The sequence below is a fragment of the Phycodurus eques genome, chromosome 4 (genome assembly GCF_024500275.1).
Source record: "Phycodurus eques isolate BA_2022a chromosome 4, UOR_Pequ_1.1, whole genome shotgun sequence".
NCBI lineage: Eukaryota > Metazoa > Chordata > Actinopteri > Syngnathiformes > Syngnathidae > Phycodurus > Phycodurus eques.
This window is the reverse complement of record NC_084528.1, coordinates 8,066,821-8,138,909: the sequence shown is the minus strand read 5'-3', so window position 1 is coordinate 8,138,909 and position 72,089 is coordinate 8,066,821. Positions and strand designations below refer to the sequence as shown.

Below are 72,089 nucleotides of genomic sequence, written 5' to 3'. Positions count from 1 at the left end.
GTTGGCAAACAAGCCAGCCAGTGATTCAGAGCAGTGTAGCACAAGAAACTACTCTGGCAAATTACACACAGGACAGAAAACACGGATGGAAGAAAACATCAGGAAGGCTGCAACCATGGACCGGCTGAGCCGTAGGAAAATTATACTCCAACACTGAGAGCACGTTGGTGACTCAAAACCATAATTTGTATTCATGCAAACAACTCCAGTTTACAGAAACAACATTTAAATTTGAAGTGTGACTATGCTACCCAGAATCTAAGTTTATTGGAACAGAGTTGGGCAAGCGACTTGGAAAATGTTGTGAGCTAAGGTACAAGCTATTCTACATTAAATATATGTAGCTTAACTACACTGAAACTACCCAACAGAGAAATGTTCTTAGCTAAGGTATAATAAAATGATAAACGTAGCTAAATTCCATCCAAGCTACTTGAGTTGGGTGGAGCCTCAAGAAGATTTTTTATTTTATTTTTTTTATTTTAATACTAAGGTAAAATTAACACAATTCTAAAATCTTTGGTTAATCATGTCTTCATAGCATGTGTGCATGTGCTTTGCTCAGCTTGCAGTTGTGGACATTTATGAGTCTGTGGAATCTTTTTTCTTTTTTTGCCCAATCAGATTTCCGCCTTGTTGCCTTGTAAATATAATCTGCCCAAGGCCTTCAGAATCCCAAGGGCCGGCATCAACAAAGTCAAACACACGCACACACACACACACACACACACACCGTTTAAATTGTATAACTAATCAGATTTTAGATTCACCACTCTGTGCCTTCACACAGGCTGAGTCACATTGGTATTTTTTCCATTCCCTGATTGGTTCAGCTAAATAGTCATTTGATTGCTTCAGCTGAATATGTGCGTGGGAAGTGATTTACTTAGGAGGACGATTTTGGACATAATTAAAAATTCATTTCCAAGGCCACTAAAAAAAATAAATAAATAAAAAAGTTAAAAACTCGACTTTTTGGGGCTAGGTCAATCAACACCTTACCCTCTGACTTATTTTCAAACTGGAAAAAGATTTTGAAGCACATTCAGAGCAACATGTTTGAGCTAGTTTACACAGACAAGCAGGAGGAAAGAAAGGAGGTCTGCTGCATCCCTATCAGCATCTCCAGTGAGTACAATGTATTTGATTTAAAGTTTTGATGTTTTTGTCATGTTATTAGATACATTTTGATTGTGAACTGCTATATTGTAGTTTATACACTTCAATGACTTAGAGGTTTAGAATTGTTTGGAGGTGATGTACTGTAAGATAAAGGTAACTGTGTTTCTTGCTTTAGTAATAATGGCATTCATCCTCCGTAATGCCTCCGTCTCTTCTTTAATGCCAAACATAGTTATACAAGTGCAGCATTTCTGTACATTATATTTGTGACGTGATGGTGTTATTAAGAGGTGGATTAGGTCACTGAGGGCCAAGGTCCCAAACTCACCGCCCGCCACTGTACTTACTGTACAGAAATAATTAAACACATTCACTTTCATTTACAAAGTGTACCTGAACACAGCTCACCCAACCGTTACATGACTGCTAATGTAAATATGAACAGCGGGTCCATTAATTATATGACAAACGGGTAAAAAAAAAAAAAAAATCTTTTAGGAGTTCAGAATAGAATAGCCGAATGGTTAGCACATCTGTCTCACAGTTCTAGGGACCGGGGTTCAAATCCCGGCCCCGCCTGTGTGGAGTTTGCATGTTCTCCCCGTGCCTGCGTGGGTTTTCTCCGGGCACTCCAGTTTCCTCCCACATCCCAAAAACATGCGTGGTAGGTTGATTGAAGACTCTAAATTGCCCGTCGGTGTGAATCTTTGTGCGAATGGTTGTTTGTTTTTGTGCGAATGGTTGTCTGCAATTGGCTGGCGACCGGTTCAGGGTGTACCCCGCCTCCCACCCGAAGATAGCTGGGATAGGCTCTAGCAGCCCACGACCCTAGTGAGGATAAGCGGTAAAGTAAATGGATAGATGGAGTTCAGAATGTTTCATGTGCAAAAGCATGGCGATGACAAGACCAGCCGGCTGCTGTTCTGGTCGCTGTCCCTAATGAAGTGGGCAGCCTCACAGATAAAAACCGGCTTACTACTTGAGATCACCATGAAAGGAGAAAAAAAAGACAAATGTTATGTTGATGTAGTTTGCTTTGCTTAAAGACGTTAGGAAAATGTCACTGATTGTATCGTCTCTTGTAGTTTTGACCAAAGAATGAGTGGGCTCTCATGAGCTAACATTAATAGCTATGTTAGCTATGCATTTGAGGATCAGTCCATTTTGAACTCAAGTGTTGACATAGATGAATATGCTTTAATAATAATACTCAGAAGCGGCACGGTGAGCGACTGGTTAGAGCGTCTGCCTCACAGTTCTGAGGACCGGGGTTCAATCCCCGGACCCGCCTGTGTGGAGTTTGCATGTTCTCCCCGTGCCTGTGTGGTTTTCTCCGGGCACTCCGGTTTCCTCCCACATCCCAAAAACATGCATGGTAGGTAAATTGAAGACTCTAAATTGCCCGTAAGTGTGAATGTGAGTGCGAATGGTTGTTTGTTTGTATGTGCCCTGCGATTGGCTGGCGACCAGTTCAGGGTGTACCCCGCCTCCTGCCAGATGATAGCTGGGATAGGCTGCAGCACGCCCGCGACCCTAGTGAGGAGAAGCGGCTCAGAAAATGGATGGATGAATACGAATCAACTCGTTCAACAAAATTTCCGGTGTGCCTTGAGTGATACAGATGCGTAAATATCAAATGACCGGAAGAGGCGGGGCGGGATCATTCCTTAACACCGGACGTGCGTGGCATAACCACATTAGGAGACATTATGGCAATTTTAATCAGATAATCTGTAAAGTTGACTTAACCAACCTACTTGTATGAATACTGGTGTCAAATAACCCAGTATGTCAGTGGTATTTATAAATTTATATGGGATTTCAAATGTTTCAGTACTGGGATTGTCTTTACTGATTTCAATTCATTCTTGTGTTTATTGACTTGGAATGTGTGCAGAAGAACAGACGTCTGCTAACTTTAGTGCAAGTGCTTTTGTTGTCCAAAAGCAGCACATAAGATGTAAACTCTCGTCTCTAGAGTCAAAGATTTACAATCTGTGTGCTGAAAACACTCCCTTCAAGAGTTTGATACTACAACCCCAATTCTAATGAAGTTGGGACGTTGTGTTAAACATAAATAAAAACTGAATACAATGATTTGCAAATCATGTTTAACCTATATTTAATTGAATACACTACAAAGACAATATATTTAATGTTCAAACTGATAAACTTTATTGTTTTTAGCAAATAATCATTAACTTGGAATTTGCAACAGGTTCCAAAAAAAAGGCTGAGAGAGGTGGCAAAAAAGACTGAGAAAGTTGAGGAATGCTCATCAAACACCTGTTTGGAACATCCCACAGGTGAACAGGCTAATTGGGAACAGGTGGGTGCCATGATTAGGTATAAAAGGAGCTTTCCTGAATTGCTCAGTCATTCACAAGCAAAGATGGGGCAATGTTCACCTCTTTGTGAACAAGTGCATGAGAAAATAGTTGAACAGTTTAAGGACAATGTTCCTCAACGTACAATTGCAAGGAATTTCAGGGATTTATCATCTAGGGTCCATAATATCATCTAAAGGTTCAGAAAATCTGGAGAAATCACTGCATGTAAGCGGCAAGGCCGAAAACCAACATTGAATGCCCATGACTTTCGATCCCTCAGGTGGTACTGCATCAGAAACTGACATCAATGTGTAAAGGATATCACCACATGGGCTCAGGAACACTTCAGAAAACCAATGTCAGTAAAGACAGTTCAACGGTACATCCGTTTAGTGCAACTTAAAACTCTACTATGCAAAGCAAAAGCCATTTATCAACAACACCCAGAAACGACGCAAAGTTCAAAACCCAGCATCTGTGATTATGTTGAGCTGTTAGTGCCAATGGCATGGGTAACTTACACATCTGTGAAGGCACCATTAATGCTGAAAGGTGCATACAGGTTTTGGAGAAACATATGCTGCCATCCCAGCAATGTCTTTTTCATGGATGCCCCTGCTTATTTCAGCAAGACAATGCCAAACCACATTCTGAACATGTTACAACAGCGTGATTCCCATTGAAAATGTGTGGCGCATTATCCATTCATCCATTTTCTGAGCCGCTTCTCCTCACTAGGGTCGCGGGCGTGCTGGAGCCTATCCCAGCTGTCATCGGGCAGGAGGCGGGGTACACCCTGAACTGGTTGCCAGCCAATTGCAGGATACATACAAACAAACAACCATTCGCACACACATTCACACCTACAGGCAATTTAGAGTCTCCAATTCATGCATGTTTTTGGGAAGTGGGAGGAAACCGGAGTGCCCGGAGAAAACCCACACAGGCGGGGCCGGGGATTGAACCCGGGTCCTCAGAACTGTGAGGCTGATGCTCTAACCAGTCATCCACCGTGCCGCCATTACTACATCCTTTAAGACAATTATACCATCTGTAGGTTACCAATTCCGTAGCTGCTACGTTTTAAGCAAAATGGGTTTCAATATTATGAAGCATAAAATACAACAACGGAGACCCTGGACTGTTGAACAGCTGAAGCTGTACATCAAGCAAGAATAGGAAATAATTCCACCTACAAAGCTTAAACAATTAGTGTCCTCAGTTCCCAAATGTTTATTGAATGTTGTTTAAAGAAAATGTGATGTAACACAGTGGTAAACATGACCCTGTCCCAGCTTTTTTGGAATGTGTTTGAGCCATAAAATTCTAAGTTAATGATTATTTGCTAAAACAATAAAGTTTATCAGTTTGAACATTAAATATCTTGTCTTTGTAGTGTATTCAATTAAATATAGGTTGAACATGATTTGCAAATCATTGTGTTCTAGTTTTATTTATGTTTAACACAACGCCCCAACTTCATTGGAATTGGGGTTGTATAAACATGGCATTTCCTTCTCAACGAGAGAAAAACGTTTTTTTAACCTCACCCAGATTCCAAAAATGTCTTACCAGAATGTAACTGGAAAACTACAAGTAAACACCCAGAGGGAAAAGCTTGGAAACTGTTAAGAGCTTTATTTCTTCAAATGTGCACCTGCAGTGTTGTCACAAATAATGCATCTTCGCAGAAACCTATGCAACTATGTCAGTGACATATAAAACAAATCTTCCAGTCTTATCCTAGAATTAATCAGGTAAAACCTCTGTGGCTTAATTGTCACTTTCTCTGACTCTTAACATCCTCCGGAGCTTTATGCTTGAATGGGGGACGACAGAAGAAAGAGCTCTCATGATTTTTCTTTCCTTTTCCTCTCAAACTTGATCCCACCTCCTCTGCTGCCATACTACCTCCTATAACAGCTCTGATCTATGAAAACATGCAAACATGACACTGAGCCTATGATAAACACCAGGTCTGTATTTGGGGAGGAGAGGAAATCAACTCCAGTTCAGGATGTGACCACTACCTCTGCCCAGATCAATCATACTCCAGCAGCCCTGCAAGTGGGTGGCAACAATATCACCATGAGGGGGTTGGGAGGTGCACACACAGAGAGACAAAAGCTCAGATACACAAGCACCTATGAAATGCATCTGTGGGCACAGCACCCACGAAGGGTCTCCCAGGCAGGCAGGCTGAGAATGGGCCTTCTACCACTGGATTCCTCAATCAGTGTGCTGGGTTTACACTTTCAACTCCACCATCCTTATCTCTCAGATTAGCTCGATAAGAGAATTATGAAGCCAGACGGACATCTAAAGCTTCCTGGGGGGTAAACGATGTGATGAAAGACAGCCCAGAAGGGGAGTGCGCCGCCTCTGAAACATTTAACCCCTCGACAACATAACACACACATACACACGCACACACACACACACACACGTGTTTTTTCATAAGGACAGACCAAAACCCAGGAACTCACGTATTCCTTGTTCACTCATTCCTTCTCCAATTAAACAGAAATAGAAGGAGTAGGAAACAAAGGAAGAGGGAAGTAGAGAACGGGGGTCCTTACAGATATCCACACTCCTTTAACTTCTTTCCTGTGCATTCCAGGTTTTGTGACCCAACCTTGAAGGACAAAGAGCTGAAACACACTTCCCTCCTCAAAATTCAGAGGTCGGCAAAGAAAGTTTATTTTCTAAGTTGCAGGACAGAGCAATAAATTATCAGGCTGTCAATTGGTCACAAAGGCTGTGAAGGTACGAGCAGATCTTTTACTCTCCAAGGAGCAACCTTTATGTAAAAGCACAAAATTTTCATGAAGTATTTATAAAATCCAGATGTTCGTTACCACTTTGCATAACTGGAACTTAATAAGAACCAAAGCCATTAGGGAAAAATATTTTTCTATCTTACATTTTCCTGGCTAAATAAAGATTAAATTGTGTTTTGTTTCTCCAGGCTTTATGATCTGCTTGTATGTACTGTGTGTAGTTTCATTGTTTATTTACAGTGTTTGTTAGATCTTCATCCTTGCATGTTGTTAGCTGTCGCCTTGTGCATTGCTTTGTTGTTGTAGGTTTGATTTTTCTCTTAAGTGAATGAAATGTTTTGGGTAATTTTTTTAGTTGTCCTGTCTGTACTTCAATCTGGTCTCTCCCATATTTGGGTCCACCAAACTCCAATAGTCCACTTTCCCTGACACATGTATTATTTGGGCTCCATGCCAGTCCAAACACCGTATGTTAGATTAATTGAATTTTGAATTGGCCATTGCTATGATTGTCCGTGTGAATGTTCATCTGTTTCCATGTTTCAGTCTGATGATTGACAGCTAATCAGCTGATCCAGGGTGTACCCATCATGCAGCCAGCTCAGATATGGTCTATCTTCCCCATGACCCTAAACAGGATAAGCTAAACAGAAAATTGGTGTATGGAAAATTACAGATGTAATTGAAATATTATTGAACAATTGTTGGGGGAACAAGTGTCCCCATGCTTTCCCAGTAGTCTAAACCAGCTAGTCTTGGTGTCCATCCATTCCATGATTCACTGCATGATTGCTCTACAACACACAATGCTCACCAGGGCTGAACTGAAAATTCCCTCAGTAATCACCAGCTCCACACATTAACTGGCAAAATTGCATCCATGGACCCCTGAACTCACACCTTCTTCCCCTTTTGCCCTCATCCCTAACTCAGACCAGCAACCAATCCCATGATAAGTACATTTAATGTCAAAGTGGATTTCCTCTATGTTCTTCTTGACCCAGAAAAGAGCACCACCTTGCCTCTTTGCCAGAGACCTTCCTTGGTTTAGTGTTTCCCAACAAACGGCAAAAATGCTTCAAAATCAATCAACCTAGAACTGATATTTATTGAGCTGTTATTCAAGTATTCCTTTCCTACTCAGCCAAATGCCGACACTTGCATGCATGCATACAAGCCTATGCACACACATGCAAACATCCAGGTTATCATGCACCTTTTGACAGGCACAGACACATTAGTAATTCCCATGGGGAACCAGACATGAAAGAAAGTGTTGACTTGGGAGTTACAGTACACGTCTAGCCTCACTGTGAATACCAGGGATCAAGAAGAGGAACATAGAGGGAGGAAATTGAGAACATTTCTTGATTAAAGGCTGCTGTAACATCTAACGTTTGACTGCAAACAGATTCAACAGTGGCCTGACAGTATGCACAACCTGTTGCAGGTCAGCGTGCTAGGAATTTCCAGTCTGATTCGGAAAGAACGGATTGTAAAGGAAGATATTCAGAGACTTTATCTTACTTCATTTAGTCAGACATATGGGGCTGGTGGAAGTGGTCGCCAAGGAAGCTGTAATGATTAAGGTCTGGATCTATAAACTGCAGAATGACTGACCCCTTTAGGTGGAATTAACAGGGAAACTGAATCTTCCTAATTGTTCAGTTGGATGATTGACAAATATGGAGGTTGTATCAAAATTAACTCTGCAATAAAAAATAAATACTGGGTGCCAATATACCTTGTCCTCCAATTCAGATGAGACAAGCCCTTGTGTCCTCTGACCTCACATCTCCTTCACCCCCTCCCAGCAGTTTGCTTATCAATCGTCCCTCAGCTCTGTCATTAATCTATCTGAGAAAATCTGTCTATTCTACCAGTTGTTTCCTAGACTGCCAGTGTATTTGTTAGGACCCTGTACCAGCTCCCCCTTTTCCTGCTGGCTTGGTCGAAGGCTAATAAAACTGTCTTGGTCAGTCATAAGACACCCTGGGAGAGAGAGAGAGAGAAAGAGGGTGGGGTTGGTGTGGCGTTCTGGGAACTAACAGGACAGAATGGTCTCACTAAGCCCTGAGTGGCTTAGTTGTGGGGAGGGTCACATTTTTGTACCTTCAAACCAGTAGCATGATAAATGCAATTTAAAAGAGACAGTAAAACACTGCCATTGCTCAAAGTAATCCGTTAAAGTTAATTACAAAATATATGGCGGGCTGATTGAATAGGTCCCCAGGGTGTGATCATGGAGAGAAGCTGCAGGCGAGCTGAAGACAGTCGTCCGACAAGGGGCGGTGACTCACGCACATTCCGTGGACTGAGATCTGGTCTATGTAAAGTACTTCAATGGGAGTGCATAATTCATTCCATGTCGCCATGAAAGCAATAAGCGGATAAATGTTGATCAGCTATAATACAGTATCTGAAGCTTGATGAAAAAAGGATTGATTGCCCTGGAAATATTTAGGAAAGGCATCATTGGTGAGGATTTTCAAGTTAGTCAAATCAATGTTGGTATCGATGTTATTTGCTGTTAATGTGCTGTTAATAAGCAAAGGTCTGAACATTTTACTTAAGTCGTATTTGTAGATTCAAATGGAAGAAATTCACTTCTCACACAGCTGTACTGAACATCAGATGAATTAATATTAACACCATAACCCCCTAACACAGGGATGGGCAAATTTTGTACTGAAGGGCCTCATTTGATTTTTAAAACAAACAGATAGGCCAGGTCCTTCATAGATTAGGTAAAAATTTGAAAAGTTTAAATGTGTATGCACCAAAACAAAAATGAACAAGGGTGTGTTTAATCAACAAAATGGAAATATGTTTGAATTATATTAATTAATATTGTTTTTTTCCCATCCATCCATCCATTTTCTGAGCCGCTTCTCTACACGTGGGTCGCGGGCGTGCTGGAGCCTATCCCAGCTATCATCGGGTAGGAGGGGGGGTACACCCTGAGCTGGTTGCCAGCCAATCGCAGGGCACATAGAAACAAACAACCATTCGCACTCACGTTCACACGTACGGGCAATTTAGAGTTGTCAATTAACCTACCATGCATGTTTTTGGCATGTGGGATGAAACCGGAGTGCCCAGAGAAAACCCACGCAGGCACGGGGAGAATATGCAAACTCCACACAGGCGGGGCCGGGGGTTGAACCCCAGTCCTCAGAACTGTGAGGCAGATGATCTAACCAGTCGCCCAACGTGCCGCCCAGTTTTTTTTTAGTTATTATTAAATGGTTTGTTTTTGTTAGCTGAACATGATTTCCAGAAAATTCAGGTGAATTAGTTTCATTTATGTCAATCGAATGAGATTTGTCAGTCCATTAACGCCAATATTCTCCGCTACTGCACATGCTCACGGCTTTGACCAGATGCAAATTCAGGAGAAGCGGGAGACTCTTCACAGATTTTAAATCTTTTCATCCATTCAATTTTATCTGTATGTATTTAATATATACTCAGATTTACAATATTTACCTCAACAGGGTGAGCGTTAATATTCTTCAATATTACTGGGTCCAGGACATGTGCCGCTGCCCTATGATTGGCTGCTGTATCCCTATAAAACACGCCCTACTGCTTCCAGACAGAAAAATAAGTATGTGACTTAAGTATGGTGGAATTAATATATGGCGGCACGGTGGACGACTGGTTAGAGCGTCAGCCTCACAGTTCTGAGGACCCGGGTTCACTCCCCTGCCCAGCCTGTGTGGAGTTTGCATGTCCTCCCCGTGCCTGTGTGGGTTTTCTCCGGGCACTCCGGTTTCCTCCCACATCCCAAAAACATGCATTAATTGGAGACTCTAAAATTGCCCGTAGGTGTGACTGTGAGTGCGAATGGTTGTCTGTTTGTATGTGCCCTGCGATTGGCTGGCAACCAGTTCAGGGTATACCCCGCCTCCTGCCCGATGACAGCTGGGATAGGCTCCAGCGCGCCCGCGACCCTAGTGAGGATAAGCGGCTCAGAAAATGGATGGATGGGTGCTTTACAGTGTGTTTATTGATGTCCAAAATGTGAATTTTGACCCGCAAACTGCGATACAAGACCGCTTAATTCGAGCCATACACGCATCCTGTACGTAGGTAAGCGATGTTGTGCGTCAGTGGACGCACATTCCCAGTGCTTTTTGGATCCCTCATCATTTTTGTGCGCCTAGGACGCAGGATGCACATCAAATGAGAACCCTGAAGTATACTTTTTTTTTTAAATAACATGATGAAAACAGATTGAATGTACATAATTTGTTTAGATGGAATTCGGGTACTAAGACAAAATGTTCAGTCAAGTATTTATTTTTTAAATTTTGTCAGATATGCCAAACATCCATCCATTCTCGACACCGCTTATCCTTTTCAGGGTTGCAGGAGCCTATCCCAGCTGACTTCGGGCGAAAGGCGGACAACACCCTGAACTGGTTGCCAGTCAGTTGCAGGGCACATATTAATGCGGACAACCATTCGCACTCACGTTTACGTTTACACCGTCACTGAGCGGGAACTGATCCCACGCTGCCTGTACCGAAGTCAGGTGAATGTACCTCCACACCATCAGTGATGCTATATGTAAAACACAAGTTTAATAAGAAAATAGTTATTTATGCTCATTTTTAATTCATAACGGATTGTAATTAAGCAATTATTTATCCATCCATCCATCCATACCTTTTCTTCTGTTTATCCGAGGTCGGGTCGCGGGGGCAGTAGGTTTAGCAGGGAAGCCCAGACTTTCCCTTTCCCCAGCCACTTAATTCAGCTCTTCCGGGGGGATCCCGAGGTATTCCCAGGCCAACCGGGAGACACAGTTTTTCCAGCGTGTCCTGGGTCGTCACTGGGGTCTCCTCCCGGTGGGACATGCCCGGAACACCTCACCAGGGAGGCGTCAAGGAGGCATCCTAATCAGATGCCCGAACCACCTCCTCTCGATGTGGAGGAGCAGCGGCTCTACTCTGAGCCCCTTGCGGATGACCGAGCTTCTCACCCTATCTCTAAGGGAGAGCCCGGACACCCTGCGGAAGAAACTAATTTTGGCTGCTTGTATCCGGGGTCTTGTTCTTTCTGTCATGATCCACAGTTTGTGACCATAGGTGAGGGTAGGAACGTAGATTGACTGCGAAATTGAGAGCTTCGCCTTTCGGCTTAGCTCCTTCTTCACCGCAACGGACAGATACACCTTTCGATCTCCCGTTCCATTCTTCCCTCACTCGTGAACAAGACTGAGGCCACGAAACTAACTGAGGCCACGAAACCGGACCCCCTCTACATTTAAAATTGTTTTTGAAAATTGTGGACGTCGTGTCCTCCGGGCCAAAGAGGAAAAGAACCATCCGGACTGTTATGGACGCAAAGTTCAAAAGCCAGCATTTGTGATGACCCTGTCCCAGCTTTTTTGGAACGTGTTGCAGCCACAAAAATCTCAGTTAATGATTATTTCCTAAAAACATTAAACATTAAATATCTTTGTAGTGTATCAAATTAAATATAGGTTGAACATGATTTGCAAATCATTGTATTCTGTTATTATTTATGTTTAACACAATGTCCCAACTTCATTGGAATTGGTATTGTACATCTGGTACTGCAGGCCTTGACTGTATCACAAATATCATGAAATAAGAAACGTATCAACTGATTTTAGAGCGAAATATCTTTGCCAGTGTTTGAGGCGAAGGTCACGGGTCCTCCAGCAAGAGAGAGACCTAAAGCACACATCCAAGAGCACACAGAAATGGTTGAAACGTAAAATATTGACTGGTTTAAAATGGCCAGCAATGAGTCCTGATCTCAATCCAATTGAAAATCTTTGGGGGGAGCTGAAATATGCCATTGGGGAATAGAAGTCTGCAAATGTTCAAGAGATTGAACAAATTGCAAAGGAAGAGTAGGAGAAAACAATAAAAGGGGTGCCAGTATTGCTGGACATGCTGTTTTTTGGGAAAAATACAAAATCTGTAACAAGTGCAACCATTCAGAGATAGTAAGTCTATACTTGAGCACAACGCTAAACATTATCATAATTATAATTATTGATCAATGAAAAGTGGAAAATGGTGGTGTAGATGTTTGCCTGCATTCTAATGGGTGTTGGTGTCTGTGGGAATAAGTATGTTAGTTACGTAGTTGTTACTACCGCTCAGTGTTGGCAGCCAGCCGTGTAATCAGTCTGTTTCTTTATCATGTCTCTGGCTTCCTATAACTCAGCGCCAACACAATCACACATTCCCAGACTCACACACATGCAAACATTGACACTGATATCGGAAGAAAGTTTGTACTCCAAGCCAAAGGATTTAGGCCACTTCCAGCAGAGGCCATGTGTTTTCTCGCGCTGCTTATGAGATCATCATGTTTTAGTCCAAGTTAAAGGGACAGGAAGTATAATCTGTAGTTATCATGTTATTAAGTACCAATCATATCAATACGGTACAAAAATAAGGTGGGGGTATTTGGCATGTAGGTATAAATCTTCACATTCTGCAAGGAAATTCTTATGCTGAGAAACAGGAGCCAGATGAAAAGGGCAAACTACCAGGAAATTGGTATAGTCATATGATTTTCGAGGGATCTTGCGTATGTCCGTCACTTTAATTAGGATGTGGAGTGCGGAGGTATTTTTTACAGGAAACAAAGTATGGAACCCCTGCTGTCTGCCTCGGGGCTCCAGCTTCTGAGTCAAAAAACAAAAAGCTAAAAGACTCTGTAACCAAAGTAAAGCAAGATAATGCAGGTCAGATGGACACTAATATTCACCAAAACACACAAACACATGCAGAAGGGCACTGCATTTAGATTGAGGGGAACATTTGGCGACAGTAAAATGAAAAATATTCAAGGTTTTACTAGGAAGTACAAACCCCAATTCCAAAGAGATTGGGATGTTGTGTAAAACATAAATAAAAATAGAATCCATCCATCCAGACATCCATTTTCTTCTGCTTATTCGGAGTCAGGTTGCGGGGTAGCAGCTTAAGCAAGGTCGCCCAGACTTCCACCTACCCGGCCACTTCGTCCATCTCTCCCAGGGGGATCCTGAGGCATTCCCACGCCAGCCGAGAGACGTCTCTCCAGCGTGTCCTGGGTCGTCCCCGGGGCCTCCTCCTAGTAGGACTTGCCTGGAACACCTCAACAGGGAGGCGTCCAGGAGGCATCCTAACAAGATGCTAGAGCCACCTCATCGGGCTCCTCTCAAAGTTTAATTGTATTATTAAATATTATTTTGGTTATCATCAAGAAAACCATTGAACGTTCCTAGAGCTTGATATCAGCTATTATATTAAACATGTATTTTCGTTGTCATCTTTATATTTGTCTAAACAAATGTACTTTTAGTTGCACCAGACATTGAAAATTAACAAGAAACTAACAATGGGCCTTTATTTTTCGTGACTATAGTAATGATTTATATTTATACGTAATTTACTTTACTCATACGTAATACTGTAGAGTTTAGTCTGCAGTGTTCTTGTATTGGACTGCATTTGATTTTTCCCACTGTAAACAATACCGGTACATATGCACCCACACAGTTTTTATTCTTCTCGAATGGCACGCTTTCCGGAGTGGTCTTCCACGTCGAGTGTAGCCGGGTGGGAGAGCTCCAAGCTGGGTTTCCATGAGGCGCTCACCTGCGCTAAGTCGTCCCATGTTACCGATGCTATTGATCTCCTGCTGGTAACACTGACTCTGGTGTGCATCGAATGCTGAGTTTCCCGAATAGCACAGGAAAATCCACTCCATATAACACTGACTTTGCTCACAGAGCCTCATGAGCTGCGGACTCTGAGGTTACATCCCGGTGGCTAACACTAACGCGTGCTAACATGGCCAGGAGCTAGTCGGCAGTTTGAAGCCATTTCATTCTCCCAGCTCCCACACAGTCACACGTGCAAACAGAACCCTAGTCCCTCATAGCCACACACTTTAAGGCATTTTCTAATTTTCTGGGATACAGGAAGTCATTGGATGACTGTCTGCGTTTGGATGACTGACCTTTAAGACACGTTGTGAGTGCTGTCGCTTGTTTTTTTGTTGTTGTTTTTTTTTGTTTTTTTAACCGTCAGTCCGGTACTGGTACCAGTACTTGGTGCAACACTACTAGAAACAGCATCTGGGTAAGGCTGTCGCCAGCATCAAAGGTAAGTATGCACATTCATTTTCACCTATTGAACTGACTCAGAAAAGTACTCCGCCGGCTGTCGCGGGTCTACCGGGCACTTGGGTAGCTAGCTGTTAACGCCAGCCATTCTACCATTAAATCAGTTCTCACTTTTCTTATCACTGTGGTTAATAAAAACCCAATTCAGGTCAACCATGTGCCAGGAACGTTTAACTGGCCTCAGCTTCATACTCATCACCCACACAGTTATCCTACAAGGACATACTGTAAGTGATGATCTTGAAATCAAAATCTAATCCTTAACATATAAAATACTGCACAGTCGTGACTGTTTTGTCTATTATATACATTTGTCTAAAAAAATCCTACTCTCACTATTCTGGTATTTAGCAAATAGAAATAATTTTGGTATTCCGAATTGGCCTAAAACAGGACAAGCTTAGTCTGATTTAACGTCAGACAGTCAAGAAAAAAAGTATAATGTGTCTTTTTATAATAAGACCCCAGGGGTGCCAATATTTTTCAGCACGACTGTGTGGTTTGACAGATTATGGCTCAGTTGCTAGTGTATTATCAGCACAGTGTGTATTGTAATGACAGCTGCTTCTGTCCCAATGCTAACATAATTATAATGACTTATGAAAACATGAGATTAATTTCAACAGGTTAATTCTTTGATAAGCATTGTTTCAGTTGAGCTGTCTATATGATATAATGTAATAATAATTCATTTTATTTCACACTAACCAGCAAAAGTCCAAATTTTAAGAAATACATAGCGTATCAAGCATTTTCCCCACAATTTAAAACAGTCATAGGTGTCTTAATAAATGGTCGCTGACATTCTTCGGTCCAGCCATCCATTTTCTGAGCTGCTTCTCCTCACTAGGGTCACAGGCGTGCTGGAGCCTATCACAGCTATCATCGGGCAGGAGGCAGGGCACACCCTGAACTGGTTGCCCGCCAAACGCAGCATTCTTCGGTCAATAGACTTACAGTACAATTAACATCCACTTGTTGCACTGGATGAAATTACTTAGTTTTTGGGAGTTGATTCTGTCTCCACTTCTCACCCTGACCCCCTCTACTGCTGGTTAATGCCGAGCACGGCTTTGCTAAGAGTTGAAGACTATGATTAACCAGAAGTGTGAAGAAAAAGCAAAAAAAAAAAAAAAAAAAACCCTTAAAGATTTGAAGAAAGCTCACAGATTTACTAGGTTGTTTAATTGTACATTTCATGGGTGGGCACACACTCCAGAGACCCAAGTAGTTCAAAAGTTTATTTTCCATGATGTGTCTTTTAAAGATTCTAATATTTATACTCACTGTCAACAACAGTTAAGATTATATATTTCCATGCCTATAGTACATTACATTACACCATTCACTGAATCCAAATCTATAGAAGCTGCTTGAATTTTGGTCATGAACATGCAAAATATTGAAGATTGACAATGGTTTGCAAATATATTGCGGTGCATGTCGAAGTGGTGGTGTGCCTGTTTCTAATTTGAAAACAAAGCACTAAGAAAATATACCCCAAAATGCTGCTTTAACCCCTGAGTATACAAAATGAAATAAAATGAAACGTGAGTGCACAATGTGCTGTTACAAAGGTGGAAGAGAACATTGACGAGTGTAACACGGTGACACGACAAGCTGGGCTGAAACGTCTCAGTGTATGTTTACACAATCTAATGCACAAGTTCAAAGGTGAAGGGGAAAGGGGATTTTAATGTTTCCGGGTTTATTTATTCAGCCTAGTATCTGGCTAAGGACTAATTCCCAACTCCCCCACCGCTCGCTACTTTCACCCCACCCAACCTAACTTCTTGCCCTCCTGTAGGGGTTCCCACCTCAAATGACATTGCCCAGGATATGATTGTTGAAGAGCACAATGTGTGCTGTGTACAAAAAAAAAAAAAAAAAGAGAGAAAGGAGCTGTAACTTCTATCCACATGTTTTCTCGGACAAGTTAAGTACACACAGTAGTATATAAGGGTAATAAATCCGCCAACAGCCTGCCACTAATTTCTGTACAGGGGAAAAGGGGGGGTCTGTTATTGATTTCAAATAGCTCATGTAACTTTCTTTGGAAGCATAGATTAAAAGGCTTAATGATACGTTATTTCATTTTGAAAACAATTTAAAAAGTAGGGAACGATGGTAAATTTTGTATCGCCTCTGCATTACATACAGTATGTTGAAAAATGTACTGTATGTGGGGCTCCTTCTGAGCAGATATTCCATACACGATTGAGTATACAAAAACAAAGAGACACGTAATAAATTGCTTTAGGTTGGCATACTCAGCATGCCAAGCTTTACTTGTTCCTACGAGACTAGTGAATCATAAATAGTTGAGCCATTTTATTTGGCCAACTCGCCGTTAGTGGATAATGTTGGCACTCTGGCTAGAGGCTCATAAAATTGACGTCTGTAAATTCACAAATTTATTGACACAGATGAATGGAGGAAATGCCCCACTCAGCTATTTCCTTCTGAACTGTTCTCTGAACAACCCAGCTGAACAATTTTTGGACAGGCTTCAGATTTTAAAGGCTATTTTGTTACATTTTAAGAGGTAAATTTCAAAATGTCTTTGTGGAATGTTGTATCCAGACTAAACAGAAACGTCTCCAGCACAGATGCACTGAAGTTGAGTTTGAGTCCAAGGTCTGAAGACAAAATGTCATGACAGTCTGTATATAATGACTATCAAGGGGCTCTCTTCTTCAGACAGGAACAAACCATTGCTTCATGTGAGGGAGATCATACTATATTTGAAGAGGCCAAGTGAAGCTGGGAGCTGCTACGTTATATATACTGTATATGTGAAGTTTGCAGGTGTTGCATGTGCTAGAGTTATATCCACAGGGTGCATGCTACTGAAAATTCTGACAAGGTTAGTCTGAGCATATTCACCCACAAATACAAGCTAAGCCACAATGACAAGTAGTAGCCAGCATTTGGAAATCTGTTCTTTCTTGTATTCATGTTACATAATCTAATGTATAAACCTTGGTTTTCCTCTATAAAATGACATGGTGCTGTAGGACCCGAGTCCAGCACACCGAACCACCGGAGTAGTTGGAAAGGACTTTTATATCAACTGTGACAGGTCACTTCAAAGTCCGGATAAAGAGCAATTAACTTCACAGTTGATATGGAGAGACTTTGAAGATTGGGAATTTGTCTTGGGGCAAAGTCATGTAATGTTCCGTAATCTACAGACCTGAGATGCTGTCTTAATCCTCAATTCACAGAGAGCAGGACGGGTAAACTCGCACTTCGTTGTCTTTGTGGCAGAATAGGAAACAGCCATTGAGACAGGCGAGCAAACGTGCTAAGGCAGAACTCGTGGTTGGAGGAGGAAAGCGGAGAGGATTCACGGGGTAGTGTTGCAGTGTCTTGCGTGGATGAGTGTTGAACAATCTGACAATGAGTAAGGCATAAACTAAGCATTTAAATCAGTGGGTGTGGCTGACCATGGCTGACAGACTGACGAAAAAGTGTTCAAGCTATTGATGCTTAGTGGCAATATAGTCTTTCATTCTTTTGTTCATCCATTTATTCATTAATTTTCTAGTGCTTATCTTGAGGAAGCCTAACCCAACTGACTTTCGGCAAGAGGCGGGTTCCACCCTGCAGTGGTTACAAGTCAATCGTTGGGTTCAATTCTTTATGCTGGAGTCACCATAAATTGCTACCATTTATAACTGGCAAACATGTGGCTTTCTTTAAAGTTGATTAATTATTTCATACAATATTTGACAAGCAAAGATAGGAGTAGAACTAAATACGGTATTATAATATATGCACCTGGTCTCAATTTGTTTTTCACAGCTGTGTAATATTTTGCAACCAGGGGGTCACTGAGCAGTTTGGTAAAACTAGAGGTGTTAACAAAGTAATAATTAATCACCAATAATGTAATTCATGAAGCATTTTGTTGGTTTTTGATTTTTTTTAACTTCTATTCCTTGCCTCATCCTTTATTACTTGCATTAAATACTCACAAAGTAAAAGTACTTGTCATTTCAGTTATTAAAAAAAGTGCACTGGATTAAGATCCGATGACATAATGTGCTGACTAAATCTGAAATCAATGTTGGATTTCACATCCCCAAAAGTCCTTCAATTTCTTACATTTCTGGACAGTGAAGGGGGAAATATGCCTCAAGTAATTTTTCTTTCTGAGTTATGACTGGTTTGTCATGTTGCTTATTATATTGACTGGAATGGTGAATTTAAGCCACTTGTGTCCTGATTTCAAATAAAAGAGGCTGGCTGAGAGCTTGGAAACAAAGTAAGTGCTTTCACAATCTCATTTTCTCAATTTCACCCTCACTCATCTCCCTTTTCCCATCGAAGGAGAAGTGCCAGTCACAGGACACCCTGCTGGCTGCACAGAGCATTTTCTCAGTGTGAGAGATGAAGAACAGGCTTTTGGCTATCATCATGGCTTGGAATCAGGAATGCCCACCTTTTCCACATCGTCATCCTCAACCACCTTCCTGTCCTGATGTCTCATACCGAGCTCGCTAGGCGATCTTTAATCGCATTATAAACAGTTTACGGCTTTCAGTTTTAAAATAAGTTACACAATTTCAGATGGTTAATTACTGTTTCCAATTTGAATTAGCTTAACTACAGTATTCAGCAGTTGTAGTTGTCTTTCTGCTTCTCCCATTAGGTGCGGCAAGCAACAGCAAAGAGAAAGAAGAAAGCATGAATCATAGAAGAGAGGATGAGACTCGCACAACAAAGAAGCAAGTCGTATGTTACAGTTCCACTAAACATTACGAAAGGCAGCCCAGATGACGGCAATATGTGTGAGTATTTTGTTGTTTTCTAAGACTGCAGGTGCAGAATGCATGCTAGATGATTAGCCTATATGAGGGGAACACTGCTGGCCCAAGTCTTTCTTTTTAGGGCCCCCCTCCCACCATCTCGCGTCACCTTTGCTTGACAACTAACGATACAAGTGTTACACTTGTATATAGGATATAGGCAGGTCCGGGTCTAGCGCTCGCCCTAGGCGAGATTTTATACTCCATCACTGATTTAAATCCATCCATCCATCCATCCATTTTCTGAGCCACTTATCCTCAGAAAGGTCGCGGGAGTGCTGGAGCCTATCCCAGCTATCTTCGGGTAGGAGGCGGGGTACACCCTGAACTGGTTGCCAGCCAATCGCAGGGCACATATAAACAAACAAACATTCGCACTCACATTCACACCTACGGGCAATTTAGAGTCTTCATTGAACCTAACCTACCATGCATGTTTTTGGGATGTGGGAGGAAACCGGAGTACCCGGAGAAAACCCACGCAGGTACGGGGAGAACATGCAAACTCCACACAGGCAGAGCCGGGGATTGAACCCCGGTCCTCAGAACTGTGAGGCAGACGCTCTAACCAGTCATCCACCGTGCCGCCTCAAAGATTTAAATAAACTTTCAAAATCGTCGAATATGAATATTTTTTTAACTGCCTTTAATTTATAAGATAACATTCCACACAATTTAAAATATAAAATAGAACATTTTCTTCATTTGATGACTCTATCGTTACTGCCAAACTAATCATGCGAGTAATGGCTGTTACGACAGCTGATGGGACAAATCAAAGGTTGCAACAACTTGACCTGTCATTTTCCCATTCCCCCCTTTTTTCCTTGTTCTTCCCTGTCTTCTTGACAGTTTTGGTCGTTTTGACGTTTGCAGAGTTCTCCGGGGTGACGTCAATAAATTTGCCCCTACCCCAACAGAGAGCGAGCAGTATACCATTCAGACAGAGGAGGGATTGTTTGCTATTATCATTTGTAATCATATTAATTGGGCATTTCTTGACCTCGGAATCTATGTTGTCTATGTTTTTCCATGTTAAAAGTTAGTTGTCAAGTTATTGGAAATAAGTGCCCCTTCCCCACTTGAAAGAGATTTTCTTTTTGTCTCATTTTCATTTTGCATTGAGTTTGACAGTTCCTCTGAAAGTTTCATTCCTTACGTTTGTCTCTAGCAATAAGGTGCTTGTAAGTGCGTTAGCATCTGCATTTTTATTATATTTAGGATTTTGAGAAATATCAACAAAAATACTAGAAAATATGTTACTGTGAATAAGTAGTTACGAGAGAGAGATATGACACAAATTTGTAATTTTTATAACGTTACATTCAAGCCTTAGATTTACTCATTTTTTCAATTTTCTCCACAGCAAATGAGGTCACTGTTGTTTGAACTATTTAGTTTAACATTAAATCATCAAGCTTTTGCTGCCTTCTAACCCTATTAAGTTGTTCTACGTAAGATTATTATTGTCTAGCTGTGATTATGCATTACTAATAAAAGGTGAGTAATCGTTACACATGCCCAAGTAATTATTTGTTCAAATTGGTCACTTAATTACAACATAAGTAGCGGTAACAACCGCCGGAGGGGGGGGTGCGTAGTACTTCTAGAATCCCTGACGAGTTAAACATTTCGGCCGGACACATTTTTAGATCTCAAAAAATAAGATTTGTCCGGCTAAAGACGACGTCTGGTCACCCGACATCAGCATGTTATGCTAATGCTTATTTTATTTCAAGCTAGCTAGCTATAACATGTTCTTTACACAAAACGATATTTAAAAAAAAAAAAATGTTTACATAACGTTTACCTTTGTAACCTTTATTTTTTGACTTCTTGTGCTCCTCCGCTTTTCTTCTTTGTGGAACTGTGCACCCGAGGGCTTTGCTGTCCTTTTCATGATTGAAAAAGATTGTAAATAAAATCTCCTGTCCTGTTCTGACTGATCGCTCGTTTGCTGACTTGTGATGCAGCCCCACGTCATGTGACATGACTTGCCAAGTGACAAACACAGCTACTTTAGTTTATCTTGTAATTTCATTTGTTATTTTCAAGACAGAAACGTAAAGGGGGTACCGGTGGGCGTCAGAAATTATTTTATGATTTTATTGAAATATTTTTCCCGAGGAGGAGGGTGCTGGCAGAGCGCCCCTCCAGCAGATGGCGACCAAGGCGACCGCCTATGTCGCCTATGCCCAGGGCCGGCCCTGGATATAGGCATATGATGTTCGTGTTACCTCTTTCATTTCTTTAAAATGTTTAATTTGTTTTCAAAAATACTCACAATTTTAGAGGGCTCCTAGTTCCAGCTGCTTAGTTCACTTATGCCTCGTGCCGGCTCTGGTGGACAATACAGAAAGAAGTCGCCGCAAAGGGAAACAATACTTTAAATCCTTTGATTCATATCCGTGATCGCCATCACAGCAGTCTTAGTCATTGTCAAGTACATGTTGTGGGCTCTTGCATCAATAAAAATGTGGTTGTCTAAAACTGTACACTGTACAAACTGCGCAGCTGAATTTATATTTTTTGCATTCTGAATAAACTTTTTTTTCTAATGCTTCTGGTGCATGTCATTTATTTTTCTTACATTTCTTTTAACTCTTTGGGCGGGAATCTTACACCTTTTCTGTTCAGTATGTACATGGATGACTTGTCTAATAGACTAAATGGCTGTAGAACTGGCTGTATAATAGGGAACACTGTCATTAGTCGCCTCATGTATGCAGATGACTTGGTAGTGCTCTCCCCTTATACTGCTGGGTTACAAGAATTACTCACAATTTTCTCTCAGTATGGTACCCAATATGACATCAAATATAATGCCAAGAAAAGCAACATCGTGATTGTATGCTGCAAGGATGACCAGAAATTAGTTTTCCCTATGTTTTCCCTGTCTAAGCAACAATGTCCTTGAAATATGTAATAAGGTAAAATACCTTGGCCATTACATCCCGGATTATTCGTCAAATGATAACGATATTCGCCCATAACGTGGTAATTTGTATGCCCAGGCAAACATGTTAAAGAGGAAATTCCACCAGTGCTCCTCAGATCTCAAAGCCTCATTGTTCAGAGCGTATCGCAAACCACTGTATACTGCTCAGCTGTGGAGCAGTTTTCTTTCCGTAGTCTAAATGTGGCATACAACAATGCTCTGCGGCTGTTTTTCCATTTACCTAGATGGTATAGTGACAGCCAACTTTTTGTCATTCTGGGGTTAGCCACTTTTAAAGCACTGTGAAGAAAACTTGTTGTACAGATGTATGTGTGGTTTGGCTGGGTCTGTAAATGATATTATTGTGGTTTTATATCCCTGTGAAAAGAAACACGTGATATAACTTGAGATTGTGGCGACATTGGAAGAGGAGCCTACATTTTAAGAGTTAAACCCCTTTTTGTTTCCCATGTTGTATGTATTTTTGTAAAGACTTCTATGGACCTATAGTGTCCTTAATAAAGTTTGATCAAGTTTATACTACTGAGCGTAATAATTCTGGTCACTATACAGTAATTGTGATATGAAATGTTTTATACATTTTATCAGAATCAGAATCATCTTTATTTGCCAAGTATGTCCAAAACACACAAGGAATTTGTCTCCGGTAGTTGGAGCCGCTCTAGTACAACAGACAGTCAATTTACAGAACACTTTGGAGACATAAAGACATTGACAAAAAACAATTGTGCAAAAAGATGCAGAGTCCTCTAGCACTTAGAGCAGTGCGAATGACTAATATTGCAATAGTCCGGTGCAATGACCATTGTGCAAAGGGCGCTGAGACTTCAAGGAGTGTATGCGGTTTAAAGTGACGAGTAGTGCGATAATCTGGGACAATGTTGGTTGTGCAAATGTTACAGATACTCCTCAATCAGTGTGCAAATGGAGCAGATTCTACTCTGGCATGAGTGGCCAGTATATGCAAATATACTGGCCACCGTTCATGTAGAGAGAGAAGAGCAGCGGAGAGAGGACACAACCTTGGGGCGCCCCAGTGCTGATGCTGCGTGTGGATGAGGTGGCCTCCCCCAGCCTGACCTGCTGTGTCCTGCCCGTCAGAAAGCTGTAAATCCACTGGCAAATGGCAGGTGAGACGCTGAGCTGGAGAAGCTTGGATGAAAGGAGTTCAGGGATGATGGTGTTGAACGCTGAGCTGAAGTCCACGAACAGGATCCTCGCGTAGGTCCCTGCACTGTCGAGGTGTTCTAGGATGAAGTGCAGTCCCATGTTGACTGCATCATCCGCAGACCTATTCGCTTGGTAGGCAAACTGCAGGGGGTCCAGCAGGGGACCTGTGACACTCTTGAGGTGGTCCAGCACGAGACGTTCAAAGGACTTCATGACCACAGATGTCAAAGCGACAGGCCTGTAGTCATTCAGACCCGAGATTGCAGGTTTCTTGGGGACTGGAATGATGGTGGAACATTTGAAACAGGATGGAACTTCGCGCATTTCCAAAGATCTGTTGAAGATCTGAGTGAAAACTGGAGCGAGCTGGTCCGCACAGACTTTGAGGCAGGATGGGGACACATGGTCCGGGCCTGCCGCTTTGTTAATCTTTTGTTGTTTGAAGATGCGTCTCACATCCTGTTCATGGATGGTTAACGCAGAAGTCAGAGGTGTGATTGTGGTCGCGGGTGCGGCCGGGTGGGTGTCTGTCCTTTTCAAATCTGCAGTAGAAGGTATTCAAGTCGTTGGCTAGTGTGCTATTGTTCTCAGCGTGGGGGGATCGTCGCTTGTAATTAGTCAGCAATTGGAATGCATGCCTGACTGATTTAGAGTCCTTTGCGCTAAACTGATTTTCCAACTTTGCTGCATAGATCCTCTTTGCAATGTTAATTTCTTTAGTCAGCTGGTTTCTAACTCGATGGTACAGGGCCCTGTCCCCGCTCTGATATGCGTCCTCCTTAGCTTGGCGAAGCTGCTTAAGTTTAGCAGTGAACCACAGCTTGTTGTTGAATGTGCGAATGTGCGAAATTTGTTGGTGCACAAACCTCTTCACATAAACTTATATAGGATGTGACAGTGTCCGTATATTCATCCAGGCTGCCAGCTGAATTTAAGCAGTGAACAGACGAGCCCAGGGCTGCACAAATCTTCGATTTAATGTTCAAAGTGATAAACTTTATTATTTTATTGATTTCACTGCAGATCACAATGTCATCTGCAAACATCATGGTCCACGGGGATTCCAGTCTAACCTCATCTGTCAGCCCATCACTGCAATCAGGAAGGGGCTCAAGGCTGATCCCTGATGCAGTCCCACCTCCACCTTAAACTCCTTTGTCACACCTACAGCACACCTCACCGCTGTTCTGCTGCCCTTGTCCATGTCCTGTATTATTCTAACATACTTCTCTGTCAGTCCAGACATCCGCATGCAGTACCACAGTTCCTCTCTGGGTACTCTGTCATAGGTTTTCTCTAGACCCACAAAGACACAATGTAGCTCCTTCTGACCTTCTCTGTACTTTTCCATCAACATCCTCAAGGCAAATAATGCATCTGTGGTGCTCTTTCTAGGCATGAAACCATAGTGTTGCCCGCAAATACTCACTTCTGTCCTGAATCTAGCCTCCATTACTCTTTCCCATAACTTAATCTTGTGGCTCATCAACTTTATTCCTCTATAGTTCCCACAGCTCTGCACATCACCCTTGTTCTTAAAAATGGGCACCAGCACACTTTTCCTCCATTCCTCAGGCATCTTTTCACGCGCTAGAATTCTATTGAACAAGCTGGTCAAAAACTCCACAGCCACTTCTCCTTGATGCTTCCATAACTCCACAGGAATGTCATCAGGACCAACTGCCTTTCCATGTTTTATCCTCTTTAATGCCTTTCTAACTTCCCCCTTACTAATCATTGCCACTTCCTGGTCCACCACACTTGGCTCCTCTACTCTTCCTTCTCTCTCATTTTCCTCATTAATCAACTCCTCAAAGTAGTCTTTCCATCTATCCAGCACACTACTGGCAACAGTCAACATATTTCCATCTCTATCCTGAATCACCCTAACCTGCTGCACATCCTTCCCATCTCTATCCCTCTGTCTGGCCAACCTGTATAGATCCTTTTCTCCTTCTTTAGTGTCCAACTTGGCATGCATGTCCTCATATGCCTCTTGTTTGGCCTTTGCCATCTCTACCTTTGCCCTATGTCGCATCTCAATGTATTCCTTTGACCTCTCCTCTGTCCTCTCAGTGTCCCACTTCTTCTTAGCTAACTTCTTGTATGATTTCCTGTACTGTGAGGTTCCACCACCAAGTCTCCTTCTCTCCTTTCCTGCCAGAAGATACACCAAGTACTCTCCTGCCTGCCTCTCTGACAACCTTGGCTGTAGTGGTCAAGTCTTCTGGAAGATACTCTTGTCCACCATGAGCATGCCTCAGCTATTCCTGACAAGCTGCACAACACTCTTCCTGTCTCAGCTTCCACCACATGGTTCTCTGCTCTGCCTTTGTCTTCTTAATCTTCCTCCTCACCACCAGAGTCATTTTACACACCACCATCCTATGCTGTCAAGCCACACTCTCCCCTACCACTACCTTACAGTCAGTAACCTCCTTCAGATTACATCATCTGCACAAGAGGTAATCCACCTGCATGCTTCTATTTCTCTTCCCATCTACACGATGGTAAAATAATTTAAACCCTCCCCCTAAAATTCTAGCCTTACTGCCTTTCCACCTGGTCTCCTGGACACACAATAAATCAACCTTTCTCCTAATCATCATGTCAACCAACTCCTGAGATTTTCCTGTCATCATCCCAATATTCAAAGTCCCCACATTCAATTCTAGGCTCTGTGCTTTCCTCTTCTCTTTCTGCTAAAGAACCCGCTTTCCACCTCTCCTTCGTCTTCAAACCACAGTAGCTGAATTTCCACCAGCGCCCTGCCCGTGGCGGACGTTATTAACCCAGGCCACGACCGATCCGGTATGGAATTCTTTAGATGAACACTCATATTTGTTTGGCAAAGTTTTAAGACAGATGCCCTTCCTGACGCCACCCTCTGCATTTATCCGGGCTTGGGACCGGCCTACAGTTTGCACTGGCTTGTGCCCCCCATAGGGCTGCATTTATAGTGACACCATCTACACACAACAAATTCCTTGTGTGTTTCAATTTGATTATCCTTTGTTGGTTAATGTGTGGGTTTTGAATTTGGCATTTGTGAGTAATGTGACCCCATTGGAAACATCAGCTGTCCTGTAAATGTACACTTTGCTGTAGATCCAAAAAATGCTACAACAGCATCCATCCATCCATTTTCAACACGGCTTATCCTGGTTGGGGTCGCAGGACGCTGGAGCCTATCCCAGCTGACTTCGGGCAAAAGGCAGACTACACCCTGAACTGGTCGCCAGTCAGTCGCAGGGCACATATAGACACAGACAACCATTCGCACTCATATTCACAACGTCACTGAGTGGGAACTGAACCCACGCTGCCTGCACCAAAGTCAGACGAGTGTACCACTACACCATCAGTGAGCTACAACAGCATGTGTTTGTTATTTTGGTTGTGACATACTAGCACTTGCCTAAATTGAACAATATACATGTGCCTATAAGAGCCATGTCATTTCACCCCACAAAAAACCTCCACTTTTGGATCTTTACAATTTTATTTGTTTTGTTTTTTTGTTGGGCGAATGGTTAGCACATCTGTCTCACAGTTGTGAGGACCGGGGTTCAAATCCCGGCCCCACCTGTGTGGAGTTTGCATGCATGGTAGGTTAATTGAAAACTCTAAATTTCCCATAGGTGTGAATGGTTGTTTGTTTATATGTGCCCTGTGACTGACTGGCGACCAGTTCAGGGTGTACCCCGCCTCTCACCCGAAGATAGCTGGGATAGGCTCCAGCACGCCCGCGACCCTAGTGAGGATAAGCGGCTCAGAAAATGGATGCATGGTTGGATGAATACGACTCAAATCGTTCAACGAAATTTCCGGTGTGCCTTGAGTGATAGAGATGCGTAAATATCAACTGACCGGAAGAGGCGGGGCAGGATCAGTCCTTAACACCGGAAGTGCGTGGCATAATCACATTAGGAGAAATTATGGCAATTTTAATCAGTTAATCTGTAAAGTTGACTTAACCAACCTACGTGTATGAACACTGGTGTCAAATAACCCAGTATGTCAGTGGTATTTATAAATTTATATGGGATTTCAAATGTTTCAGTACTGGGATTGTCCGACCCTAGTGAGGATGTGGGAGGAAACCGGAGTACCCAGAGAAAACCCATGCAGGCACGGGGAGAACATGCAAACTCCACACAGGCGGGGCCGGGGATTGAACCGCAGTCCTCAAAACTGTGAGGTAGACGCTCTAACCAGTCATCCACCGTGCTGCCTTGTTCAAACCAGTGAAATGTACACTGTTTACATTTTATTTTATTTTTTTTTTTTTGGCGTTTCATACAGAGAACATATTGCTCACTAGAAAAGACACCAAATAATTTCCCAGGAAGTGTGGTTTGATTTCAGAGAGGAAATGTGTTGGTAAATGTACCTGCTCTGTCCAGCTGCGCTCTGATCTGATGTGATGGTGATGAGCTACATCTCACGTTTAATAGTTCACAGCAGCTCTGCAGCATCTGTTCAATAGCTGTCTAAGGGTGGGTGTGCATTTCCAGGGCCAATATGTTCAGAAGCAATAGGAGCGGATACAATACTTAACCCTAGATTAATCAGATTCAGAGCAATAACCTTGCAATCTTGTATGCCTGAAGAGATCTTGATTCAGAGTTGCACTTCAAACCACCCTGTGGTTTAAAAAAGGAAAGGCATTTGTGAAAGCATCTGGATTCATTGGCAAAGTGGTCTGAGTGGTGGAGTCTGTTCCATCAGCCGGCCTTTGCCAAGCCCCTCCACCCAGACCCCTTTTCTCTCCAGCCTCAACCATCGTCTATTTATCATCAGATCTCTAACGCATATTCAAACATCAAAGGATGAGGGCCTGTAAGAGGCTTTTTTAGATTTTGTGGAAATGTGACATTTCTGGAAACATTTAGCCTGTCATATTTGCTGCTACTCTTTAAAGAATGCCAAGATGAATGCATTAATGTTACTTCTTTAACAAACATTCTTCCAGTATGTCCTCTCTTCCTTCCAAACATGGTGGCTCCCTAAATCTTCTGTGATCACACACAAAGATTATGCACCACAGTGCAACATTAACCCAGTTAATCAGTTTAAGATGTGTATGAATGTGTATGTATAAAAAATATATTCCTCACAATTTCAGCTTGATAAGTATCAGTGCATGATTTGTTTGTTGTCTGTTTTTTCTTTGTGTTTTTTGTTGTTGTTGTTGGTACAGTTAGTTTTTAAAGGGTTAAGTAAAGCAAAGGTAATTTATAACTTGGAAAATTATCAGGGGCGGCACGGTGGACGACTGGTTAGAGCGTCAGCCTCACAGTTCTGAGGACCCGGGTTCAATCCCCGGCCCTACCTGTGTGGAGTTTGCATATTCTCCCCGTGCCTGTGTGGGTTTTCTCCGGGCACTCTGCTTTCCTCCCACATCCCAAAAACATGCATTAATTGGAGACTCTAAATTGCCCGTAGGTGTGACTGCGAGTGCAAATGGTTGTTTGTTTGTATGTCCCCTGCAATTGGCTGGCAACCAATTCAGGGTGTACCCCGCCTCCTGCCCAATGACAGCTGGGATAGGCTCCAGCACGCCCACGACCCTAGTGAGGAGAAGCGGCTCAGAAAATGGATGGAAAATTATCAGGGTTGACAACAGTGAACTGTAAATGTTGACTATTTTCAATAAAAATCATGTTGAATGGGGTTATCAATTAAGACAACCAAACCACAGACCCATGATTGTCTCATGGAACAAAACTTTTGCCAATCAGGAAGCGAGATGGATACTTGAAAAAAGAATAATGTCAACTGGCAACTTCACACAGCTGAATGTGAGATCCACTGGAACTCCTACAGTTGTGGTTTATGTGTCCTCCAAGTGTTGCCACAATCCAATAGAAATGACAAGCAGAAGCATTGAATTTCCCCACCACAATACATTTAGCAGCTAAACTAACATCTAGCATAACTTCTATTTCTTTTTGTTTTGCAGCAGTTTTGATTATACACATTAAATATTAAATAGACCCACCTTGAGCAGGTGGGATACTTTAATGCGTATACCATAATTGCTGTGGCGGATCTGGCTGTAAACTAATTCAAGTCAGTGGACTGAACTTCATAAAGCGGCAATCTACAAAGTGCACAAGGTTAAAGCCTCTAAGTCACCAATTCATACACACACTAAATTATTATTTGATTACTATATTTGGGAAACAAAACAACATTACTAACTTTTAATCTGCTTATAATGTTTATTCCCATACAGTATATTTTCCAGGGACGTGCAGTCAGGGGAGGAAGTCCTTCACCTGCATGTCGAGCTTAAAAAAAAAAATCAATTATAATAATGATTGCAGTCATCCCTCACAATATCACGGTTCACTTTTTGCAAGTTTAGTTGCATTGCAGATTTTTTATTGTATTTATATTGCGGATTATTCGCTACGTTTTGGGATTTTTCCGTGATTATTTTCCCCACACTGACTGTTACTGCTGATATATATATATTTTTGTAGCATATATTATTGTATATATATGTAGCGTATATGAGTCAAATAAAAATCTTATTAATTTAGGTGAAAAGAATAAGCCTGAAGCGACGCCTGCGTTACTTCCGGTTTAGCGTAATTTTAAATTTAATTGTTTAAATGAAACAAATTTTATATATTAAAGGGGAACCACGTCACTTTTTATGTGAATTAAATTTAGTAAAAGTGATGAGAATCCTTTTTATCAGTCCCATAATATGAAGGTTGCTACACTTTATGAAATTTTGAGTACTAGATGACAGAGGCTTACTTAAACTCAGCACACACACAAAATACAACCAAGGGTGGAATTTCATGGTATATTTAATGACATCTACAAGGGATCTAGAGGCAAACACACAAAGGGGTCTAACTAACGAAAGAAAATAACACTAATAATGATAAAAAGAAAGAAAATAGGCATACGGAAAGGGAAATAGAACATCGTGTGTTGAACTAGAGTTGGAAACGTGAGCGTTTACTGCGTCCAGTGCGGACGGGAGAGAGAGAGATAGAGGACAAAGTTGAGATTTTGTCTGAAGGTAGTAATTTCCCGCGATTACCAGCCACTTCAGTGAATTCATTTGGATGAGTTTGAAACAATAAAATACATCTATGCCAACACTGAGGCAGCTCACAAGTTAAACACTGGGTTGCACGCTTGCACTTATGGTTTTTAGCGTTTACTTTAGTCTTCAAACAAAAGTAAGCACTGATGACAGACACAAAAATAAATATAAATTATTTTATCATACCCGAAAGAAAGTAGAAACAGTCGCATTAGAAGTGTGACATTGAGATAAAACCTCACCAAAGGTCAAACTAACAACTTTACATCACTATGAATTTGGACAAAATTCACATAAACATTATCTCACAGTATCACAAAGACTAACCTCGTGCCTCATCATCTTTTATTGTCATGAACATGCATGCATGCACATGAAATCTGTTCTCTGCATTTAACCCATCACAGTGAACACATACACATTAGTGGAACACACTGGAGCAGGGGGCAGCTGAAGCGTCTGGGGAGCATTTCAGGGTATCAGTATCTTGCTCAAGGACACTACAGCCATGAGTCTGGGGGATGTTGGCAGATAGTCCAGTCAGGGTCTTGAACCTAGGTCCCCAACGGTGGCAGGCGATGATCTTAACCATTGGGTCACGGTGGTCTGTACCCTTTAAAAGTAAAAGGCTACATGTTTAAAACAGGAAGTCAAGTTAAAACTCACCATTTGGCGTGATAAAACAGTCGCAAATAACTATTTTAACAATGCAATATTTAACTTTTAGCTGAAACATGAATTAATGAAAATTAAGTCAATTGGGTTAATTCCACACACTTTGCCTTTTAGTTCATATTTGTTCATGTTTGATATTGATACTGGTTATAAAGACCCTCAGTCAAATGTTCATTTTAGTCTATGCTGCGGGCTGCTAAGAAAATGGATGCTCATCATTTGGACACCCCTTATTTAAACCCAGCCCTCTAAAAGAATCGGAATCGAGAATCATTTAGAAGTGGAATCAGGAGCAGAATCGCTCTAATTCAAACGATGCCCAACCCTACTAATGATATTGTAAAATAGGCTCCCATAAAGTTATCATCGTGTCACTGTTTCAGATGGAGAATGTACAAAAAAACATTTCCCAAACACATTATTTCAAGTTTTAATTATTTTTATTTATTTGTTATACAGTTTATAGTCTAATTTTAAGTCCAAGTCACCATGTAGTTACTTACCTTCATCTCTATGTACTCCACACTCCTCTCCGAGCACTTCCATGGTAGACAGCGTAGATGCCACTTCTTCCTCCAGTGGAGTTAAATTAAACGGAGGCACTGGTGCCTCCAGTCCCTTGTTGTGGCTGTGGAATGCGGAGATTTGTTTTTTCATGGAGATTCTCCCTTTCCGCTTCAGCGTAAGTAGCAGTGTACACCTCTCCATGGGAGAAACATCATCCTGGGCAATTTTGGCCACGGGCTTTTGGTGCCCAAACAAAAACAGCATGGGGCATATTAAAACACTGCACCAGGCACCAGGATCGCAACCTCTTCATCATTTAAAATTCTGATTTTTTTTTTTGACATCATTACTTACCTATTCCTTTTACAAGTTCCAGTGCTTTTATATTGTGTGTGGAGGGGCATGTTGATTTGTGACAGGTGAAGCTAACTGATTTCAATTATCCAGAGTAAGGTGGGCCCACCTGTTTTTTATTGAGGGACTTCCAAATAAGCATTCATTCATAAGCACAGTGTTCTGAATAATTTACTTTTATTGGATTTGTTTCATACAGAATAAAAAAAAAGTGTTCTCCCTATAAGTGTAAGCCCTTATCAAATTTAAAGTGTGCTTTATCTTTTTCACAGATTTCAATGCCATTCACAAGTTCCAGGAAAACACAGTGGTATATGATTCCTGGCAACCACCACTGTCAGTGAGCCACACCGCTTTGGTATAAGGTCGCCATTCGACATTCACAACACTCGTGCAGTGGATGTGTCATAGGTTCACGGGAGAATCCCCATAAATGAAAAGCATATAAATCCAGGCACTTAAAAAAGATGTTATGCCTGTAGTGAGTAGCACCTTTGATTCATTGTGCTGTTATAGGTCTGCCATTCTTCACAAAGAGCTGTGTATGACAGACCACTTAAAATAACACAATTAGAATTCTTAATGGCTAACGTTAATGGTTCACAATCAATCAATCATCAAAGTACAAAATGCAGCACAAAATAACACCATTTTTTAAATGACTGATGAGTAAAAGCAGTTGGTTGGATTAAAGCAAAGTAAACAGCTGCGAAAAATGCATTCACACACTGAATGCATTTTTCTTTAGTGAGTGTGTCACTAAAGAAATAGAATATTAGTGGTGACATGTCATAAAAATGTATTTTGAAAAAAACTTCAGTTTCAGTTCAAATTACAAACCATTTAATTGATTCCTTGTTGCGAACATTTCAACATTTGCAAACCACTCTCCGCATATTACCAGATGGTTTGAAAGTTGGAAACTGTCCTCCTCCCACTGATTTATTTCGAAACAACCACCTGAACAACAGCTGAATAACAGTTTTCCACCTCTCAGTGCACAAAAATTCCAAAATATGAGTAAAATGGGCATTGACAGACATTTTAATAAGTCTCATGTATTTTATATCTACTTTTATTGTAGTCACTTAAAGTACATCCCACAATAAATGCAACATGTGAATGAAGAAAGAGATGGATACGGGACAAACTGAGTGAGGTTTCAATTTAATAAATGTGGTCTTGCATTGTGTTTATTTGGTGCTCCTCTCATGCCCATAAAAGATTACATTGTTTTCGCAAAGACTCGTGTATTAGCAACACATTTGATTGCCTTGGCAACATGGGGTCACAAGCCTATTGTAAATGCTGTTGAACTGAGTTCATCAATATGTATCTAGATCCAATATCTGCAATTTATTCTTAGACTCATTACAGGCCTGACTCTCCCGTTTGCACGGAAGTCCTTTCTTAAGCACATGGACTTAAGTGCTTGTTATTTACATGTATCTCCCAAGAAGACATCTGACACACAAACAAGTTGTGAATGAAGGCAACCTTGTCAAAGAGACGTGATACTTTGGCAATGGAGGCTGTCTGGAAACCATGAAACTTGGAGTTTTCCTGAGGCTTGTGATGTCATTGAAATCTGTGAAAAGGATAAAGCACACTTTAAAAGGTACATATTTTCCCAAAGTGTCCCCCGACGGGGTGGGGATGTCCCATCTCCTGCTCAGCAGGAAAAAAGAATTCAAACCCACCTGTGAGGCCTGGTACCAGATGGCCTGTGGCCCAATGTCGGTTCGCGGCCCGGTGCTTGAGGACTACTGCAATATGATGTTTCACCTTCCCTTTGAACTTAAACCAGCATCGGATGCGAAGAAGAGTTGAAAGCACTTATGTCGATGGGAGAATACACGAAAGGCCAGATTTGACAGGAAATGCCTTCCTTTTAAAGTTGCTCTAGCCTGAGTGCCTACCTGGAATGAAAGTGCTTTGATGACAAACTTATGTCATTGAGAGAATATACACAGTCAGAAGAGCATGCACTGCTTATGCGCATGGAAGAATTTAGGCCTAAGTAAGTAGTGACTTTGTGCAGACAGATTTTCCTTTCTAATATGTTTTTTATATCTAATACAGAACAGTGGTTCAATGGCAATTTGGGGTTCTAATGTGTAGTGTAAAACTAATACATAAATCCTAACAGAGCTGTCTGTCTGGCTACCATGCCGCGTTTCTGTCCAGGAGTACGCTGCTGTATTCCCCAATTTAACAATTCTAAAAGCTTAGTGAGTATTATTGGCACATGCACGTTTATAAATTTACCTATGGGGCAGTAATTATTGTGCCTTATGACCTCTGCAAAGCCACAAGTGACTTTGCAAGCCTGTGAGTGGGATCCAAATAACTCTGTTTATGTCAAAACAATCTTCTTCTTTTTTACAGGCATATTCAGGAATGTTCCCCTCTGCATTCAACCCATCACAGAAGTAAGCAAAGCTAGCAGACACTCGAGCAAATATAGTGCCCAGGCAGCACTTCAGGGTTCAGTCACTCTGCCAAGGCTGCCCATCTATGGTGCTGCTTCAACGAGGTAGTTAAAATTGTAATTCAATTCTGAGGTTTTATAATAAATCATTGAGGATTTGTACTGGCTGTGTGATTCATAATATTACCATAAGGAGTGAAATACTATAGTGAAATTGGAATAAAAACACACACACACACATTGGCCTATTAAAGCCAAATAAAAGGATGAATTTATTTGACACTCTATCGAGCATCTCAGGCCTCTGAGACATGAACATTATCGATCCCTGTTAAGTTGCAGCCAACCATACAATGTATTTATAATACTTTCTGGGTGTTCTCTTATTTCCTTTCTGTAAAATATGCTGTCTGAGGAGGTTCATCTTCTGAAACGGAGCATGTGTTTGTGGTCAGATGGAGACCACCTTGAGCCTCAGCCACAGACCTGATGAAGTTCTCTCTCCTCTATAGACAGATAGTAGTCTAGTAAAGACAAGAAAACGGAGACAGAGAGGGTCAGACAGAGAAAGAGGAATGCTGTTTACTCATTGCAGTCATCCATAAGAGGCTTCCCTCTCAGCAGTCAGTCAGCCGAATGTTGAGCACGACATCCAGTAAACCTCCCCTTTTCTTCTGCCCCAAGCCCCCGACCCTTAACCGCCACCACTTTACCAGCACAAAAAGATGCAGCATGGCACTTTTCCTTTTCACCCTAGCATGCAATACCCCCCACCCACCACCTCCACCCTACCCAATGCTCACACACACTGGCCTCCCCCCTTTTCCCACCTTTGTATCAGTAGAAAGGCATATGGTTACTGCCATCCGATTCTCTCCCAGCTGAAAGTGCCTTTCACTTTACCGCAGTTCACGAAGGGGTCAGAGTACAGCAAACAGAAAAATTGTGTGAGAGCGCTTTATTTATTTCTTTTAATTTATTTGGTTGTTTTTTGGGGGGGGGGCTACCACAGTTACAAGATGCAAGAGACACAAGAATAGCACCTGGAGAGAAAGCGAGAGAGTCCATGATAAAGTTTCAGCTGGTCAAAAAGCATGCCTGAACGGGAGAATGCAGAGAGAATGCACTTAATGTATGTCGGATTGAACTGAGTGGTGTCAAAGTTAATTACCACAAACTAAAATGGTGAGGAATACAGCAATCGTTCAGTTGAGGTTTGATTTTCTGAATAGAGCTACAACACTGAAACCATAGTGGTGACAGATTCAATAATGAAGTGAGCGTCACAATGAGAAAATCAATCAGCGTCGGGCAGGTCAGGATGGTATTGACAAGGTATTGGAAGTGTCACAGTGGCCGGTTTGTGCAACACGATTCTAGGCACAAACACAAGGGCCAGCTAGTTTCTCTCCTGATTTCTTTGTTCGACTTGAGTAAATGATTAATAACAAGTGTTCCTCCACTTACCTTGTTTGTAAAAGACTTGTACCTGACAAATACTCACAGTTCCACCAAGGAGCACCATATTTCAGAATCAAATCAATCATCAAATAAACTCAGTCCTTTGAAGCGTTGACGTCTTCGCCGCAGTGTTAACTTTTATAATGAACCCATGAGTTGTGGGGAAATCCGGTCTTGAAATTGGTCTGCCAATATGGGCATCATATTTTAGCCAATATTTTGCTTGGCATTGAATCCAATAAACCGATGATTTGAATCCCAAATGGAAACTTGAACAAACCACACCAAACAGCCTTGTAATATAACCACACCGCCGAAATCTTTAGAACATCAAACACATCACTGCACTACTGAAAATGTTAACTGTTGCTTGCTTTGTGTTATGTGGTTACTTTTAGTAGGGTAACATTTGGTGAGGGGGTCAGTCTGATTAATCTATGCCTGTTTCTTCCCCACAGACGAGAAACGTCTTGGCAAGGTATTTCCCCAACTACTGGCTAATTTATTATAGACTTTGGATTAAAAAGCTAGGCACCAGATCCCATGTTATGTGCATAATTTAATCAAATGAAATATAGCATTTATTGTGTGTGTGTGTGTGTGTGTGTGTGTGTGTGTGTGTGTGTGTGTGTGTGTGTGTGAGCGCGTAAACACAGCAAAAATGTTTGTGTATCAGGGAATCCATGATTCCCTGAATGGAGGGCTGTCTTTTACCATAAATCTGCCCCTCATTGGGAACACAAAATGAAAATGGCCCCATCATAAAACATCTGTAATGGCTTCATCTGCCACCAACGTATAATGGGGCAATTACCAAAAAGGGGGTTGTCAGAGCGTGAAGCCTTTACCTCACTTTGGCACAAATTTCAATGTGTTCTTGCAGTTTTGTATTTTATATGCCTGGCATATACTGTGGTTTGTGTTTTCATTCATATAATGTTCAACGATGGCATTTTTTATTAATTCACTACGGCGACTACTTAAAATCCATCCCATGGTAAACGCAACATGCACATGAAGTGTGAACGAGTGGGAATTTAATGCTTTTATGAGTGAAAGTGATCCTATAATGTCTTGCAATGTCATCCACTCTATCAAGTGTCTCTTTACTTTGGTTGTGATTTGTGATTACCCGCATAGTTTATTGGTTTATACTGCAGTCTATTTGCTGTATATTTGCAGCATGCACTCACTTTTCAGCATTTTCAAAATTTCACTTTGGTCTCTGACTGAAAATGCGTTCTGAATTTGTGTTACCAGTAACCGCCCAGCACCAAACATCCACCTGAAAAGGTCTAAACTTTACACCAGACTTTTGACACCAGCAGTGTCCAAAGTCCAGCTCATGGGCTACTTCCATCCTGCCACCCGGTTTTGAGTGTCCTACAGCATACAAAAATTAACATTTTACACAGACCCCAAGACTAGTGGTTGTGGTATCATGTTACTGATGTGAAATGCATAATAACAAGCGTGTAATGATAATAGATTATTTGGCAAAACAACAATGATGTCAAGAGGAAGTGTGGAAAATATGTTGCTACAGTAAGCCACTGTTGTAGTGGTTCACTGGCTTGACTTCCTCACAAGTAGCATGGGTTCAGTTCCCAGTCAGTGACGATGTGAATGTGAGTATGAATGATTGTTTCTTTCTATACAGTTTGTGCCCTGTGATTGACCAGTCCTGGATGTAGTTTGCCTTTTGCCCTAAGTTAGCTGGGACAGGCCCCACCCAGCTCGGCGTAACTCTGAACAGAAAAAGTGGTCTAGAAAATGAATGGGTGGTTATTGCGGTAATTAAAGTAATTCTAATGTTGGAAGGCACTATGAAAGCAAATCTAAGAGTGTGTGTCGCAGGGACAGCACATATACTGTACAACTACGAGCATTCTAGCTCACCTAAATGGTTGCTGTGCGAACACAGAAAAATGACACCACAACCAGACAAGATGTTTCTTATCTTTTTGTCTGGTTGTAGGAAAAGCTTTGTCTGAGAATGTCTTCATATGACAGGGCGTAGGAATAATAAAGCCTGCAAAAATACCATACAATCATATGTTCATTAGCATATCGACACACATAGAAGGCTGGCAAAAGTTTGTATCTGACTATATTTTTTGCACTCATATCGAATGTTACATAAGAACAAATGGCACAGACTACACGGCATAACCTCGTTCGTTCTACACGTGTTCACACTGAACTATCCTTTTCCTCTTTTTCCACTAATCACACATCACTCACACCAATAAGTGTCATTCCTAATGTGCCAACTCCGAAATTTATAAACACCAACATGAACAACATCATTAACAATATTGGTTTGTGACTCAGATAGTCTACGTATGTGCAAATCAGTCCAAAAGTGTATTACTATTACGATTACGTATACTAATTACTAGTAGGGGTAGGAGTAGTAAATTGGTTTTGTATAGAGCTTTTCTGGATACTTAGATAAGTTTCAGAAAGCAATCCGAAAGAATGTGAATACAATTTTTAAAAAGTAAAATAATGGATATAATAAAATGTGATATATAGAATGTGACTTCTACTCATAACACACTGATGGATAAAGGTAGTTCAATTATGGCAGCAAATAGGGATTTCATTTTCTTGCTTTGTGTCAAGTCCAATTTATCAAACATATCACAATAATAATCTTCAAGTAAACACTCCTTTGAAGATTGTCAGCTTGGTACATTTTGATTTTGTTGCGTGTGAGAAAGTAAAGTGTGAGTCTCCTATTTATGCTTTTCTTTTAACCATAGTAAAACCACAACATTTACATCGGTACATGACATTATTCAAATACAAGATTTGTTTTTACTTGTTGTGTAAACACCGGCTGTGTTTTAGAGACAGACTGAATAAAGGAGAAGACAAACGTTTGGAAACACTTTACACATTACTGTATGTATTTTTGTGCTTTTATCTGACAGTAGCCTGTGCATATTCATCTTTCTTTCAAGTTTGTCTGCACAAATACTTTATACCATTATTCAGATCCTTGGTACTGGAAATTTAACACTAAGAAAATAGCCAAGTGGTAAATGATAACCAAAACGTTACTGTTTCAATTTTGTAAACACCCACATCCAATCTGAAATTGCATTATTAATGTCCAATCGTTTGCATGACTAAGACCCTTTATCTTCCACACCTCCTAATCAGACATAATTAAGGTTAACTGTACAGCACAGCTGAAACACGAGACAGGTAAGCCACAGCCTCTCATGATTAATGTAGTGTGTTCGTGTTCTGGGCTCTGACCTTTTGAGATAGGCCAGGCATCATTTTTAAGTGAAAGCTCTGCCTCTGCTGAGTTGTGGAGTTGTCCATCAAGTCCTCGTGCACCCCTCCGCCATCCACCTTCCACCCCACAGTCATCCTGCTTTCAAGCTCAGATCCTTGTCTTGCTGCCTCAATGTCCCTTGACCTGTTTGCATACGTGTCTTGTTTTAAAACGAAATAAGGTTTTTTTTTACACTTTTTTTTTTCTTTTCGAATCAGGCACATCTTTAGGTATGCAGTGGCATTCTTTGACAGCTACTGTATGAATTGAATTCAAGAGAAGAAGAGAACCAATCGTATTATCGAATAGATCGAATAACGACTTACTGAGCAGCTATTTGAATTCATTTTACGTTTCACTCACATTTTAAGTCAATGGAGCACAAAGAAGACATTATTTGCACTCCTACAGGCTAAGTGTCCAGACCTGAAAATACCATTGTTTGTAAATAACCCTCCCTCACTGTCCACTCAACAAGTTGTGGATGTGAATTGGCACTGAGGTCATGTCCTTGCCTTGCTCCCAAACATCAGTATTGTCACACTTGACAGAGTAAATTTACCTTTGGCTCAAGCTCATTCAGAACCTCACACAAGCTCACAGAGACTTCCAATAACAACAAAAAAGATGGACTGCAAGCTAAGCAGCGATTTGCTGGAGAATCTGTAGGTGTACTTGTTAATCAGGGATGACGACGACAGGGTCACCATCTGTAACGTAGACCAGGGGTAGTAAATTGATGAGGAGAGGTGAAAGGGCACCCTCGACATTCCTTTTGAAAATAAACAGCACCAAAAAAAGCATGCTTGTATAGAAAGGTAAGCTAAGCGACATGTATTTTTGATTATAAAGCACAGCTTCTGAGCAATTGTTGTATCTGGCAAATTATTGCAGATCTTAATGCAAAATTGTTCATCCTAACATATCAGAAGCTCCATGGGGAGTGACTTTTACTGTAATGTAATTAGCAGATAATCTATGGTGAATTGGAGGCATCTGCTTGACAAGGACGAAGGACGTCATTCTGCACCACAGAAGGAGAGGCGAAAGAGGGGACATACTGTATGCTCCAGTACAGGAAAAAAAAACACTCCACTCTTTTGTTAAGCTGTGACTGCTTATCACAATGACTTTCTTAACTTCCAAGAGTGATCACCTCCTTTTTAACATCCAGTTTTGATTCATGTGTTCAAATGACTTCTGAAAACGAGTCCTTGTGACGACTATAGATATTTTGTTGTTGTTAAATGAGTTCATGAGAATAAATGGAAGTGTGTGTGTGTGTGTGTGTGTGTGTGTGTGCGTGCGTGTGTGTGTGTATGTGTGAGGGGGGGACGTGACCTTTGCCATTCAGGCACAAGCAAGTGTATTTAAGGTTTAGGGCCGCCCCTGCCTTTGTGTTGGAGGCTGTGGTTCAATGAAAGGCAGCAGGAGGGGTCACTTTAGGCATCTGCTGCTCTGGTGAATCCCTCATCTGTCCATCTGTGTGCACTGCGGCCCTTCTGTCCACTCATTATATAAATATATATAAATATATAGATGCACACATGTACATACACACACACAAATAAATATATATATATATATATATATATATATATATATATATATATATATATATATATATATATATATATATATATATATATATATGTGTGTGTGTGTGTGTGTGTGTGTGTGTTTGTGTATGTGTGTGTCTGTCTGTCTTTTTTATACAACCCCAATCCAAATGAAGTTGGGACGTTGTGTTAAACATAAATAAAAACAGAATACAATGATTTGCAAATCATGTTCGACCTATATTTAATTGAATACACTACAAAAATAAGATATTTAATGTTCAAACTGATAAACTTTATTGTTTTTAGCAAATAATCATGAACTTGGAATTTTATGGCTGCAACACGTTCCAAAAAAGCTGGGACAGGGTCATGTTTACCACGGTGTTACATCACCTTTTCTTTTAACAACATTCAATAAATGTTTGGGAACTGAGGACACTAATTGTTGAAGCTTTGTAGGTGGAATTCTTTCCCATTCTTGCTTGATGTACAGCTTCAGCTGTTCAACAGTCCGGGGTCTCCGTTGTCGTATTTTGCGCTTCATTATGCGCCACACATCTTCAATGGGAGACAGGTCTGGACTGCAGGTAGGCCAATCTAGTACTCGCACTCTTTTACTATGAAGCCACGCTGTTGTAACACGTGCAGAATGTGGTTTGGCCTTGTCTTGCTGAAATAAGCAGGGGCGTCCATGAAAAAGATGTTGCTTGGTTGGCAGCATATGTTTCTCCAAAACCTGTATGTACCTTTCAGCATTAATGGTGCCTTCTCAGATGTTAAAGTTATCCATGCCATTGGCACAAACAGAGCCCCATACCATCACAGATGCTGGCTTTTGAACTTTGCGTCCATAACAGTCCGGTTGGTTCTTTTCCTCTTTGGCCCAGAGGACCTGACGTCCACAATTTCCAAAAACAATTTGAAATGTGGACTCGTCGGACCACAGAACACTTTTCCACTTTGCATCAGTCCATCTTAGATGAGCTCGGGCCCAGAGAAGCCGGCGGCGTTTCTGGGTGTTGTTGATAAATGGCTTTTGCTTTGCATAGTAGAGTTTCAAGTTGCACTTACGGTTGTAGCGCCAAACTGTATTTACTGACATTGGTTTTCTGAAGTGTTCCTGAGCCCATGTGGTGATACCCTTTCCACATTGATGTCGGTTTTTGATGCAGTGCCGCCTGAGGGGTCGAAGGTCCTGGGCATTCATGTTGGTTTTCGGCCTTGCCGCTTACATGTAGTGATTTCTCCAGATTCTCTGAACCTTTTGATGATATTATGGACCGTAGATAATGAAATCCCTAAATTCCTTACAATTGTACGTTGAGGAACTTTGTCCTTAAACCGTTCGACTATTTTCTCACGCACTTGTTCACAAAGAGGTGAACCTCGCCCCATCTTTGTTTGTGAATGACTGAACAATTTAGGGAAGCTCCTTTTATACCCAATAATGGCACCCACCTGTTCCCAATTAGCCTGTTCACCTGTGGGATGTTCCAAACAGGTGTTTGATGAGCATTCCTCAACGTTCTCAGTCTTTTTTGCCACCTGTCCCAGCTTTTTTGGAACGTGTTGCAACCATACAATTCTAAGTTAATGATTATTTGCTAAACACAATAAAGTTTATCAGTTTGAACATTAAATATCTTGTCTTTGTAGTGTATTCAATTAAATATAGGTTGAACATGATTTCCAAATCATTGTATTCTGTTTTTATTTATGTTTAACACAACGTCCCAACTTCATTGGAATTGGGGTTGTATAATTTGATCGAAAATGGTAAAGACAATTTACAATTTTCTGCCTTGGTTTTGTATGGGTACTGAAATGAAGCAATGCTTAAAAGTCCTATTTTCAAAAAGTCCTCATTGATTTAAAATTGTAGGCATTCATAGTAAAGGCAATCGTTATTGACAGAGAAAATGGTGGTGACCCACTGAAAGACGCTTCTCTCTCGCATAATGGTAAGACAAAAGTGCATAACAGTAAAGACATGAACAGCTTCATAAAAATCGTGTGAGTTGCATAATTTACATATGCTGCCCTTCAAACACTGTGGATATTAGTGCATAAATGATCCTATCTACTCCTAATTAAACCCATTACACTCTTGTCTTTGTGCAATCATAATAATGTTAAGACATGCAATAGTTTGGACACACAAAATCATGCCTATTCAGTCATATCTCAGAAAATGTATTTTGCTCCCGGCTGCAAAATAGCTAACTCATCCTGGCACTTCAGCTCACAGATCCCTCTGGTGTATTGCAACAACTTAATGAGGGACAAAGAAGGACTGTTTCGAAAAGAACCCAAAAAAAAGGACCTCTGAAGACACTAAGATGCATTTGCGTATGTTTTAGTGGAAAAGGCATATTAAGCAATAGGAGAAAAATCTATCCACATCTCCAGAAAACATGTTGCAAATCATGGAAAATTCATTTCGGAGACCGAGCGATAAAGATATGTTGGCATTAAAAGATGAAACAATTATTTCCGTTTGAATAATAACAACTGGCAATAATTCAAATACTCATATCGGTGAAGTCAAATTAATTGATTTTCAAAAGGAAATGTAGTGGGGTATGTCTTCACCGTTATTGTAAATGACCCATAAATATATATACGTCGACAATATGTGTAATTGCACACTTCACCTCGACCTTGCACTGGCTTGTGTCAAGAGAAAGTTGTCGACCTTTATCATACACAGAGCCACAGAATCCGCAAACTGTGACGACAACAACTAAAAGACACAGAAGACAGAATCGCTCTGGAGACAAAAGCCCCTGTAAAGAGAAATATCATTACTGAAAATATGCTTGTGCTGGATTTTATCAATATAAAAGTCAGGCCTTGGCCAAATGTCAAGCCCATTTTCACTTTTCTACTTTTTAGATGTATTTCAATGAATCAAGATCCTGACCATAGATGTTATGATGTTTAATATAGTTCCGCTTGCGTTTGAAGTCTCGGGTATCTAGGCTATCAGCAAGATGTACTGTATGTCTATCCTGATGAGGACATCACTGATAAAGGGAAGGTTAAGAATGAGGAGCATTCACATTCTCAATGAGCCAAGATGATTTCTATGTCCTGGAGAGGCTCCCGGGCTTCCCACTCACACAATCACAATGCCGATCTTCCCCATTTTTTTTTTTTTGGCTTTGGAGCCTACCACTGCCCTAAAGAGGAGCCTTCACACACAGATGTGGGGTGTCAAGACTATTTGTGTTATACATTCTCCACATTTCTTGTGAAAAGAACCCTTCTCGTTGCCAATTTTGGTAGGCTTGAACTAATACACTCGATCCAAGTTTCAAATAAACACAGTTCTCTTTCTGATCTCTCTGCTTCGGCGTGCAGTGGAGGGACAATACGGCGGTTGTCATGAAGAAGTTTTATTGGAACATTTAACTTAAGGAGAGGGGGATTGAGCGGGTAAACAAAGCATTCCTTTCCCTTTCATCACCATTTAACTGTTCCCTTCACATTCAATCTCACCTCCCAGCCAGTGCCCACCAAACCAGAAAACTTGTCCAATAAATACAAATCAAAAAGAAAAGGTTTATCCAATAATTAAGCGCTCAGTCACTTAATCTTTGTTAGTTCTTCTCATTTCTAACCTTGACGGTGCCCACTATCTCTCAGAATGCTCACAGGAGAAGATAGCAAGTCTCAAGTAGCACCATGGCTGTGATGTTCCAGACATATAGCCTGGAGGGCCATTTGGTTATACTCAAGGGGATGGTTGTTGTGTCAGTCATTTGCCGCGCCTGCTAAAGAGTGCACTTAGCATCCTCTGTTTCCCTCTCACAAGCACGTGAGGAGTGACATGATACTGTACAAGAGTCTGGACAACATATAACATTTCAAAGTCATTTCCTAAATGTTTCCAGGCCATGGTTGATAGCTTATATCGGAGCAATCCCTTTCGCTCCAATTTTTTCATCCACAGATTGGAAAACATTAAAGTGTTAAGTAAACTTGACCCAGCCAGGTTAATTCATTGGAAAATAGCTGGCTTTTCGTACATTCGGGGACATATCGATGACAGTGAGGCTGTGGATTTCCTTCCTTGGACAGTTACCATATGGCTATGGCGATGTTGGCAAAATGGCTTTTGTGTAAAGCCTTGTCTGGGCTTTCATGGCATTAGTCGTCTAGGAAGATTGACTGTTTCCAAATGAGAAGAATAGATTGGCCGGAATAGTTGAGAATATGGGAGATTCTTCTCATGGCTCTCCTGTTTTTGGTCACTTCTAATTAGTCTCTATGTCTTTAATAGTTACAAAAACTGCTAGAGTATATTACAGTATTTTTCTCCTTAAAACGACATTCAGTCTAAACTGAATGATAGCAATGGTAAAGGGAAAGTAATTTCACCACATTTTAAGTTTTAATCTGAAATATGAATCAACTTGATTACATCAATCAGACTCACAAAGACATGCAATTCAACTTTTACTTGCGAGTGAATTGCAAATGATTTGAATTTTAAAATTTGCCACTTGGAGACCGAGAGTAGAGCCCACAAGCTTACAAATATTTCAAATCTGCTTGCTTCTTTCCTCTCCATTTAAATCCCGTCAAGTTTTCAGAGGAATTGTTTTATGACACAAACACAATAAACCACTGCCTAAGTGCCAATATTACAAGTTTTGCATGACCTCATGAACTATCAGCATCAACAAAGAAGACCTGCTAAGTATATCCAAATATACAAGCAAATATGGTTTGACACTGAATATTGGATGTTAATATTACAGAACATTTGTACTAATGTGCAATGACACATTGCTGACATTGGAAGTATTGTTGAGCAGCACAATCTTTTCTGACTTTCCTGAGCTATCTCAATGTGAATGGTTTGCATAGGACTGCGAAGCAATGTAATATTTTGACCCACACAAATTTAAAAAACGTGAAATTAAATGAAAATGACACACATAATTGACTTTCCCTATTTCGCTTTAGTACAGATGTCCAACAATTTTTATTGGCTTTAATACACAAAGAAAACGAGGGTGGAATTCCTCCAAATACGTACAAGGCTTGTGGACTTGGTTTTGAATTTTATTTGTACAGTAATGGAGTGGAATAGTATCCATTAATATGAATATAGATGATCTATCTATATATATATATATATATATATATATATATATATATATATATATATATATATATATATATATATATATATATATATATATATATGTGTGTGTGTGTGTGTGTGTGTGTGTGTGTGTGTGTGTGTACTGTGTGTGTACTGTGATACTGTGAAAGCTCACCTCAAAACTCAGGTCCGATATGCAATGATGAGGTAGACACTTAATGATGGTAATTTCCACCCTCTGCAAAATATATTGGATACACCTTAAATTACTCTTATCAATGTAAGAAATATATGATTATCATAAAACTCTGTACATCACAAATAATAAAATAATTATACAATAGAAATTATAACAATTTGAGTGCATTTTGTATATTTACAAAGAAATGCAGTTCTCTCATTTCTTCATTCGGAGCACTTTGTAAAGTTATCGACTAGACAAAATATTTACAGCTCAAAAATAATGAACAGCAGTGCATTCAAAGCTAATGTGCATTTAAATATCGCTTCTTTCGCGAGTCTCTTGTTTTACATTTTCCTCATCTGAGCAGACAAACTGACTGCATCTCCTTGGCGCAGTAAGCTGCGGAAGTGCATTTCATAAAGATGCAGAGTTTTGAGAGAAACAGAAAAAGTTCACCTCACGTGTGTGCTTTTAAAAACAGGGCCGAAAAGTCCGTTTTTGTCCTTTTCTGTCCACAAAAGCGCATGATGACCCTCACACAGCGCCTCCTGACTGGTTGGCAGTCAGGCAAAAATCTCTTCAAGGCATTATCTCCTCTCTTCTAACCGTGTGTGCGTGTGCATGTGTTTGTGTGCGTGTGTGTGTGACATTCTCTCGCCTCTCATTTTTGCTCTTTGTTTTTTGTTTAGGTTTTTTTTTGTTTGTGTGTTTGTTTGTTTGTTTTGTTTTTTTGCAAAACATGCACTTGCACGGGCCTTTAATGACTCCAGCTGGACCAAGGCAATTATGAGCTGGATGCACAGACCCAAAAGAGTCCGCCCTGCAGACAAGATTGCACGACAAGAGCTTGCAAGTCCAAACGCTGACAGGCAAAAAGCCTCTCATATGCTCTACAGCCACAGCACGAACAGGTGCACTGTGGCACCCAATGGGATTCCATCACACAATGGACAAAACTCTGGGAAACAAAGGCTCGTTTGATGACCAGTAACTTTTGCATGGTTGGGAAATAACACTTTAAGGCAGTGAGTGTGCATTTTTGTGAGCGGTGAGTTGGAATAAATAGCAAAGATCGCATCTAGCGTTCCATGTGACGTCATGAGTCGAGGTATCCTGTCAGGACTCTTCTGCCCATCCAAACATATCATCCTGGTTTTGTTTCGTTTTTTTTTGTTTTTTTTTTTGCCTTCTGAAAGGTTTTATTGGACGCTGAATGGCCGCTACCTGCACCCACATTGCTCCACCACCATGTCCTCATATTGTTTGTACACCACATTGTTGCCCGAGTCTATGTACAGGATGCTGATTGGGCTCAGTTTGGTGGGGACACAGCAGCTGGGAGGGGTGCTGTTGGGATCCATGGAGTTCATGAGAGTCTGTATGATTGCATGGTTGGTAGGTTCCAGGTGAGATCTGAGCGGGAAGTCACACACCCCTTCACAGTGGTACGCCTCGTAGTCCAAGGGGGCGATGATCCAGTCGTCCCAGCCCAGCTCTTTAAAATTCACATGCAGCGCCTTTTTGCTGCACCTAGATTTGGATTTCTTCCCGTGTCTTTTCCCATGGCGGTTGCTCAGGGCTGTCCTCCTTCGCCTGCGGGGTCCCTCTCCTCTGACCCCTCTGAGGCGCATCCCTTCCTCCCCCACCTCCTCCTCCTCCTCGGAAGCGCTCACCGCCTCTATCTCCTTGATAGACCTCCGCGACTTGATCTTCTCTTTCATCTCGTTGAACAGGTTCTCCCTTTTCTTGGAGCGCGTGTAGGCCACCAGAATGGCTTTCTCCTGCTGGGACCGCCCGCTCCTGTCCAGGCCCAGCACCTTAAGGTCCAACTCGGTGTCGGGATTACCGAGAGTGACTCTGAGCTGGAAGCAGAGCTGGTTCCCTTCATGATAACGATGGGAATGCCGCTGATGCTGTTGATGAGATTTAAACATCTCCCACACGTCTAGAACCTCCCATCTGGACGTGGTGGAGTCCAGAGGGTCCAGCAGTCTGGAGTCCAGCAGCATGTCAGAGCTGCAGGGGTAAAGTTGAATGTGGTAGAGGCCTGTCTTCTGTAAGTCTCCCAAAGCTCTCCTAAATATCCTTAATTCCGCCCCAACCAGCTCCTCTTTGTCTGAAAGGGTTGAGACATCAAACAGATACTTTTGTCTTCGCAGAGGAGGGTGCAAAAGATCGTCTGCAAGGATAAAAGAAGAAAATAATTGCAGTCAGATTCACTTAGTGTGTACAGTGTTCAGATGGGGGAGGGAGGGGACTCACAGAGGCCTTCTTTCTCCCCCTCTCTCTTCCCCCAAAATACCCACACTAAACCAATCTGAAAAAAAGCAGATATTTATCATTCATAACAATTTTTTGCTCAAAATCGAGCCTCCGCTTATACTCTGAAATTTCACAAATTCAAAAATATCAAGCTTTTGACAATGCTTAAACTGGAGGTTTTTTTTTTTTTGTTTGCAGCTCTGCCTATAAATGTGTTTCCTCGCAAAGACTCAAAGACATTCAAACACGATACACTGACATAACATTGAGACATGGAAATTCCTTTACAGTAAAAAAAAAAAAAAAAAAAAGCACAACAAACACGAATTTATTATTACAAAAAGTCCTACGTCCATAAATTGTGGGTCTGTTGATCAATATATGGGGCGCTTGCGTTTGGGGAAAGGCCGTCTTGAAATGATTTCATTCGTTCATTAATTCATTTGTGTACCTGTGAACTCAAAACGTTTGGTCCCTCCCGCATTTTGATTTCATCTCTGGCAAATCTGTCGCGCATACACAGTTGAAAATGGTTCCTGGAGGCCGTTCGCAGGAGGATCTCTTCTTGCTTGTTGTCATTTGTTTTCTATTTGATGGCGCATGTGTCGAGCGTTAGCATTACATACAGTTTAAATTACCATCTCTCTCAAAGGTTACTTGGTTGTAGCTTCATTGGTTCTTATACGTGCTTGATCTTGGCAATTTTTTTTACATTTACTTTTGGAGAAGCACGGTCAACATTTAATAAATAAAGATGGGGAAAGTCGGCCATGTACGCCAGAAATAACGGGCCAAAGGCATGCCGAATACACTCATCTGAACAATACACAATTAATGCATTATACTCTGCAAGAGCCCCGGGGGGGCGAAGGGGCGGGGGGTCTGCAAATATTCCATCAATGTGAAGTGATAAGAAAAACAAAAAAACAGTTTGCAAAGCATTAAATATCTAACCTACATTGTTATGATGTTCGCGCTTATAGCTGAGGAGAGTTGCAATACAATTTGAATATAAGTTTAAAATCGACAACTAAGGGAAACAAAAAAAGAAACTGGACATAACGACAGGTGTTTACTTTAAAAAAAAAAATTTTTTTTTTAAACGTGGTCTTCAATGTTCTGCTCGTTGTCTGAGTTGAGTTGTTTTTAAACGCATTTAATCACGCGAAATAGTGTTGTAAGAATAAAAAAAAATCAAAACGACAAATAATATTGCTCAGTACTCGGTTTAAATTGTAAAATGCGTCAAAGGAAACCTGGCCTGGGTTGACCAACATAATATCAAAATATCAAACTATAAGTGACAAGGCTGCGTGCGTACACTCGTGTGATTTGTACAAGCTATCCTAAATAGATATTTGACTCGACTTGTCAGTTTCCCTCGGTGAACCCTGCCGAGTGAAACCGTAAAAAAAAAAAAAAAAAAAAAGATTGAAACCGTGTGCTTGTTTCTCTGACTTGCGCGTCTGGTCTGCATTACGTTTCTTTTCTACCTCTTTTTCTTCTTCTTTTTTTTTTTCTTTAACAAAATCGAATTCAAGTTCACCAAATAATTAAAAGCCTGAATTCCCATCTTCCTCATTAAGTCACTTCCCCTCTTATATTTCGTCCCATCTTGCCAACGACAACATCCCACTTAAAATGCCCCTGAACGGACCGGGTGAACAGTCTGTGTTGAAATTACTGACATATTCGTGTTGACAGACAAGAATGTACCAGGTTTTCTTTAAACCCGAGATTCCGTTAGACGACTTTCTACGCAAATTTTGTCGTATGCAAAAGCCATTTTTGCCATTTTTCTGTCGATTCAAAGCTACAGCTGCATTGTGATGAGCGATGACACCACAGTTTTTATTTGAAAATTGAAACTCGTGCTCTTGAAATGACCTTCAAGAACCGCCGTAATCTGGATGCAGATTTAATTTTTGAAGAATATATATATGTGTGTGTGTGTGTGTGTGTGTGTGTGTGCGCGCGTAATCTGTAAATGTAATTGAAAGCACGTATGAGTGCGTAAAGGCGCAGCGCATGCTTGTGCATAAAAGCAGGCCTCAGTTGGTAGTTTTGCCTTGATTTGTTTTCCCATTCGACTGCAGCTTACTTCATAGAATGCAACACTGAGGGGGATTTTAGAGGGACCCTTAAAAGGAACAAAAGCTACTGGGCGGCAAGAAATAAATGTCAATTGCAATTGGCGGGCGAAGACGTCACAATGAAATAATAGAAATTACTTCACTGCAGAGGAAGTGCTTATGATTTTCGTTGTTGTTTGGGTTTACCGTAGCCATTTATTTGGTGATGCAGCCTATCATCGTGGCCTACGGGTCATTACGGGAGAAGACACTGTGTGATATGTTATGACACGAACACTCAATTAGATCGCTGAGTTCAAACACTCCAATCAGCCGCTCGATGCTAAGCGGCTTTCAGAGGGTCCCCGGGCCCGGCTCGGGGTCAGAGCCAGTGACACACCGCATCACAATCACGGGCGAAAAGTGCGCTATTTTTTTCGTTGGTGGGGGGGGTTATTTCTTTCTTTTATCGAATCAGTTCACACTGCAAGAAGCACACAGAAGAAGGAGCTCGGAAACGTGTGTTGACTTTTGTTTCGCGTCTTCACACTTTTGGATCTGCAATCAGGACCAATGCATTTTGTTTGATTTTTTTTGGAGGGGGGGCAAAATGTATCAAAAATTGAACTTTTTCACACGAATGCGAGTTAATTATTACACTGGCAAAAAAAAAAAAAAAAAATCTGAAAGTGCAATACAATTACCCCATTGTTCTAAATGAATATTAATAATATGCACTCTGAACGATGAATACATTTTGGATTGTGAGTGTCGCAGAGTAGCTACAGTTGCATATACGACTTGCAATCCTGCATGACAAATTTGAAATGTTGGCCATCGAAGCACTTGTTTTCACACCGTTTATGACTGAGACACCTGCTCCTCACACACACACACACGGGCACGGTGGCTACCTGTGAAAATGTGCATATAGTCAATTTATTTGGGGGTGTTGCGCATGGATACCACAAGTGTTGTAGCCTAGTATGCTTTAAGTGGGGGGTTCCTATTCACGTGCATGGAGAGTTTTTGTTGTTGTTGTTGTTGTTGTTTTGTAAGCCTGCGCTGACACTGATTTACAGCCTTCATTTAGAGAGCGTCTCAATTAGTGTTTTACTGTCGTGTCGCCCAGAGGTTAAGTGTAGGAGCGACAGCGAAAGTCACGCGAGAAAAATATGCACATCCTCTAACTGGTCCACCAGCTTCTTGAACAGCGCTTGCACGATTCGTTCATTTTTCTCTTTTGCACTGCAGGCAACAAGGTTTCTTTACGCCCCCCCCCCCCCCCCTCCGCACACACACACACACAAACACACACTCCCCCCCCCCCCACCCACAAAAGAAAAAAAGGAAAGGCTTTGCGAGATTGATGTGACCGAGTTGGCCGCGGCCCCGAACCAACCTGTTCCTCTGTCCACGAAACTTGTTATGGTGTTGGCAGATTTAGAGGAGCGAAAAAAGCTGGCGTTTAGTCCGAGCTTCTCCGCTGCCGAGTAGGTCCTGTAAATGGAGAGCATGTACTCGTGCGGCACCACATCGTCCTTCGGGTCTTCTTTGCGCTGGCTGCTCACATGATGGGAAGAGGCGAAGATGTCTTTGAGGAGTTTGGTTGACCTTTGTCCGCCCTGATGAGGGAGCCTGGCTCCCCTGTTCCTCTTCGGGGCAGACGGAGAGATGATAGCAGCTGACTGAAAACATGGTATATTCCAAAGGAAAACAAGGAGCAGGCCCACATAAAGCGTAACAAGTCGAAATGCAAACATGGCTGGAGGGTGAGTGTCGATCCTGTCCTGAGCCGGAGATGGTGTGCGCGTCAGGGTGTGAGGTTGCTTTGCGCCCCGCAGAAGTGCCTTTTGCGCTCCAGATTCCGCGCAAGAGCACAGCCAGTTAGGCCGATTGGAACACGCCCACACGTTCCCAATTTCATGACAGGCACTTGCAAACACCCAGCCAAAGGCCACAATAGCGACCCGGGAAGCCATGTGGGAAAGTTTTGGTGGCGCTGTCGCAACATATGTATTCATTGTCTTCTTGATTGAGCCAGAACTACGCAAAATCACGTGTGCGTTAAAGTGCATCAATGCGACGTAAAAGGAAAGAAAAGTTGTGATTCACGATTTAACGGCTCGTGTTGGATATCCTTCAAGTTTACAAAAGGAAAGAATAGTCCAAGTCCGAAATGTACAGCTATAGGTTATGGAGATAATATGTATAAAGCTCTTTATCATATAGGCCTAGTCACTGGGACTAAAGCCTCCAAGGACTCATTACATCAGATAAGATAAGATTTTGCGTCGATATTGTTGAAAGGGTACTTAGTGATCATTAAACTGTGTCAATAGAACTCTACCGATGATGCAACCAGGACGAGATATGTTTGTATCTCACATTTACTTGGTCGCGTGACATCTTTACGACGAGGGGTCACGAGCACAACATTAAGAAACAGAATGAAATGCATTGGTCCTTGCCAAACACAAAACACCAGCGGGATGTGGAGTATCGTATGCAGGACTGTAGGTCAACGGCACCGACGTTTACAATGGTTTTAGCGACCTCTAGTGGTCATTCTTCACAGTTGTACTGTTGTGCAAATGTTGATGACGTAGGCGAGGCTACAGGCATACTGTTCATATAAACTTGGGTCATGCTCCTAAAATGTCATACGTCACGTCAATAAACGCCTCAATTTATGATACAGTAACATACAATTTTCATCGTAACACGTAATATCGTGCAGAGTTAGGGTTTGCTTTCAGTAGTTTAATAAATATACTTTGTGTATATATATACATATATATATATCCGTGAACCGAGTGAGCGGGACAGAAAGTGGATGAATATATACACACATACAGTGGGTACGGAAAGTATTCAGACCCCCTTAAATTTGTCACTCTTTTTTATATTGCAACCATTTGCTAAAATATTTAAATCCATTTTTTTCTACATTAATGTACACACAACACTCCATATTGACAGAAAAAAAATGGAATTATTGACATTTTTGCAGATTTATTAAAAAGGAAAATCTGAAATATCACACAGACATAAGTATTCAGACCCTTTGCTCAGTGTTTAGTAGAAGCCCCCTTTTGAGCTAATCTAGCCATGAGTCTTTTTGGCAATGATGCAAGAGGTTTTTCAAACCTGGATTTGGGGATCCTCTGCCATTCCTCTTTGCAGATCCTCTCCAGTTCTGTCAGGTTGGCTGGTGAACATTGATGGACAGCCATTTTTAGGTCTCTCCAGAGATGCTCAATTGGGTGTAAGTCAGGGCTCTGACTGGGCCATTGAAGAACAGTCATGGAGTTGTTATGAAGCCACTCTGTTGTTATTTTAGCTGTGTGCTTTGGGTCATTGTCTTGTTGGAAGGTGAACCTTCGGCCCAGTCTGAGGTCCTGAGCACTCTGGAGAAGGTTTTCACCCAGGATATCCCTTTACTTGGCCGCATTCATCTTTCCTTGGATTGCAACCGGTCCCCCTGTCCCTGCAGCTGAAAAACACCCCCACAGCATGATGCTGCCACCACCATGCTTCACAGTAGGGACAGTGTTGGACAGGTGATGAGCAGTGCCTGGTTTTCTCCACACATGCCCCACGCAAAACCCACGCAGGCACGGGGAGAACATACAAACTCTACTCAGGCGAGGCTGGATCTGAACCCGGGTCCTGAGAACTGTGAGGTAGATGTGCTAACCAGTCGTCCACTGTGCCGCCTACAGTAAATCGACAAGTAAAATGAGAGCGTCACCTTTCGGCCTTGTTCCTTCTTCACCACAACAGACTGATCTGGAGATCAATCTGCCCGTCAATCTCCTGTTCCTTTCTTCCCTCATTCAAGAAAAAGACTTAGTGCATGCAGTCAATACGGACCAAACTTTGACACCGATTATAGAGGGACCGAACCGTTCATATTAAAGGGCCCACACTGAGGGTGTAGAGCTGGTTCACTGTTTTACATCCATCCATTTTCTGAGCCGCTTCTCCTCAGTAGGGTCGCGGGCATGCTGGAGCCTATCCGAGCTGTCATCGGCCAGTAGGCGGGGTACACCCTGAACTGGTTGCCAGCCAATCGCAGGGCACATAGAAACAAACAACCATTCGCACTCATAGTCATGCCTACAGGCAATTTAGAATCTCCAATTAATGCATGTTTTTGGGATGTGGGAGGAAACCGGAGTGCCCGCAGAAAACATGCAAACTCCACACAGGCGGGGGTGGGGATTGAACCCGGGTCCTCAGAACTGTGAGGCTGACGCTCTGCCCAGTCGCCCACGGTGCCGCAAACTGTTTTACGGCTAGAGCAAAACCCATATCTTACCTCCTGAATCTGAGATTGGATTTCCCGATGCACCCTCACCCCATCCTCACCTTGCACAATGTTGATGGTGCACTGCCTCCCCCTCCTGAGACACTGGATGTGAATCAAAAATTCCTCAAAGCCATCGTGAAGACATTAAACTCCTCCCACACCCCAGGTTTTGCCTTAGCAAACACCAAAGCTGCATTTCGCTTGGCCTGCTGCATGCCGGTACCCATCAGCTGCCCCCGGAGTCCAAAGAGGCCCAATAGCACTCTTTCATCAGCTTGACGACATCCCCCGCCGCTCGTGGCAAACAATGGGTTTGAGGATTGCCGCCGTTTCAGGGCCACAGCTCTGGTTTGCTGCCTCAACAATGGAAGCATTTAACTTGGCCCACTCACACTCAAAGTGACCTACCACCCCAGTGCCACGGTTAAAGTTCTGATGGAGGTGGTAGTTGATAATCCTTCTGACAGGTGACTCTGCCAGATGTTCCCAACACGTTCCCACCATCGGAACCAACACACCACCAGGCGGTGATTGGTTGACAGCTCCGACCCTCTCATCCAAGACGTGACTGCAGGAACAATCACATTGACCACAAAGTTGTTCAACGAACTGCGGCCAAGAGTGTCATAGTGCTAAGCGCACATATGGACACCCTTGTATTTGAACACGATGTTCATTACGGACAATCGGTGATGAGCACAGAAGTCCAAAAATAAAGCACCGCCCAGGTTCTGGCGCCGTTCCTCCCAATCGTGTCATTCCAGGTCTCACTGTCATTGGTCATGTGTGCTTTGAAGTCCCCCAGCAGAACAAGGGTGTCCCTCCCTGAACCCTGAACTGGTTGCCAGCCAATCGCAGGGCACATACAAACAAACAACCAGTCTCACTCACACCTACGGGCAATTTAGAGTCTTCAATTAACCTAACATGAATGTTTTTGGGATGTGGGAGGAAACCGGAGTGCCTGGAGAAAACCCACACAGGCACGGGCAGAACATGCAAACTCCACACAGGCGGGGTCGGGGATTGAACCCCGGTCCTCAGAACCGTGAGGCAGACGCTCTAACCAGTCGTCCACAGTGCCGCTATACTACACATTAACATCATATGTGTGTGGCGTGCTGCCTATCTTGGTCATGTGGACCAGTGCTTCCTATCCTTGATTGAGCCAAAGCACAAATGTTACATTTAGGGAAAGAAAATCTTATGACACGCCACCAACCAAAAATGCCTCCAAAAAGTGGACACATTATTTTGAACCTTCCTCCATCTAATCGAAGAGTATTTAATTGTTCTGCCTATCACTATATGTCACATAGAAAAATGCACAAAGATATATTGTTTGTAGTGAATAAAAAATATTTGGACCAATAAAATGAAATTGGATCATTTCTTCCAGCACATTTCTTTCTTGGCACATTAAGCTGCCACGGCACATTCGTGCGTTGGGTCAACTCTGAAAATCGGTTAAGATGTTCAAAACAGTATGTGTAAGCGTACCCAGTTGAAGAAACTGTCATTACGCGCTACTGCCGACAGAGGGCATCAGTGACGACAAAATGTTGTTTGTTTGGTCACGTGCTGACTTTCACACGGTTCCACCCAGCGTCCGGAGTCTCGAACTAAATGTCGGTCCACTTTAACTCAGTGGCAAATGATGAGGAACCACACACGTAAAAGATACGAAGGATGGCAGTTTTAGATGTTTTCTTTCCCTCTACAGGCGCCATTGAGCATTCTCGTAACACAGTACTTTAGAGCACACTTGCCAAAACAAAAGCATGACGTTTCCGAATCTCGCGAGTTTATGCGAATATCACGATAAATAGGTGGCGAATGTTATGAATAGTAAAAATGCACGAGCACTGCCCCCTCCGCACGCCCCCCTGTCATTCAGTACCATGGAGAGCCATCATGCTCAGATTTGCACATCATTCCAAATATTTGCGTATTCTTAACGTCAAACGTTTGTGCCGTCTTTATTTTACTTAGCCCCGATGCTGGTCGAATCCGATGGATTACACGCAGCGCTCCATATTGCTCATTTTGTCCGTCTGCAGTTTACACTGTGGTGGGCGAGTCAAGAGTTAATGCGTTATGTAACACCCCGAGGACGGTCGTCATAATGTGCACGGACTGTCAGTGGTCCAATTGGTGTTTGTCCTCACTGGGGCTCCATCTGTCCTGTTGAACACAACCTGGTACCAGCAAGCGGAGGACCTTCTGAGCGAGATCACTTCTAAACATCAGGTGAACATTTGGATCGTTATTTTGAATGAAAAAAAAGAACATATTGTATGAATGTTTCTGAGCAAATGAACTGCGCACGTAAGAATAGGTGTGAGCGTGTTCTCGATGGGAAAGTGCTATGTTGTTGTTTGTTATGACGACGCAAATAATGTCATTCTTTGGTGACTTGACTCAAATAAATATGGCCAGGCGTGTGTTTATTCCATAGGCATAACAACATGTTGTGGTCGAAGGGGCACCAATTGAAAACAAATTCAATGACGACTTTCGCAATTTGAATTCCAATTTCATCGTCGCTTGTCCTTTGTTGAGAAGAACTGCAAAGGTCCATTACAAAGTTGTTGATACTGCATGGCAAAAAAAATAAAAGTAAAATACAACTACAATAGATAGGTGAAGCTTTTTGAGGGATGGCTTGAAAGCATGACTCAGTATGAGAACATGGTGTGATGATGCCATCTGTCTGGAAACCGGAGAAAACCCAACCCAGGCACGGGGAGAAAATCCGAACTCCACAACAGGGAGTTGAACCCTGGTCCCCAGAACTGTGAGGCAGATGTGCTAACCAGTCGCCCACTGTGCCGGCATGTCAAGGATCATCAAACAAATGTAAATATTAGTCAAACATAACCCATGTGAATTTCCGTTTTTCAAGGGAAAAACAAATATTCAAAATTACCTGGCCCTGTGTGGCACATCATAACAACAGTCAAACATGGTGGTGGTGGTGTGATGGTCTTGGACTAATTTGCTCCTTCAGACCCTGGAACAATTCTACTCTTTAACAGAACATCCTGAAGGAGAATATTCAGCCATGAGTTTGTGACCTCAAGCTGAAGCGCACTTGGGTTCTGCAGCACACACCACCAAGTCAACTTCTGAATGGCTTCAGTCGCCCATCCTGCAGCCTTGTTTTTTCATTAATAAATGAAATCACCATTTAAAAACCACATTTGAAGTTGGCGGGTTATATTTGTCTGATATTTACATTTGATGATCTTAAACAAAGTGGGGAAACTATGCAAAAATATAAACGTTTGAGATGGGGGACAATACTTTTTCACTGGACTGTATGACACTAGGATGGATTCGCTTTTCCAGAGCATCCCGTTCCCTAAATACACTTTAATGCGGCGATGAATTCTTAGAGGGGCTTTAGATCAAGTCTTATTGCTTAAGAATGCTGAAAATCCTGCGTTTACCAATAAGATGTGATGCATAACAACTTGGCAATGTTGTCTGAGTTCAAGCTGATAATGCAATGGGGAAAACAAATCGTCTTTAGTTGCAGCATTAATAATCTTATGGCAGTTGAGAATATGACTGTACCCAAAAATGTTTTTTTTCATCATCTCACATATAGTCTGAGACAGCCATGTAATACAATTGTACAATATTTGTTTGCCTCTTGTACGGCAGGGCTTCAATGCAACATTAAATGGACAATTGGAGTAAAAACGTTTGCACACACAAATCAGTTTTCACACACAGAATCAAGGGCATAATATTTATTCAGAATGTGAAAGCCTCCCTATTATGTCAACAATATCACCCACATATAACATTTCAATATTGTTTATGAAGGACGGTCTTCAGATGAGCTGCAGAAGTTGCCAAACTGCACATTTGTACGCTAATTGCTCCCTTCTTCAGCATCCCTTTTGTTGCCAAGACTGTTGCTAGGGCACAGGGGTGGATGTTTTTCTCCTCTTCGTGCTTCATCAGATTCTGTTGTGCCAGTCCACTCGACATCTGCTCATGTAGCATGGCACTGTGGTTTGTGCCGTTGACTCTAAAATATATAATGGAGGCCACCTAGATCTCAGTTCTATTTTAGAATCTGACAATGAAAAATGGAGTTTCAATCCCACGGCACTCTCCTCTATTTTTGTGATCCTTTGTGGTTTGAAGAAAGCGGATGTCATAATCTGGAGCTGCGCATACAAAATAATCAGATTTGCTTTTTGCCATTACATAGTTGATACACATATACATTTTATAATCAAATTAAATGTGTATATCCACAGGTCAAGAAAGACAAATGTAGGCCCGACATCTCAGATAAGAGCCAAGCTGAACAAAAAGATTGGAGTCAATTACGTCAGAAGAAGAAGTACATCACATCTGCACTTACGCAACTGACCCATTAAGGGAAGCTGCTGAGAGGCAGTGGAGCCAACAAACCAGAAGAAGTGATGAGAGTTTAGATTTTATTCAAGCATGAGGGGAAATTCTGCATTATTTAGTGCAAAAGCATTAATAAAAAATGTTTGTTCCTTGTTAAACTGTGAGGGGAAAAGGTTAATGCAAGGGGAGTTCATTTCTGCTGTCGTCTTTATTTAACTTGAATGCCGAAATACCACTGTTATAAAATTGTTTAGTTTGTGCTTTTGGGTGGGCAGTGACATAGTTGTAATGGGGAAATTAGTTAATTTGGCTTTACATCATAAAACAAAAAAAATCTAACTAAAATCACTTGTGGAGCTTGCATGTTCTTCCCATGCTTGCGTGGGTTTTCTCCGAGTACTCCGACTTCCTCCTACCTCCCAAAAATATGCATTATAGATTCATTGAAGACTGCCAAGGGTGACGTGTATAAGCCGCCTCTTGCCCTACGCCAACTGGGATTGGCTCCATAGGTTCGTAGCCCTGAACAGGGTAAGTGGAAAATTAATTATCATGTATCCTAAAATCTCTGCATCCCTCTATCTATTTTTGATATCGCTTATCCTGTTCACAGAACGTTGGAGCCTATCTCACCTTGGACTGGTCACCAGTCATCCACTCCACATAAAAAACAAACAACCATTCACACTCACATTCACACCATCTGAGAGGGAATTGAGCACACGCGGCCAATTGCCAATTATGGTGTCAGCTTTAAATCAATAAGGTTTTTTGTTATAAAATTCAAAAATTCATACACGTTTGAATTTTGATTTAATTCCTTAAACCGGTTACATGTTATCATACAAATAAGAGCTTAGTGATAGTGTGAAATATAGTAAAATAAAAATGTCCTTCACATTCTACAATTATAGTGTCAATACTAGTTGGTTTCATAAGGTGGTAAAATTAGAATGTGTTGGCTCTGTAGTCATTGTGCCATCTGTACCAGGTTGCATGTGAATTGTGTGTGTACTGTGTGCATACGTGCGTGCACGCATTTGTGCGTGTTATTGTCGTGAGCGGGTTTGGTGACGCAATTCAAAGTGGGTGTTTGGTCTTCGTTTATTAAGCGTTTCAGTGCCATGTCAAAACACTGTCAGAGCAAACACATCTCACCTAATCCTTTTTTGTATGGTTGAACAGTGAGAATACGCTACAGGAAACACAATGGGACCATTCCAAGAGTATGAGGTTAGTCTTTATAAAAAAAAATAGTGTTGGATATGATTTTATAGTTGAAACAATTATATTTATGTATTTATATATGTATATATTACACCAAATGCCACTAAATGGATGTGCACCTATACATTATTCAATATGTTCACCGCCGAACAGGAAAAGAAGTCTCCACAGAAAGGGAGCCCTCGGAGTCGCATCCCACGTTTGGTCCTGCATCCCTTCCAGCCAAAGGGCAATGGATCACCTCTTTCTGACTCTCCTTTCTCAGAAGAGGAGGGCAAAGAGTGTGACATCAGCTCAGATCACTCCAAGAGAACGATCAGCACCAACAGTTTTTACTCGGGTAAGAACTTCAGCTCCAAATGATGCACTCAATCCTGACATAAAAAAATGTAACGAATAGTTAATTCGTGTGTAGGACATTTTTATTTGACCATAATTCACACCATCACAAATATTCTTGTGGAAGTATAATTTATTATTGCAACATTTCAAATTCAAGCCAACTACAAACATGTGGGGCACGTACTGTAAAACTGTTACTTAACTGGACTGTACTGTAAAACTAAACATACAACAAAAAGAATTACACATATTGTGTACATATAAATACAACACATACGTAAAGGTCAAACCAAACTTTTTCTTGTATTTTGGATGTAATATTGTCTCTATGGTGCCTCAGTAAACGTGAAATATGAATTAAAATTGTCCACGCATTCCTGAGTTCCAGACATTTTTGTGCCGCGAGGCCTGAAATCAGGTCATTTGAATTTCTCGAGCTCATCTACGTCACGAGCGAAGCTCGCCGCCTACCTCTACTCTCCCAAGCCAGCCATGTCAAACGTGTGCTCTCACAAGTGGGTCTTCTACACGGAGATAACCAATCAGAAGAAAGGGGAAGGTCTTAGCCAAATATGGACAAAGCGAATATAAAACTGGGTCAAACAGAAGTAGCTGTCAGATGGGCCTTTTCTGGACACTCGTATGACAAAACCAAGGTGTTTTTTTTTAAATGAAATTAACACTTTTTTACTAAGTCCATGTTAGAAAGTCACTCTATGGAGGTCTAAATAGCCAAAATACAGGACCTTTAAATCGCCAGCTTAATGCGTGTGTGTGTAAGGTCGAGCTCTCGTGTGTCTGGTTTTGGTTATTACTGTCTATGTGCCTATCTACAATATAGATGACACCGGCTGCCCCACTAGTCAGTCTGTGTCCCCCTCCAAAACTCCATCAGGCTCTGAGGAGAGTGCCCAAAGCTCGCCAACACTCCCCGACCGCAAGGCCAAAGTGAAGAGGGTACGCGTTATAGCGGAGGGCAGTCGTGAACCACGGAGTGCTCCGAGGCACAAGAAGGAGCTGAGGTCGGCCATGAAAGCCAGAGGTAAAGAACACTGAAAAAAAATAAACACCGCATAACCCCCCAAAAAATTGAACTAATCGGTCACATTTAATATTTTAACTTTGATTAAATGAAAATAACTCCTGAAAGTTTAACCTGCAAGTTTGTATTTCATGTAAACCATATTTGACTGTGGGAAGAAACATTACCAGTGTTAGTCAAAACGTTAGCGCTTGCTAACTTAGCTTAGTTTAGTTTAGTTTAAAAGCACAGCAGCAAGCTTCATACACATTTACACACTCATACAAGCTTCACACAAGGGAAGAGCTTTTACCTTTTGTCATTTAACAACGTTTTTGGCATCCATCTGGTTTATCTGAGAGAAATATAAACATTTTAGGAGCAGCTCCTCCCATCCCCAGTAGGTTACCGTCTACTTGGCCTGCACTCTCTGGAATATAAAGCACCGGATTCCAGGGCTGAATATTATGTCCAGTCAAGAACATATACAGTACATGTTTAAAAATATAAACTAACTGTAACGTTACCAAAATACAAAGTTTATTAGTTTTCTTATCAATGTTGCTCCTTCTGTCCAAGTCTGCAATGCATGCACAAATCACATTCAATTCAATGTAATTATTTCAAAATAAAATATTTCAGTTGGTGCCAAGATTTTAATTTAAATTCCAGTAAAGTAAGAAAAATACATTTAAATCACAAACACATTTTTTTTCGACAAATAATTTGTTTTTAATTACAAGTGTACTTTTTTAATTATAAATTTTAGTATAATTATAATTTTTATAATATAATATTATATTTATAATGAAATCACACAGTTTAAAACAATGATCAAATCTTACAAAACGGAACACTTGCACACCTGCCAGCATGTTACAGGCTCCCAGAATAGACAGTTTTCCTGTGACGTCATTCACTGTCATGTTGTAGGTTGATGCAATATTTTGTTTTGTGCTTATTGAGTGTTTGAATCAAGAATCCTCTTCCAATCTCAACGGCCAATGTGGCAGACAAACACTGATCACATGATTGAGAATCATCTATATGAAAAGGGGGAAAAAAATTTGTTAGCCGCTAATCGAAATATCGTAGGTTGCAACCTAAAGGAGAGAATTATTACTTGACTCAATATTTGTCCTTGAGAGCTGGGATATAGGCTCCTTAGCCAAGAATAAACATCCTCCATCTTAAATCAAATACAAATGGCCACAAAACTCCATGAGCCAAAATGGGTATTAAATTGATTGGTTGAGGGGAAAAGTTTGGAGGCTTAGCCAATTAGGCTGATTAGTGGGAGGTTACTTGACTGAGTGAATGTGCACCGACTGCTTGTATACCTGCACAATTTGTACCCATTTAGATTTAGTTAGACATGGTAATCACTGGAGACAGTGCTATGGTTTTGTTTGATGGCAAGAGATGCCTCTCAGGTAGGGATTTTGTTTTTGTTTTTTAGTTGAATGTCTGACTTCTTAAACTGTGCTTAGTTTTGTGCACTAATAAACATTTTGTATCCATCCTTTAACATTTGACCTATGTGACTGAGAGCGATTGGGACACCTTGAGTGTATGTAACATTCACTGTCAATCAGCTGTTGACTGACAGTTGCATTTCTAAAGAAGGTTCTCCTCAAACACTGACCTTGTTTTGACCTTTTCAGTTCAGCTTTTCTGTGACATGGTTAACTGTACGGTGTTGCCTTTAAGAATTGCAGAATTTGAATGCAAAATTTGAAGACACCATGCAGTATTACTATTTTCATAGGCACTTAAGACTTAAAAAAAGTCTTGTCACAACATTTAGTCTGCACAGTGTAAGGACTTCCAAAAAGAGTTGTATAAAAATCTGATTTTATAGGATAATTGCTCATTTTTAATACTGAAATGACAACCAAAACAAGCATTATTTGGCGTTACAAAAGTGACAGTGTGTGGTGTCTGTCAGCAGCTGCTGCTAACATACTATTCCTCCTCACATAGGAAGTGAGGCAGATTTTAGCTCCTCCAGTAGTACAGGGAGCCTGAAGACCAGGGAGAGCCTCACCAAATCATCTGCAAAGAAGGCTCCCTCTCGCAGGTATCCTGTTTCTCGCATTATTTTGACATCTTCAGTTTTTTTTATTTGTTAAAAGTGAAATAATGTTTGTTTTTGTCTTTTTTTTTTTTGTGCATTACATGACTTTGCTTAATTATAATGAAGTCACATTACCCACATGAGCTCGCTCCCAGTGTTCAAACCAGCAGGGAGTCCTTCCTTCGGCCGTGATGCAGAACTATATGCTCCGTACAGGACTCCGCCCAGAGCTGCATCCTCAACCAATAGTAGCAGCTGCAACTCCAGCCCTACATCCAGGTACATATTTTTAATAACGTCAGTCTATGCTTTTTCTTAAGACTGCTTATCCTGTTCAGGGTTCGCAGCAAAGCTGGAGCCAGCTCATTTTATTTAGGGCAAGGGCGACAGGGACACACACTGAATTTATTACCGGTCAATCCATGTAGGGAATTAGGGCATCGATTGTGAAGTTTCCCCGGCTTGCAGTGTGAAAAAAGCAGCAATGGTATTCACTACACTACTAATGGCCCTAATATGATCTATGTGGAAGAAATAAAGAATATAGATTGTGACATTTCTCTAATATTATAGTACATCCAATCTTTCCACCCTGTTTTACCTCTACAGCTATCAAAATTCCACATGAGAAGGAATTTTTGGTGGGTGAGATTGAAATTGAAGCACAGCCAATATCCAGGATGTTTAGTGCATATGTGGCTGGATTAGGCTCAGACTGTTCTTTTTTTAATTTTTTTAATATCCTTTTTTTTTTCAGCCTACTGGGATTAGTTGGCTCTGGGTGGGATTCAAAAGAATTCAATAATTCAAATGTCTAGTCATGTAGCCCAGACGATGACCCTACTGGCTGCAGTTCATAACCACATTAGAATAAATGCACCTTGGTTTCAAGGACAGCATGGGACAATAGTAATTTAAGAGGTTAGTCATCAAGGGACTGTCATGATCATGTTTTGTATGTTCCATAGCATAGAAGTATCTCCCACCATTATGTTTGATATAAAAAATGTATACTGATGCTCATGCTTTTTTTAAGAGTTGTCATCTTTTCAGCACATTATTGTGGATGACATGGTTGCGGATCAACTAATTACATGTCATGAGATTATGTAACACATTTTTTAAAATGTAATTGTAATCCTTTACTGGGAGAAAATGTGTAGTTAAATCACAATTGCTTTTGGAAATTTCCATTACAACTCTTATTAGTAGCTACATTTATTAAAAAAAAAAAAAAGCTGCTGAAAAAGCTCTTTTTTTTTCTGAGATATTTTTCCAAGTACAACCTCGACGCGATACTGTGATACAATATACAGTATTAATTTGTCTACGATTTTTGTAGAGGTTAGCCTCATAGTTAAGTTTTGAAAACATATGAACATTGACTTTTGAACCCTTTCATTTTATTTTGGACTTCTTGATGGAACATTCACTTATCTGGGTTGTCATATGAAGTGCTATTGTCCTAATTGTGCACATTTGTCATTAGGTCAAAATACTATCATGTTTTCCACATGGTATCCACACAACAAAGACATTTTAAATGTATTTATATTTCATCATGTTTTGTTTATGTGTGGAACAAACATGCGGTTAATTCCAAATTAATGATCGTTTTAATCCACATTTTGAGAGGAAACATCCAAGGGCCGTGTTGATGCATTCATTCAAAATTAAGAAAAGTAATCAAAATGTAATTAGTTATACTACTTTGAGTAAGTAATTGAAATGGTTAAACTATATTTTCAACATGGTAACTTGTAAGTAACTACATTTCCAAAGTAATCTTCCCAACAACGGTGGCTGGCAGGTGAGAAGTATTGTCAAAATTTATTGCAGCCTATAGTTTTTTGTTTTGTTAACTTGTAAGGTGAATTCTGTCCGAATTTAGCACGCATGTATTTCCATGAACTACTATCAAATCTCTTGTCTGCATACCAGTAATTCTGCGTCAGACAGTAATTCTAGGTTCCAGTGAACATCTGCCCTGGCAACACTCTTTCAGACAGACAAACTGCCTATTGTATTGAGTAATTTTTAAGTCTATTAGTGTTGTATTAGAAATGTTTGGTTGGGCTGTGTTTTATTGTTTTGTTTACAAACTTGATTTCTCTGCCCAACAGGAGAGCGAACTTGAGCCGCTACCTTTCATGTGGCGATAACCATGGAATTCGACCCCCCAACCCTGAGCAGTATCTCACCCCTCTGCAGCAGAAAGAAGTGGCCATCAGGCACCTGAAAACAAAGCTGCTGGAGTCTGACAACAGGGTGCATGACAGGTCTGTTAGCCTGTAGCTTGTTTAATTGTTTTTAACTTTTTTTTTTTTTTTTTTTTTGTAGATTGTAAATGTGATACTGTAGCTGTGATATAATAGCCACATCCTGAAGCACTGCTCAACTGGCATTTTATGACATCCACTTGGAAATTACATATGATTTTTTTTTTTAAATAAATGACATGACAATGCTTCAGTTTGGTCTTGCATGATACTTTCTTCTGGATTCCTCATTAGTATGAAAATTTCATTGTACTCCCTTAGCATTTCCAAACTTTTTTTTGCAGTTACTTTTTTAGTAAATAAGTCTTGAAGTGTCTCCTCCAATAACTTAGTCACAGTGAAAGTTTTCATTGTTTTTCAGAGAGGCAGAAATTGAGGATCTCAAGGGCCAGCTCACCAGAATGAGAGAAGACTGGATTGAGGAGGAATGTCACCGGGTAGAGGCCCAACTGTCCCTTAAAGAAGCCCGTAAGGAAATCAAACGGCTGCGCCAGGTTGTGGAGACTATGAAGAGCAGCCTGATGGAAAAAGATAAGGGAATACAGAAGTACTTTATTGACATAAACATCCAAAACAGGAAGCTGGAGTCCCTGTTGCAAAGCATGGAACTTGCTCAGAGCGGTGCCAGCCTTCAAGAAGAAAACACACAGGACTTTGTCTTTCAGAGTCCTGAAAGGGATGGGAAGAAGATGGTTGGGGATGAAGACGGTGGAATGGAGCTGGGAGATCAAGGGGTAGAGGCCATGGCTGATAGTGGGCTGCTAATAAATGATGAGATGGCCAACAGAGATGACATTTTGGAGCAAGTCTTCATGTCTACTGCGATGGATTTCAGTCTGGACTCCAACAAGCCAAAGCCTGGGATCGAGTCAGGCCCCGACATGTCCATCTTATCCGAAATATCCAATCTACGTCCACCAGCTAAATCAGCTTCTGTTACCAGCCGCATCTCACGTTCCCTGAAGAAGATTGAAGATAAGGGGCTCCAGACTGACATAATGCCCATGTCACAAGACATTCAGGCTCTCCTTTATCAGCTTCTTAGACTTGAAGGGAGTAGAGGGCAAACATTATCCAGCACTGTTCTCGGTCTCTCAAACCTGTCCACCTCCACTGGAACTTCTGCACATTCCCCTGACTTGATAGCTCCCATAGCAAACCTGGTGACCCCTGCTCCCCTCGACAGTGAAGTCATCGCTACTGACCATGGATTGTGCTGCTCAGAACTGGCAGATAGCCCTCGGTTTATGGATGAGCTGGATTTTGATATGAGCACAGAAAAACACCATCCCTCACCAGGACTGGGTGTGGTCAGCAAACAATACTGGAGCAACAGTTTTCTGGTGGATCTGGTTGCAGTCGCAGCACCTGTGCTACCCACAGTGGCCTGGCTGTACTCGCGGCATGGTGTGGATAAAAGCACTCCAGTCAACATCGCTGCTCTCATCCGGGGCTGTTGCATCATGGGATTGCACTCTCTTCGTCACATTGCTCACAGGCCAGATGTCTAATGGCTTTCAACATACACTCACACGCCTCACTTTGAATTTGAACCACTTAAGCATTTTTGAGTATTTTTTTTTTATTTTCTTTTCCTGAACACCTAATCAATGTTGCTATTTTGGGTCCAGCTCTTTATATTTACTGTGAGATAAAGCGAAACGGCAACATGAAAGGGAACATTTATTAATGGTTGGAATTTATTAATAGTGTCTATAAAATGATCATCTCGGTAGATGGATTTCTCTTTGCTGTTTTGTACTGTCCCATATTGTCCTTGTTAAAAGTCAAGTCACCTGTTCTGATGACTTTTTGGAGATGAAAGATTGAATGTCGGTTTCAGTTTGACGTGTTTTGAGATGTTTAAGTTAAAAAAGAAACTTTAATCCTTCAGCCAAAGCTTTAATGTGAAATCACTTGTTTTTTTTTTTTTTTTTTTGGTGCAAGTGTATTTGTCCTCCCAATAAGTGGAGCTTCAAGTTGAACCTTTGTATTGTTAACAGAAAGTTGATGGTTCACAGCAAATGACAGTTATGTGCCTGAGCTATGTGCAATACCTGCTGTTTGCATCAAATGTCCATGTGTATTTATTATTAAAGCATGATAATACAGCACTCCGGACCTTTTGACTGGTTTTTGCTGGCACAAATTACAGTGGTACCTTGAGATTCGAGTGACCCAACTTGTGTGTTTACGAGGTGTTGTTTGGATGATTTATTTTATTTTTTTTCCTGGCTTTGACTTATTGGCAAAAATTTGTGATAAAAGTGCTGCATGGTGGCAGTGACCAGAACTCCCTTCACAAGAAGAAGCAGTTTAGCAGAGCTTCAAACTGTTTATGCTTTACTGTCAAACAAAAACTATAGAGGATTACATATGTATTTAAGAGGCGGCACGGTGGTTGACTGGTTAGGATGTCTGCCTCACAGTTCTGAGGACCCAGGTTCAAATTCAGCCTCGCCTGTGTGGAGTTTGCATGTTCTCCCTGTGCCTGAGTGGGTTTTCTCCGGGTACTCTCGTTTCCCCCCCCACATGCCCATAGGTGTGAATGTGAGTGCGAATGTTTGTTTGTTTCTGTGTGTCTAGTGAAGGGCTGGTGACCAGTTCAGGGTGTACCTCGCCCGAAGATGGCTAGGATAGGCTACAGCACGCCTGCGACCCTAGTGAGGATCAGCGGTTCGGAAAGTGGCTGACTGGACATACCGTATTTTCATGACCATAAGGCACACTTAAAAGTATTTTATCCAGATTTTCTCCAAAATGGACGGGGCGCCTTATGTGTGCACCGAGTTCAAAAATCTGTAAATGTTATTGTGTGACTTTAATGAGTGCTCCGCTTGACTGACTGGGAGCATTTCCTGCCGACACGCTGCTTATATGGAGGAAAGGTGAACGTGACTGAGGACAGCATGCTGATGTAAAGGGGGAAGGGTGCGCGTGACAGAAGATGCAAAAGACACGCCCACAGTAGGTATATAGTTCCGGTATGTCCATCGTTTTGGCTAAGGACCCCCGAAAATGGCACCTATGAAGAGACACGCTTACGAAGCACAGTTTAAACTGCAAGCTATCAGTTCCGCGGAGGAACATGGGAATCGAGCAGCCGCGAGAGTATTCAAGATCAACAAATCCATGGTTCGCAAGTGGAGGACGCAGGAAGACGAAGCTGAGTTTCCGCGGAAACAAGGCGAGGTGGCCCGAGTTGGAAGACCAACTCGAGCAATGGATTCTGTGGTACTCTTTCTAGGCATGAAACCATACTGTTGCTCGCAAATACTCACTTCTGTCCTGAGTCTAGCCTCCACTACTCTTTCCCATAACTTCATTGTGTGGCTCATCATCATTATTCCTCTCTTGTTCCCACAGCTCTGCACATCACCCTTATTCTTAAAAATGGGCACCAGCACACTTTTCCTCCATTCCTCAGGCATCTTCTCACACGCTAGAATTCTATTGAACAAGGTGGTCAAAAACTCCACAGCCACCTCTCCTAGATGCTTCCATACCTCCACAGGACCAACTGCCTTTCCATTTTTCAGCCTCTTCAATGCCTTTCTAACTTCCCCCTTACTAATCATTGCCACTTCCTGGTCCATCACACTTGCCTCTTCTACTCTCCCTTCTCTATCATTTTCCTCATTCATCAACTCCTCGAAGTATTCTTTCCATCTATCGAGCACACTACTGGCACCAGTCTCGATCTCTATCCTTAATCACCCTAACCTGCTGCATATCCTTCCCATCTCTATCCCTCTGTCTGGCCAACCTGTATAGATCCTTTTCTCCTTCTTTAGTGTCCAACCTGGCATACATGTCATCATACGCCTCTTGTTTGGCCTTTGCCACCTCTACCTTTGCCCTATGTCGCATCTCAATGTATTCCTTTCGCCTCTCCTTGGTCTTCTCAAGTGTCCCACTTCTTAAGTGTCCCACTTCTTCTTAGCTAACCTTTCTCCTTGTATGATTTCCTTACTGTGAGGTTCCACCACCAAGTCTCCTTCTCTCCTTTCCTGCCAGAAGATACACCACGTACTCTCCTGCCTGCCTCCCTGATGACCTTGGATGCAGTGGTCAAGTCTTCTGGAAGCTCCTCCTGTCCACCGAGAGCCTGTCTCATCTCTTCCCGAAAAGATGCACAACACTGGTCCTGTCTCAGCTTCCACCACATGGTTCTCTGCTCTGCCTTTGTCTTCCTAATCTTCCTCCCCACCACCAGAGTCACCATATACACCATCATCCTATGCTGTCTAGCCACACTCTCCCCTACCACTACTTTACAGTCGGTAACCTCCTTCAGATTACATCGTCTGCACAAGATGTAATCCACCTGCGTGCTTCTACCTCCGCTCTTGTAGGTCCCCTATGTTCCTGCCTCTTCTGGAAAAATGTGTTCACTAAATGTGTTCATTTGCATTCTTTTTGCAAAGTCTACCACCATCTGTCACTCCAAGTTCCTTTCCTGGATGCCGTACTTACCCATCACTTCTTCATCACCCCTATTTCCTTCACCAACATGTCCATTAAAATCTGCACCAATCACGACTCTCTCTGTCTGGGATGCTCAGAAATACTTCGTCGAGCTCCTTCCAGAATTTCTCTTTCACCTCTAAGTCACATCCTACCTGTGGGGCAGAACCACTAATCACATTATACATAACACCCTCAATTTCAAGTTTCAGCCTCATCACTCGATCTGATACTCTTTTTCCACTCCAAGACATTCTTAGCTAACTCTTCTTTTAAAATAACGCTGAATCCATTTCTCTTCCCATCTATACCATGGTAAAATAATTTAAACCCTGCCCCTAAACTTCTAGCCTTACTGCCTTTCCACCTGGTCCCTAGGACACACAATATATCAACCTTTCTCCTCATCATCATGTCAACCAACTCCCGACATTTTCCTGTCATAGTCCCAACATTCAAAGTCCCCACATTCAGTTCTAGGCTCTGTGCTTTCCTCTTCTCTTTCTGCCGAAGAACCCGCTTTCCACCTCTTCTTCGACTTCGACCCACAGTAGCTGAATTTCCACCGGCGCTCTACAGGTTGACGGCGCCGGTGGCGGATGTTGTTAACCCGGGCCACGACCGATCTGGTATGGAATTCTTTAGATGAACGCTCATATTTGTTTGGCAAAGTTTTAAGCCGGATGCCCTTCCTGACATCAACCCTCTGCATTTATCTGGGCTTGGGACCAGGCTACAGTTTGTACTGGCTTGTGCCCCCAATAGGGCTGCATTCAAAACGCCACAGATGGGCTAACAAATAGCATCGGTGTCACTGTGTAATAACCCTTTAAGCAACAGATATCTGAACACAAACAGTGGAACAACATGTAGACATATAACAATACTTGGGCATATATTCTTTATTCTCTGCGCAGAACAACTAATATTACTGTGGCTTACAGAGCAGTTTTGACTGGCTCCATGTACTGTATATCCGTATGTCTGTGTTATACTCGGCAGCACGGTGGAAAACTGGTTAGCAAGACCACCTCACAGTTCAAAGGTCGTGGGTCCGTATCCAGGCTCCGGCCTTCCTTTGTGGAGTTTGCATGTTCTCCCCATGCTCGTGTGGGTTTTCTTTGGGTGCTCAGGTTTCCTCAAACATTTCAAAAACATGAATGTTAGGTTAATTGAAGGCTTCTTTATACTCGCGCGGACGGCGACCGCAGTGACGTCACTGCGGCTGTCCCACGCGAAGTTTGCCTTTAATTAATTGTCCTTTGGTGTGAATGTGAATATAAATGCTTGTTTTCTATGTTTGACTATATGTGCCCTGCAATTGGCTGGCATCCAGTCCAGGGTGTGCCCGGCCCACCGCCCCAAATCAGCTGGGATAGGGTCCATCACACCCCTTATTCTAATGAGGGTAAGCGATATAGAAAATAGATGGATTTATTATACAGCTCCCAGGTGATAAAGACGTGCACACCAGAAGAAGCAGATCAATGGTCATTGAATTGAAGCAAAAACAAATGTGGCTAAAGTTTCATTCTTTACATTCTAATAATGTCATTACTGGATGTTTTTATAAAGTACAATAATATAGCGTGCGGTTTTTCTTACAAAAGATTGTTAAATAATGTTTGGGGAGGGCTGGAACAGATGAATCACCTTT

At 41.6% G+C, this 72,089-nt stretch overlaps 2 protein-coding genes across 4 annotated transcripts; one reads left to right on the top strand and one right to left on the bottom strand.

The window, feature by feature from the left end:
- Nucleotides 1–47,213: 47,213 nt before the first annotated feature.
- On the bottom strand, nt 47,214–52,151 carry gdf6a (growth differentiation factor 6a). The gene is made up of 2 exons (XM_061675531.1): nt 51,730–52,151; nt 47,214–48,172 (listed from the first exon to the last, which is right to left on the bottom strand). Exons 1-2 carry the CDS (start codon nt 52,088–52,090, stop codon nt 47,214–47,216), a joined length of 1,320 nt encoding a protein of 439 aa, XP_061531515.1. The 5' UTR covers nt 52,091–52,151.
- Nucleotides 52,152–56,573: 4,422 nt separating this feature from the next.
- Nucleotides 56,574–68,079, top strand: sybu (syntabulin (syntaxin-interacting)). Of its 3 annotated transcripts, XM_061673846.1 has the most exons (9): nt 56,574–56,892; nt 58,920–59,084; nt 60,205–60,252; nt 60,400–60,586; nt 61,430–61,630; nt 63,593–63,689; nt 63,813–63,965; nt 65,810–65,965; nt 66,327–68,079. In XM_061673846.1, exons 3-9 carry the CDS (start codon nt 60,229–60,231, stop codon nt 67,474–67,476), a joined length of 1,968 nt encoding a protein of 655 aa, XP_061529830.1. In that variant the 5' UTR covers nt 56,574–56,892; nt 58,920–59,084; nt 60,205–60,228; the 3' UTR covers nt 67,477–68,079. The 3 variants fall into 3 exon arrangements, with proteins under 3 accessions (XP_061529830.1, XP_061529829.1, XP_061529831.1); XM_061673845.1 differs by lacking the exon at nt 58,920–59,084; XM_061673847.1 differs by lacking the exon at nt 58,920–59,084 and having other exon boundaries at nt 56,576–56,892; nt 61,484–61,630.
- The last annotated feature ends 4,010 nt before the right edge of the window (nt 68,080–72,089 follow it).

Excerpts from the sequence above, each read along its gene's own strand:
- gdf6a (XM_061675531.1), bottom strand. The coding sequence starts at position 52,090 with ATGTTTGCATTTCGACTTGTTACGCTTTATGTGGGCCTGCTCCTTGTT. Across the intron at positions 48,173-51,729 it reads TTTCGTGGACAGAGGAACAG|ACGATCTTTTGCACCCTCCT; the intron begins GTTGGTTCGGGG and ends TTATCCTTGCAG.
- sybu (XM_061673845.1), top strand. The coding sequence starts at position 60,229 with ATGGGACCATTCCAAGAGTATGAG. Across the intron at positions 61,631-63,592 it reads GTCGGCCATGAAAGCCAGAG|GAAGTGAGGCAGATTTTAGC; the intron begins GTAAAGAACACT and ends CTCCTCACATAG. Across the intron at positions 63,966-65,809 it reads AACTCCAGCCCTACATCCAG|GAGAGCGAACTTGAGCCGCT; the intron begins GTACATATTTTT and ends TCTGCCCAACAG.